At 39.7% G+C, this 70,128-nt stretch overlaps 8 protein-coding genes and 1 long non-coding RNA gene across 11 annotated transcripts; 4 read left to right on the forward strand and 5 right to left on the reverse strand.

Moving 5' to 3' along the window:
* Positions 1-825: 825 nt before the first annotated feature.
* On the reverse strand, positions 826-3,081 carry LOC116247103 (ribonuclease 3-like). Its single transcript, XM_031619062.2, has 4 exons — positions 2,953-3,081; positions 2,585-2,740; positions 1,371-1,563; positions 826-1,190 (listed from the first exon to the last, which is right to left on the reverse strand). The coding sequence occupies exons 1-4, from the start codon at positions 3,064-3,066 to the stop codon at positions 967-969; spliced, it is 687 nt and encodes a 228-aa protein (XP_031474922.1). The 5' UTR covers positions 3,067-3,081; the 3' UTR covers positions 826-966.
* Positions 2,601-3,346, forward strand: LOC126409852 (uncharacterized). Its single transcript, XR_007572691.1, has 2 exons — positions 2,601-2,725; positions 2,816-3,346. It is a non-coding gene; the product is annotated as an uncharacterized LOC126409852 (long non-coding RNA).
* Positions 3,347-4,195: 849 nt separating this feature from the next.
* On the forward strand, positions 4,196-6,598 carry LOC116247206 (ATP-dependent zinc metalloprotease FTSH 6, chloroplastic-like). Its single transcript, XM_031619229.2, is given in 6 exon segments — positions 4,196-4,621; positions 4,624-5,306; positions 5,308-5,385; positions 5,491-5,521; positions 5,524-6,110; positions 6,205-6,598. Coding segments are annotated over 5 exon segments (1,518 nt in total). The 5' UTR covers positions 4,196-4,251; the 3' UTR covers positions 5,880-6,110; positions 6,205-6,598.
* A 1,156-nt stretch (positions 6,599-7,754) lies between these two features.
* LOC116247533 (protein RKD1-like) lies at positions 7,755-9,080 on the reverse strand. The gene is made up of 3 exons (XM_031619707.1): positions 8,939-9,080; positions 8,183-8,565; positions 7,755-7,994 (listed from the first exon to the last, which is right to left on the reverse strand). Exons 1-3 carry the CDS (start codon positions 9,078-9,080, stop codon positions 7,755-7,757), a joined length of 765 nt encoding a protein of 254 aa, XP_031475567.1.
* Positions 9,081-10,856: 1,776 nt separating this feature from the next.
* Positions 10,857-13,258, reverse strand: LOC116246846 (pentatricopeptide repeat-containing protein At2g02980, chloroplastic). Its single transcript, XM_031618738.2, has one exon. It carries the CDS (start codon positions 13,134-13,136, stop codon positions 11,244-11,246), a length of 1,893 nt encoding a protein of 630 aa, XP_031474598.1. The 5' UTR covers positions 13,137-13,258; the 3' UTR covers positions 10,857-11,243.
* A 1,112-nt stretch (positions 13,259-14,370) lies between these two features.
* On the forward strand, positions 14,371-18,577 carry LOC116248765 (U3 small nucleolar RNA-associated protein 18 homolog). Of its 2 annotated transcripts, none has more exons than XM_031621731.2 (2): positions 14,371-14,712; positions 16,832-18,577. In XM_031621731.2, the coding sequence occupies exon 2, from the start codon at positions 16,845-16,847 to the stop codon at positions 18,540-18,542; it is 1,698 nt and encodes a 565-aa protein (XP_031477591.1). In that variant the 5' UTR covers positions 14,371-14,712; positions 16,832-16,844; the 3' UTR covers positions 18,543-18,577. The 2 variants fall into 2 exon arrangements, with proteins under 2 accessions (XP_031477591.1, XP_049932332.1); XM_050076375.1 differs by having other exon boundaries at positions 14,371-14,699.
* Positions 18,578-21,601: 3,024 nt separating this feature from the next.
* LOC116248661 (probable apyrase 6) lies at positions 21,602-30,533 on the forward strand. Its single transcript, XM_031621582.2, has 9 exons — positions 21,602-22,589; positions 23,351-23,463; positions 25,392-25,499; positions 26,362-26,416; positions 27,763-27,954; positions 28,249-28,346; positions 28,534-28,730; positions 29,614-29,868; positions 30,193-30,533. The coding sequence occupies exons 1-9, from the start codon at positions 21,929-21,931 to the stop codon at positions 30,194-30,196; spliced, it is 1,683 nt and encodes a 560-aa protein (XP_031477442.1). The 5' UTR covers positions 21,602-21,928; the 3' UTR covers positions 30,197-30,533.
* A 1,185-nt stretch (positions 30,534-31,718) lies between these two features.
* On the reverse strand, positions 31,719-38,878 carry LOC116248662 (OVARIAN TUMOR DOMAIN-containing deubiquitinating enzyme 5). Of its 2 annotated transcripts, XM_031621584.2 has the most exons (3): positions 38,701-38,878; positions 38,424-38,600; positions 31,719-32,785 (listed from the first exon to the last, which is right to left on the reverse strand). In XM_031621584.2, the coding sequence occupies exons 2-3, from the start codon at positions 38,576-38,578 to the stop codon at positions 31,924-31,926; spliced, it is 1,017 nt and encodes a 338-aa protein (XP_031477444.1). In that variant the 5' UTR covers positions 38,579-38,600; positions 38,701-38,878; the 3' UTR covers positions 31,719-31,923. The 2 variants fall into 2 exon arrangements, with proteins under 2 accessions (XP_031477444.1, XP_031477443.1); XM_031621583.2 differs by lacking the exon at positions 38,701-38,878 and having other exon boundaries at positions 38,424-38,689.
* An 11,050-nt stretch (positions 38,879-49,928) lies between these two features.
* On the reverse strand, positions 49,929-51,874 carry LOC116249245 (myb-related protein 306-like). The gene is made up of 3 exons (XM_031622465.2): positions 51,579-51,874; positions 51,171-51,300; positions 49,929-51,005 (listed from the first exon to the last, which is right to left on the reverse strand). The coding sequence occupies exons 1-3, from the start codon at positions 51,709-51,711 to the stop codon at positions 50,168-50,170; spliced, it is 1,101 nt and encodes a 366-aa protein (XP_031478325.1). The 5' UTR covers positions 51,712-51,874; the 3' UTR covers positions 49,929-50,167.
* Between the last annotated feature and the right edge of the window lie 18,254 nt (positions 51,875-70,128).

The raw sequence follows: 70,128 nt of genomic DNA on the forward strand, positions 1-70,128 counted from the left end.
GTGTAATAGGTTTCAAGAACATAATGTTGTTCTTATCAGATGGCCTCTTATAAAATTAAAAAGAGTGTTCCACACCTCTTTTTTTTTTTTCTTTGATCAAAACCATCTTAGTTTTGATGTCCTCGTGTCCATCAAGACCCGGGTCACAAGCTTGAAACTCAAAATCCTGAGGTCTAAAGCATATGGTTGGCGTTACAACTGCATTTTTTATCTATTATTAATCCCCAAGATTTCATGAGATGCGCTTTTGGAAAACTATGTTTTTTTATCAGTTAATGTTATTTCTTAAATGCCCGCTATTCTTGGTTTCACATTCAGGAGCGGCCAAATAAGTCATAAGCCATCTGACTCCACGTCTTTACTCCATTGGTGCCGTGCCATCTAACAATTGCGGCATATACATGTAAAATCATGCATGACGCATGCCGGTAGATGCCTGGTTGCAGTAGTTAGGGAAACGTGCACGGGAGCCACAACACTTGGAAGCTAGTGTGTCACAATTGATCAGATTAATTTGTTACGTGCCCAGAAAAATAAAAATCAAATTCGGCTTATCTTGGTACTGTTCGCCTAAAATTGACAACGTTGCATCAATTTGCCAGATCCTTTCCTTTGTGCTGTGCTCGTAAGACTTGGTGGCCCCGAGCTCACCTTTAATAAGAAAAATAATAGTGGTAGTTTCACATTTCCTCGATCATTCAACTTAAATAAGCCCCAAGTTTGATAGTTATTGTCACCAGCGCCGCAGGTATAAGATAAATCAGATATTTCAGGCTCGTTGATCTAGCGTCTTGCAAAAGAATATTGCTGCTTATTAGAACTTCATCTTGGATCGAAGAACTTGCAAGTGAAAATCGAGCTTTATTATATTTTGATAACAGACGTTTCGAAGAATCTGGCTACCGATCACTGCGTAGCTGCGAAGGGGCAGCATTATTGTTATTGGAATTCGGAGGTGATTAATGATCAGAAGGCAGGAAACTCAATCAGATGGGGACACCTTCCCCTCGGCAGCACTGGACACTCGATCAAGGTGGTGGCCGTGGTGTCGACGCACACGAAGATCTGGTACAGTTGACGCTGCCTGCTCTCATCGGCATTGCATTCTATTCCTGGTGTGAACCCTGCTGCTTCTTCTACGGCGTTTCTGATGCTTTCCAGGCTATACAGTCCGTCATCCGGGTGAATACCTGGACATGATTATTAACGGAACATGTTCATGCCAACAATTATAAATCCTCAAGTGATACCAGAGGCTACATGTGAATTTAACTTGTAACCTTTTCAGCAGAAGAGCAGAAACTAAATGACTGTGGTTCTAGTGAGGTTATTTCATCTTTAAGTATCAAGTCACGTAAGAGCTGATCTACCTGCACTCTGAAGGATGTGGAGGAGGTTGAGCTGGGTTTTGAGGTTCAGCGCAGCTTGGAAGTACTGGTGCTGGTCCAGCATCGAGCAAGTCCCGTGCTTCTCCCATTCGTGGGACCAAAAGTTGGTGTCGTCGCTGCTTGGGCATGACAGAGACGGCCATTCCTTCTCCATCTCATCCCTCAAGTCTGATATCTGCAATGAATTTCAATTCATCTTTTATAATGTATATATGTTCTTACTCGTCTCTATTTTGTTCTTCTTCCAATTTTTTGATTTATTTTTATATGGTATCAGAGCCAAGTTTTGAGTTGATTAGTTGCTTCTCAGGTTGATATGTCAACCTCCTTGTTGAGTGCCTTACCAATTTTTCACAAATTTTGGCATGCATCAGAGATAAGCAATCACCAATTTTTCACTCAAGGGGTGTTTGTTTACCTTGGATCTGAGATAAGATGTGATTTTAGATCATTGGGAATCTCAAATCCTTGGATTTGAGGTCAGACAACACCTGGTGTTCGATTACACTGTGGGTTCTACATAAACAGCCTCATATGCGAGATGTGATGCTACCAGACATATACCTATTGATCTAGTGCTGATTTCTTGCTTCTATCAGCCATTAATAATTTTAGGGTCGCACAATCTTCTCTATGTTTGCAACTTCAGGTACTTCATTTGCCCTTCGATTTGAGTGACCAAAGGAGATTGCAGAATATCAAAATTGTTGATTCCTGATGGATGGAAGTTGAAAATCACATCAGCAGGACAAAAGGGGGCCGCCATCGATATGGATGTAGGCGGTAAAAAGTTCAAGCTTGTTGGAAGTTGCGCATGGAAGTAGTTGAAAACAAAAACTAATTAACCAATTGAAAAGCTTGACTCTTATACTTTCACTATAAAAAGAAAATTGACCTAGAACAGCAGACTGACATCAATGTCAAGAATAGAGATGAAAGCAGAAAATATTTATCTGACTTTCTCGGCAGAGAGAGAGAGAGAGAGAGAGAGAGAGAGAGAGAGAGAGAGAGAGAGAGATGTTTGTCCTTTTTCATCGAGAGAGGATCAGGTGGAGGAGGAGAGAGAGACAAGTGGCTTAATAAGGTCTTTTTATGATGAATGGCCCATCATATGCCACGTGATCAGCTGGGGATGCTTTTCCAGGGAAAATTGGGATTCTATGCAATAAGAAAATTAAACACGGATTTGTACAGACCTCTGATATATTGAAATGGGAATGCCTGTTGCAGTCGGAGGGATAGCTGCCGTCGTCGTAGTTAGGCCACAAGCCGTGGATGCTGAAATCTGCCGCCGGCTTCCCCGTCCTTGGGTAGCAACATCCTCTCCTCGTGTCACAGTAAGACCCTGGCCACTGTATCCAGATTAAGAGAAACGCCGTAAGTTAATTTTCCTATTAGGACTATCTTCATGGGAATTGTTTTCACAGTTTCAAACACATGAAGGGATCAAATTGATCCGGAGTACTCAGATCCTCTTATTAGTAGCAGTACCAGAAGACGATGGTAGTCTGAAAAATGTTAGTAGCAGCAATAGAAGATAATGGTCATGATGATGAAGCTTTACCTGCTGAACGAAGAAAAAGAAATCAAACTCCCGGGGCATTGACATGACACAGGGCAACAAGAGCAGAAAGACCACCGTCGTCGTCATCCCCAAGTAACCTGACGCAAACTCCATCTCCAACGTCTTGGCACCACGTTAATTACTCACAAGAACGAAGGGGATGTGCTTGAATATCTCTGCTAAAAGTACTGGTGCTTGCCTCATAATCTCATATATAGAAAAAGAAAGAGAGAGAGGCAGTAGTGCTACATAAGTGGGATTGTGGGAAGGCTGGTCCGGAAATGATACTGTAGGTTTGTCATCATTTTCTTATCGTTTCGATAGGTGTGCACTGTACTATAATAGAAACAGGGCAGAATTTATAAAGGAATATGCCATAATGATTTCTGTGCAATCATTGACTTAAGGTGTTTGTTCCATGCGAATGCTGTAGTAATGAAAAATGGACATTTCATGCATCGTGCTCTTTAAGTTTTTAAAGTTGCGGCCTCGTCTCAACTTTTCTTTTTTTTTTCAGAAGAATGTCAACAGACAACTGTCAATATGGTCAGTTGTATAGGAAGATCATCCCTTCGGCTGGTTGAAGAAAACGGCCATCTTTCTGCAGATCGAAACGTGGTCTCTTTAACTCTTATACCATTAGCCCGTGTTGATTCCTTCTTAATTTAACTGATCCTTTCTTGCAGTGTTAATCTCTTAGATTATATTCAGCTTTACTTTCCCTAAGCTAATTTGCATTTAAAGACTAAAAATCTTATCCTACCGTCTCAAGAGACTTCCCCTTGGATCATTCATATAAGTACCGCAGCCACGCGGCCAAGTCCCCTTCCTTCCGGTCCATGGAGAGCAGTCATGGTCCTACCCAATCCTGGCACTCAATTCTCCACGTCAATTGGCATACATAGAAGGCTAGAACCATCATATTAACCAATTTCTAAGATGCCATGAACTCTCGTTTGTTAATAGCAAAATCCCCACTTGCCAAGATCTCTTTCTCTCTCTCATGCTTCTTTAACAAAGAAAAAAATCATCACAGAATAAATTAATTGAGAAAAATGTGAACTACTATTTTCCCTCTATAAAAGCTACACCATGCTTTAAAACTTTCACAACAAAGCGAGAAATTTTTCATTAAAAAACCAAAATAAATTTTCTAAATTTTGACACGAATCAAAATATCATTTTTCAAAATTTTGTTGCTCCGTCCCAAAAAAATAAACTAAAGCTGAAAGCTAAAGGAAAGTCAAACTTTTCCAAGCTCCATCATTCTGTTACAGCTAGGAAAGCTCTGCATCGAGAATGTCAACCACCATCTCCCTCACAAGCTCCCGCCTAACCGTGTGCAAGTTCCAAGAAAAACCAAAGGAAGATTCAGCCAGAAATCTCGCCTCTAAAATGTTCAAGACCAATGATAAGAATGCAGAACTTGGTTTCACCAGAAGGCGGCTGTTGCGAGACTCATGGCTGGTTTCTCTTGGAACAGGGATTTCCATGGCTCAGTCTGCAAGAGCAGAGCCGAGTAGTCCTCAAGATTCAGCTTCTAATAGAATGTCATACACCAGATTTCTTCAGTACTTGGACGAAGGAATTGTGGGAAAAGTTTATCTTTTCGAGAAAGAGTTGGCAGCCATTGCGGAGATATCTCACCCAGTTCTTGGTCGAACTCAGAGGGGAAGATTCAATTACCCGGTCTACAACCAGAGCTTCTGAGGAAGCTCAAGGAGAAGAATGTTGATTTTGCAGCACACCCTCCAAAGATCAACATGGGCGATGCAATCTTCGAGCTGCTAGGAAATTTAGCATTTCCTCTGCTGCTGTTGGGCTCACTTTTTCTCAGATCATCTCAACTAAATAATCCTGGAGGACCCAACTTGCCTTTTGGGCTAGGAAGGTCCAGAGCGAAGGTCCAGGTGGAACCGAACACAGGAGTCACCTTTGATGATGTCGCCGGCATCGATGACGCAAAACAGGAGTTCAAAGAAATTGTGGAATTTTTTAAGTCTCCAGAGAAATTGGCAGCTGTTGGTGCTAAGATTCCAAAGGGAGTTCTGATGATTGGCCCACCGGGAACGGGAAAAACGCTTCTGGCCAAAGCCATTGCTGGTGAGGCAGGAGTTCCGTTCATTTCATTGTCAGGATCAGAGTCCATAGCGGTATTTGTGGGCGTGGGACCATCAAGAGTAAGAGACTTGTTTTCAAAGGCCAAGGCAAATGCTCCATGTCTTGTCTTCATAGATGAGATAGATGCAGTAGGCAGACAGGGAGGAACAGGAATTGGAGGTGGAAATGACGAGAGAGAGCAAACTTTGAATCAGTTGCACACAGAGATGGACGGGTTCGAAGGTAACAGTGGAGCTGATTGTTATAGCTGCGACTAACCGACCGGAAATTCTGGATTCCGCCCTGCTGAGACCAGGAAGATTTGACCGTCAGGTATCCCATCAGCTGCTTAGCCTTTTCTGTAATTTTCAGCAGTAAGGTAAAATAATTTTCCGTAGACTAGGAGTCATTTCAAACGTTCATGCATGATCTAAACAGGTTGCTGTTGGCTTGCCCGACGTGAGGGGAGAGAAGAGATTCTTAGAGTTCACAGCAGCAACAAAAAGCTCGACCGGAGCATCTCTCTCAAGGTCATCGCGATGAGGACACCTGGATTCAGTGGTGCAGACCTAGCCAACCTCATGAATGAAGCTGCGATCCTGGCAGGCATGAAAGGGACAGAAAAAATAACCATCAAAGAGATAGATGACTCCATTGATAGAATAGTTGCAGGAATGGAGGGCACAAAGATGATTGATGGAAAGAGCAAGACTCTTGTTGCCTATCATGAAATTGGCCATGCTGTTGGTGCCACTTTACAGCAAAGTTTTTTGTTGCTCTCTGAGTTTCTTTTCGCTGTTGAGAGATCCTTTAGATACTTGAATTGAAAATCTGATATGTGTCTCTTTCCGTTCCTTTTGCCGTAATTCCAGAACTTTGACCCCCGTCATGACCCAATACAGAAATTGACCCTTGTTCCTCGAGCTTTCAAAGCAACAGATCTTTGCTAGGATAGTTGGTGGTCTAGGAGGCAGCTGGAGGAAGTAATATTTGGAGAATCTGAAGTCACTACTGGGGCAGCTGAAGATCTGCAGCAGGTTACACAGATCGGAAGACAGGTAAGTGTCACTAGAAAAATATGTTATTCAACAAAGGAATGATTAAACTCTTTTAGCAATGGAGTGATTTTTGTGTTTGTCCTTCTGTCAACAGATGGTCACCACGTACGGGATGTCTGAGATTGGACCGTGGTCGTTGGTAGATGAGTAGATCCAATGGTGCACAGCGGCGATCTAGTCCTGAAGATGCGCAAGAAATTCCATGTCTGAGAAACTCGCAGCAGACATTGACAAGGCCGTCAAAGCGATAATAGACAAGGCGTATGAAACTGCAAAATCCCATATCAGGAACAATCGAGCCGCAATCGACCACCTTGTGGACGTACTACTCGAAAAGGAAACCCTTTCGGGAGATGAGTTCAGGGCGATTTTGTCGGAGTTTGCAGAGGACCCATTGGAAAATGTCAATAGAAGTTCTGTAAGGAGATGATCTCCTCTTGAATTTGACCACTATGATCGATGTATTACTATAATATAGCAATAATCAATGCAACACAAAAGGTAGTTTTAGAACACGGTGCAATGCATCTTTCAAATTCTCCATCTCATGAAATTGATCGAATCATGATTCCTTCTTATTGTGCATGAAAGCAAAGGTATTGCAGCAACAATGGTTTCTTTTAGGCAATTCATCAAACGATTAACTTGTCACGCCCCCTCGAAAAAATCGATTTAAATAGTATCCGAAATTTTACCACGTCTCATGAATTAAACCTTCACCCGGAACAGAACCAAAATCTATCGATTTGATGTTGAGGCCTCTATGACCTAAGTCCTATTTAAGTGTTGACCATCTTTTGGTACTCATGCTTTCCCTCCTGTATTTTTGTGTCAATTTGGCCAATACGGACATGTGCTTCTGCGGCCAAAAGGAGCCTTGCCACCCAGCAATGATAACGTCAATAGCTCATTCTTTGTGATTTTTTCCACTACTTTGTATTATGTTTTAGACTTTTAGGTAACATTTTCCAATCAGAATCACTGGGAGAGAAGCTCCCCCACCATTACTAATTTTAGGTTAGAACATTCGAAATAGACAAGAGGGTGTAAAAATGTAAAGTAATATATTCAGAAAAAATGTTTCATGCTTCAAGTTAAGAAGTTCACCTCAGGCCCTTATTTGAAATGTTCAGTGAAAAGTATACCCTTACTAAAAAATAATCACAACAAGGTGAACCAGAAAAGGAAATTTCCCATTATTTGGGCGTGATTATTTCAACTGCACCCAAATTAAACTGTAGCCATGTTTACCGTGAAGAATTTAAGCCATGAAACGCAACGCTTATTCAACTATTGCCCACCTTCAAATCATTCAGCGTCCCTATCCAGAGTGGATGAAACTGCTCAAAAACTATGTCCTTAAGGCTAATATATAGTTCTACCTTGCAAGGGTATTGAACCCTGACCTTTTATTTAAAAGCCCTGAAGTTAATTAATGCGCCTATGAGAAGCTCTCATCCGCAAGCGTTCAGATCTCCAGTTACATTTTCAAAAAGGAATGACAGAAAAGATAATTCCATCACAACAAGCATAGCATAGCCATTTGCAATAGAACCTAGACAAGCACGTTTATATATATATAATATATATGTATATATTATATATATGCAGACTAACATTTGGTACGAGTACATAAGGAAAAAGTCACATAGATGATTGTGTGTATTGGTCTGTTAATGAAGTAGAGTAATGGTTCTCAACAAGTTGGCTCATAAGCCGTCTCTTCTTGTAGTTGGCCTTGAAGCATGCCTGCCTCAGTCTCTTGGTGTTCTCAGGCAACTGCATTGCAGGCATCATCTCCATCTGCTTCACTTGTTCCTCCAGTGCTTCAATTGCAAGCCTCGACCTGTCCTCCCCTATTTTGCCATCTTCTTCTCCCAATTCCTGCATGTGTGCGCATAAGTAACCCCTTAGCCTTTCTCTTTTGGAACAGAATAGCAGTTACGGCAGGTTAAAGTTTCAAGTATACCGAACTTAAAGCAGAACTGCAAGACCATGGCAAGCTTGAGCTGAAAAATGTGGGGAAAAGTAAAATTGCAGCTAATGAATGAAGACGTGGAACGGAGAATTACCTGAACACTACGTATTAAACTTCTCAAACTCTTCATCTTCCTGTGAGGCCATCTTGGGATTCCATATTCCCTGCATTTCTTCTTCAGTACTGTCAATCCTACGTCCATTTTCTTAGCTGCCTGTGTTATAGGCATGTAGAAGTACTTAGACAACTCGACAAAAGTGATCTCTTTCCCTCTTTCATTGCCGTACTTCTTCCTTTTCAAACTCTCGTCATTCTTCTTTTCACCATTTTCAATGAGGCCATTTTGTACAGTGCTGCCACTGCTGCAATGCTCCACCCCTCTGTTCTCGAAGCAACAAAAAACATCACCAGGGTCAGGGAGCAGAGTATCTCCTTTCACTTGTTCACCAATTAGAAGCCCATGTTCACTGAATAAGCCTATAAAATAAAGTGCAGAAACCGTTAGCTAGAAATGTATTGTATAGACTAAACGCCTCAAATGAGTAAAAAACCAAGATTCTTTTTGGCAGACAACTAAGACATGTTGTTGATTGGTTGATAAAGGGTCAACAGACACTGATAGTATTAAGAAATCTTTATGTACATCGAATATTAAAAAAAGATGCATTTAGTATCTCAGACTGCAGTGTTGCATCGACTTCCACATTTCTATTTCAGTTCTCAGAATTTTTTACATTCTTTTCCGCAGATTTTTCCCCATCACCTATACTCACGTTATCTAAGAACAAACAGGAAAGCAAAAAAAAAAATGGTCCCCCAACATGTTTACTTACAAAGAAATGGAGCCTACCTTGAAATTGGTAACGTTGAGATGACACCAGTGAGCAATTGCAGCGCAATATTTCTTCCCACGAATCGAAATCCTCTAATAGTGGCGGTAGATCGACTATGTTTTCAATGTCTACTTGAGACTGCTGCTTCTCATATATCATCGGCAGTTGCCTTTATTAATACCCACAACATGAATACTTGTTAGTATGAGCAGTTTGATGCACATTTTCTATGAAAGAATCAACGCGATAGTAAACTACAGTATAAGCAAAACAAATCCGATGAAAACGTGGAAAGTAAGAGAAATGGAAGAAAAGAAAGATGAAGATGAACACTTCAATTTCTGAAGAGTGAGTTGATTGCAAAACCATGAGACGTGGATCGACGAGCAAGGTATCGTTCCATCCATGGAACTTTTTCCATTAAAGAAACTGTTTTGAGCAGGTGAAAGTCGTGCATAAGAGCCAATGAGGAATGATGAACGGAAAAATAACAGCATATGACGAAACAAAAAACTCATTACTTGGGTACGTGGTTTGCTTACTCATATTTCACTGACGGGCTATCTGCAGCATACTGTATGTTCTGTTGAAATCCTTCATTGCTCAACATTTCAAAAACCATTGTCTCCACCATCTGTCTTTCCAGATCATCCATATACGCCACGGAGAGAGAGAGAGAGAGAGAGAGAGAGAGAGAGAGAGAGAGAGAATGAGCTAATTCTCCTATGACTGCTGAACAGAAGGCTATTATAAGACGGGGAGGAGATTGAAAACGGATGGAATGGAGAGTGAAGAGGGTGGACATGGCGCCGTCTCATGCACACGCGCATGTATGTGCATGAATGCACGTTGGTGGGGAGGTTTTACAGTAATGAATGCTGAAGCATTTCCCAAAAATGCCCTCAAACGCTATCTCTCTCGAACCAAGGATAACGGCCTCCACAATGGCTCTTATCACAAAACCCAATTACGGCCGTTTCCATCATTTCTTGCCATGCAGTAAATGCTCCATGAATGTCCTTCGCCGCTTCATGGCCGCCTTTTCCAAGATACTTCTGATCCTGTTTGGTTATCTTCAACCCAGATTCTCCAATCCATGATATGTGACAAGCATGTCTTTCTTAGTGGAGATCAAGTCGTTAGCTCACGGCTGTTCCATGCTCTGGCACTTATAATCGGAATCTCATGGAGACCCATCAAACGACAAATTGATGATGCAAAGCTATTGCGCCTCTGTTCTCTAGAACTTCTTGCATTTTTTATGTTCTTGTTTCAGTGTTTTTTCAGGATCATTCTCGCTATTAACTGCTAATATAACTGAAATGATCACATAAAATCGAGCAGTTTATCGAGTTCAGATGGAGCCCATGGTGGCGTCATGTTATGCGGCCACTTCTGCTAGTCATATCTACTGATGGAGGGGGGTTGGAGGCTTTCCTCATTATTGGGCACACGTTCATATAATCAATAAAATTGATTGAGTGCCTTCCAACGTGGCGTTGCAGTTTTTGTTTCAGGTAGGCGACTTTAAGGCACTCCCTTGTTTTGCTCGTGCTACCTTTCACCTCTGTTAAGAAATGGCTTCTGTTAAGAAGGAGTTTGTGCCCATTAGGAACCAGTGAAAAGATAAGGTAGAGTTAGATGCAGCAAAAGCAAGTCTGCCGACACGACAGCCAGATGAGCAAAAGCTTACTATCAGGTCCACAAAAGGGGCCAATTGGTTTATAACTTTATATATATATATATGTGTGTGTGTGTGTGTGTGCCTACATTTGTATTTGGTAAACACATACAATAAAATAGATATCTCGAACGGTGGGCAGTTGGGAAAATCAAGGCTCAACGACATTAGGGTCAACCACTATCCGCATTGCAAGTTGCAACCTTTGGCATTCCTGAGCGCGGCAAAGGATATGTCAATGAAAAGAACACAGCATTACCACCATAGCTGACATTAGATAAACGAAATAGATACAGCAACAAAATCGTACTTATTGACATCAAGGATGGGAATTATTTCAAAAATTTCCTCATCCAGTCAACAACATTTTCCACTCCTTTTTATTCTAAAGTACCAAAATATGAATAATAAAAATGACCCTATTGCTTGCAGTGAGGCAGAAACAACATATTGAGCTCCATTTTTATTCTAAATTACACGAAAAAAGAATACAAGCTAATTCTGCTCCTCTCAGCAGTATATGATCTGCAGTACCTTCAGAAGCCACAATTAAAACATCAAACTCGCTTCAGGACTCGGGAGATATGCATGGCTAACGGTGCACTGAGAGTTGCAAACAATAGAACCAGCCTCAGACTGATCTACCAGTACTCTCCACATGAACAAGTTCCATTCCTGAAGTGATGGAATCTGTTAAGATCCCTTAAAACGATCTCACGATTAAAGACCAAGGAGATAAACTTTGCGGCAGAATGGCAATCCCCACAAACACGAAGATTTTTTACAACACGAATCGTAGTCCCAGGAGGGGTATTCAGCAACCCATAAGCAATGGCCAGTTTCTCACTATGGTACCGAAGCGTTGCCTCCTTTTCTTCCTCCTCCATATCTGCATGGTACACCTGGGACGTGTCAGGCACATATCCTACCAATTTCAATTGCTCAACCAATTGATCTAGCATCCCATGAAGCTTTCTGGAGTGAGGGTGTTCTCCGTCCCCTGAGAAGAATTCATGAACTGCGTTATCGATCTCGATTGAACTACAACCAGGTACTTTAGTAATACCCCTCTCTTTCATAAGCTTCCTAATTGCCTTCACATCGTCCCATCTTCCAGCAGCAGCACACATGTTCGATAAGATCACATAGTCTCCACTGTGGGAGCGTTGTACTTCAAAAATATGGTCGACCACGTGTTTGCCCAACTCTACATTGCCATGAACAGCGCAGGCAGCTAGCAAAGTGCGCCACAGTATAAGTGTGGGCTTGATCGGTAAGCTTTGGACGAACTCATATGCTTCGTCTAGAAGCCCTGCTCTACCATAAAGATCCACCATGCAGCCGTAGTGTTTAATCCCTGGCTCGATCCCATACACTCTTGACATGCTATCAAAGTACCGGCGACCTTCCTCCACCAAGCCAGTATGGCTACAGGCATAGAGAACGCCGAGGAACGTGATGTTATCTGGCAGCATGCCTTTTCTCTGCATCTCCTCAAAGAGCAAGAGCGCACTTCTTCCATGCCCATGAATAGCAAAAGCCACAATCATGGCAGACCAAGCCGGTGTATCTCTCTGCGGCATTTGGTCGAAAACCTGTTTTGCGTCATCTATGCTCCCACATTTGGCATACATGTCAATCAACGCTGTGTTGACCTTTACATTCACATCAAATCCATTCTTGTTAACATACTCATGAACCCATTTTCCAAGCTGAAGGGCACCCAACAGGGCACAAGAGGAAAGCACGCTAAGCAGAGTAACATACGTTGGCTTCATATCATCGCACGCCTGCATTTCCCGAAACAGTGCCAACGCTTCATTCGGCTGGCTGTTCCGAGCGTAAGCAGTGATCATGGAGTTGAAAGAAACAACTTCTCTTCTCTCAGGCATTTTATCAAACACTTTGCGTGCGGACAGAATCTGTTCACAATCTGCATACATATTGATCAAAGTAGGAAGAATATACACGTTGTCGTCCAACCCAAGCTTGATAACAAGGCCATGAATGGCCTCGCCTTCTTTGAGGGCAGTTGCATTGGCACACGCCTTGAGTACAGAAGGGAAGGAGTAGTGATCAGGAAGCAAGTCCGATTCACGCATACGGGCGAAGAGAGAGACAGCACGAATGGGGCAGCTGGTGCGGGCATAGCCACCCATCACTGTGTTGAAGAGGATAACATCTGGTTGGGAGATTTGCTCGAACAGGTGGACAGCGAAGTCTAAGGCATCGGGAAGAGTGAAGGAGCAGAAGCGGATGAGCCTGGTGACGGATGGAACATCGCTCTGGAGGTTGGTCTTGATGATGACAGCTTGAATCTGCTTGAATTCTTCGATGGTTTTGCATCCTTTCAAGAGAGAGAGTGTCCTTTGGTGGGCTTGGCCGTTCTGCCCTTCGAGTTTCGGCTGGCCGAGGGAGGACGGAGGGTGGCATGGCAGAGCTGTGGACACGGCCATTCCTAGTTGCCACTCGCTCATTCCAGTAAACTCAGCCACTCTTTTTGTATTTGGCTTCTCTGAGAGGAGCGACGGCATCACGACTTTATCGCCAATCGCCAGCCGAAGGAAGTATGAATGACTATCATGTCACCCTGCTGCCAACGTAAAACAATCGGCTCGTTGTTCGTTGATATTGCGTTAATCATTTTTCATACGTAGTCGGTGTCATTTATCACCTTTCCTGCATACTTGATGAGACAAGTCGACTTACTCGATATAGAATTTCGAGTGAGTGACTGACCTGAGTCCAATAACAGCAGTTCTTGTGTCCGTTTTATCCGTTTAGGGCTGCATGACAGTAGTAGGGCTGCACAATCAGTCGGGTTAACTCGACCTCGATTCCAACTTGCTCGAAACAGCCTTACTGCACAATTGTTGTACTGTGCTTAATTGACAAGTGTCATTATCCTAATTAAATAATATAATCAATCACATTCTGGTGTATTGTTTGGCTGGATTACAAATAGTGACAAGTGTGATTACCTTAATTGAATCGCATCCAAAGCAAGTCAGAATCACCTTTGAAGGGTTTACGTGGAAGGTGGTATCCGTTAATTAAAAGGTTTGAGAGTTTAGTGAATGCAAGAATATGTTTGAAACAATTTTTTATATTTGATCACAAATTTATGTATTTAATTTTAAATTGGCAATAATTTTACATGGACAACTACCTAAAGTTAATTTGCGCTAACAAATTTTAAAATTAGTTTCACAAAGATTCAACGAAAAAAAAAATCTTGAAATGGTAGACTATTTTTCCCGGTTTCCGACTTTTTGCTAAAGCCCCTTGCCAAAGATGCTTGTACTTGATCTTAATCTGCTTAGATAGATGTGGTCAAGACATCTGAATCCTAATTCAAGATAGCATCTGAATCCTAATTCAATATGCAATTTTCTAGCTGAAATTGAATCTGGTTTGATATGTAACTCGAATAGGATAAAGTTTCGACACAGATATTCAGATATTTGACCTCATACCAGTTTGGTTCAAATTCTATTTAAGAAAAATAGATTTTGAATCTGACCCTTATTTGATGGAGTGATTATGTGGAATTTAATACAAGCGGACGTGAGTGAAGGTGCTAGTGCGAGTGCGACCCGGATTCGCACCCATGCATAATCAAAGTGAATCAAGTGCAGTCAGCCGTACCTGCTATGTTCGCGCACTTGACTCGCGTTTGACGCGAGTTCCGTGCGGTCAAACAGCGTCACCAACATTTGGTCCATTTTTTTGTTTTTTTTTTATTTTCATATGTAAAACACGGTTTAGGGCACTTCCCGCTCCTCTCTCTCCGTCTTCTGCCTCTGCCGGCTCCTTCCTCCGTCTTCTCCCTCCACCGGTGGCAGCTCCTTCTTCCGTTCTCCCTCTCGAAGCACCTAACCACCGGCGGCTGCTCCTTCCTCCGTCTTCTCCCTCTCGAAGCACCGAAGCACCGGCGGCTGCTCCTTCCTCTGTCTTCTCCCTCTCGAAGCACTGAAGCACTGGCGGCAGAGTTTTTTCGACGGCCGGCGACAGAACTTTTCCTCGGGCGACAGGGCTTTTCCTCGGGCGACAGGGCTTTTCCTCGGGCGACAGAGCATTTAAGCACCCACCGCGACGTCTGTGTTTTGGGTATTCTAATTTTTCCTTTCTGTTGCATATTCCAGGATATCACGCCTTTTTTTGTTTGACCGTTCGAAACTTATAGTTGGCTTGTTGTTGCAAGATGCAGCACGGGAGCTGCTGCAATAGGGGCAAGCTTGTCGTTCTCTTTTTCTTTTTGTATGCATCCCTTGTTGAGATCAGAGACACATAGTGGCGTCTCTGCTACAAATGCTCTATAGAGCATACTCCCGAACTTTGCCATTATGTGATATACCAATTGAGCAGCGCACTCTTTCAGTATCTGATGCTATTGCTGAATGCCGGAGATAAGGATCTCATGTTTATTCCAGGACTGACTTGGCCATGCAAGTGCTTGAATCTAGTATGGGCATTTTGCCTTTTAGGCCGTACTATACGAAACCCCCAAACTGAAGTCGACCCTTTCTTCGGTCCATAGCTTCCATGGAATCAAATTCACTCTGTTCATCTCTGTTTCATAATTTTTATCAAACACGCGTGTGCTTTTCAGATTTCTGCAATTATAGCCTCCTATGTGGTTTGGGCAAGATAATGCGCCTATAATTTGTATTTTCTCTCTGAAATATAGGAATGCTCTTTCGCACATTCGATATGTAAGGTCTGCTGCCATATGGGTTCAAGCTGTACTTGAGGGCCTTGTGATCTTAACTATTCTTTCAGTTTAAAATTAGTTACCTCTATTTTGCTGAATTGTATTTGTTATATTTATGTTGTATCGGTTATCAGTTGCTTTCCTTAGCTTATGATTTAATCTATTGTGTTAAATCGTGTATGTTTCTTGTTATTGATATTTTAGTTCAAGAGTTTGTTTTATAATTGCTATTGTTCTGTATTTCAATTTAGGTGCATTATTTCAATTGTTATTTGATATTTTGTGGTTTATAGACAATTTTTGTAATATATTATATATAGTAATAATAATAATAATAAATCCCCTCGCCGCACCTAAATTTTTTGAGATGTGCCGCTCCAGCACCCGTACCACGCACCTATGTGACATAGCTCCGAGTATGTCGTTTTGGTATTGACAACTTTTTTTTTCTACACGCATTTATCTAAAAAAACTTGGGATAACTTGGAAGATTGCTTAACGTGACAACATCCTGAATTTGATAGGGTTATTCTTAGACTAGGATAACTTGAGCTATTGAGTTTTTGTTCTACCAACTGGTCCGCCTAGTTGGTTGTAGAAGACGACGTGTTATATGATAAGATATACTGAACTGATGTGTTACATTCTAGTATACAGAGAAAAAAATACCACATCAATCCCATTTTCTGGATAATTGGAAGCTCCAAACTATTTTTTCCAGTTTACTGTGCTGCTTACCTTTCAGTCAGTTAACTTAGGAGAAGTGGCGCGAGTAGTAGCTGCATGATATAGGTCTTGGATTATCCTCGATTTTATTTATATATAGTGCTTCATCATACTTGATTTTCCTGTTCACTGCTTTTCACAATTTTTTTGCTTATACCAAATGGTTTCTCTTCTGATAAGTCATGATTATAACAGTTAAGTTTACGCATTTAGGTCAATTTTTCTCATCACTGCAAACAAGCAAACTTTAAAAGTCAAATCTTGTTATCGATCCGTTTCTTTAAGCTGTTGAATTGGTTTCTTTATAGAGGTGATATGCAATTTACATATCTCTTGAGACCCGTAGCTTCCTAGCCCCAGCTTGCGAGTCGGGAAAAAAAGGGGGAAATGCTAGGTGCTTCAGCGATCCATTTTTCTAATTGTTTAGTTATTTTTTTGTTTTCGTTTACAATATCTTCGACATAAACATGTAGAAGTATGGGATAGAACTAATTATGCTACACAAGTGTAGAGCCCTCTAGGCAAAAACTTTCTTTTTGGCACTTTGGAATCTATTTATGGTGTTCTTAGTGCTTCCGTATAGCTAATGTTCCAGTTTCTTGCAATTACATTTTTTATATCTTGGAATGCATAATAAACAAGCTGGAAGATGGGTTTGACATAGATTTTGTCATGGAAGCATGCATGGAAAAGGCACTTTCTTTTTTTGTGTCTATTGATATAAAGTCATTCTAAAGGTTTTCTTGCAATTCGGGGCAATTGATGCCAAATTTTTGTTTCTCTATGTAGATACACGTGAAAGATGGGTTTGGTATCTCAGAATGCTCTATCTAGGAAGCGATCAAGTGACAATAGTCAAGCTAACCTCAATCAAGATAATGCTGGAGAAGTTGGTGATGTTTCTGCAGATCTAAAAAGTCAAAGAAGGAAACAAAAACGTGAGGCTTCTGCCAAAAATAAGGAACATAAAGTTGCCAATGAGATGCAGGAGATGAAGAAGTTGGAGGGCTTCCTGTTTGGCACTCTTCATTCTTCAGTTGGATTTGGTAAAGAGGTGGCAGAAGATACAGGGGAAGATATGAATGAGGATGGTGCATTTTTATCTAAAGATCGGTCGTCTGTTGCTGATGTTATTCTTCATGAGGATAATGAGGATGAGGTAGACAGGGAAGCTTCCATGAGTGATGAAGAGGGAGAGCCACACGAGACAAGGAAACCTGTATGGATTGATCAAGAAGAACAAATAGCAAAAATCAACATAGCCAGAACCAACAGGCTAAGAAAATTAAGGAGAGAAGAAGGTGAGATATTGGTCAGTGGAGCTGATTATGTTGCAAGATTAAGGTCACAGCATGTTAAGCTGAACCCCAGAACTGAGTGGGCGGAGCTTGGGTGGAAGTCTGAGAGAGATGATTCTGATGACGAATCAGATGAAGAGAATGAATTAGTTCGAGCTCAAGGTCGTGGTGCCAATGGCAACAACATCCTTTTGTCGAGTGAGGATGCAGTAGTAAGGAGCACAACAAAATTATTGCCTGGCCTCCTTGAGTTCTCAAGATTGATAGATGGCAATGCAGAGGACCCTTCAAATGGCCCCATTACATCAGTTGAGTTCCACAGGAATGCCCAGTTGTTGCTTACAGCTGGACTTGATAAAAAGCTTAGATTCTTTCAGATCGATGGAAAGAGAAACACTAAGATACAAACCATTTATCTTGAGGATTGTCCCATTCGTAAAGCTTCATTCTTGCTTGATGGATCACAGGCCATCATCAGTGGAAGAAGGAAATTTTTTTACAGTTTAGATATAGTAAATGCCAAGGTTGACAGAGTAGGCCCATTGATGGGCAGAGAAGAGAAGAGCTTGGAATCATTTGAAATATCCCCTGATTCTAGTACTATTGCATTTATCGGCAATGAGGGATATATTCTTTTAGTCTCTTCTAAATCTAAGCAGCTAATTGGAACTCTAAAAATGAATGGAACTGCTCGATCAGTGGCATTTGCTAATGATGGACACCAACTGTTGAGCTCGGGTGGAGATGGGCATATCTACCATTGGGACCTTAGGACAAGGAAATGCTTCCACAAGGGCATTGATGATGGTTGCATTAATAGCTCTGCATTGAGCGTTTCAAAAGATAGTACTATCTTTGCTGCAGGTTCAGATAGTGGAATTGTTAATGTTTATAACCGGGATGAGTTTCTTGGAGGCAAAAGAAAACCAATGAAAGCTCTTACTAATTTAACTACTAAAGTGGATGGGTTGCAGTTTAATCATGATGGTCAAATCCTGGCCACCTTTTCAAGCATGAAGCGTGATAGCGTAAAGTTGGTTCATGTACCATCTCTGAGTGTATTCTCAAACTGGCCCCCTTTGAAACATAACCTGCAGTATGTGCAGTGCTTAGATTTCAGTCCTGGTGGTGGTTTGATGGTCCTAGGAAATGCTGCTGGAAAGGTGCTTTTGTATAAGCTTCACCATTATGAACATGCATAATTTGATAGCAATCGTGTAAATTTTCTTCCTTGCAATCATATGGCTCATTTGAATTATGTCTTATCCTGGAATATGCAATGTTCTAAATATCCCTTCTCAGTTTTATCCAAAAACTCAATAAACTTGGTTACCTTTCAACAATACCACCTAGAAAAACAGGTCGCATTGATTAGCTTACCTTTCAGAACAGATTGCGAGGCTGCAAAGAAGAGAACCGTGAAGCTGCTGGAACCACTGCAGATAGTTGGAAGCCTACTATTCTTCTGTTGCAGCTTCCCGACTCCCCATTGTCATTGACAACAATATTTGACTCATTTGTAAGCAATGATATATTTGAAGAATGGGTATTTTTGTTTGCCATCCTGGAAAGTGAATCCTTTAAAATATTGGAAATGCCTGCAGGTACTAGTTGACAAAATGCATCTCAGAAATTGAAATGTAGCAATTAAAAAGAAGCAAACAGCCAAACACAACATAGGTATAGGGCCATAGCTGAGGAAAAAATAGCATGCAAATTTGAAATGTAATTGAAAAATGTACCATTAAGAAAGAATGAGCTGATAAAGAACTTGCCATGGAAGAAAGCTTGCATGCCTTGCATTGACATTACATATTGTTGAGGTATGATCAGGTCAAAAGTATAGGTGCTTAAGATCATATATGTGTCTCCAGAAATAGAATTTAGTTACTGAAGTTGTAATATATTGGTAGCTTATAGTGATATAGTGATATGGCAAACAGCAAGTACTACATCAAAAATTCTGCATTCTTGGTTTCTCATGATAGAAAATGAGAGAATAGTTTGATAAGCTCGTTGCCTCAGGTATCCCATAAGCCGTCATCGTGCATGATGTTCAATCACACGACCAGAATATCAAGATCCATCCTTCATACTCATAGCTCAATTAGAAGCTAAATGGATAGAGTCATAGACAATCAAAATCTGTAGATCCAAATGGACATCATTTAGAACAAGAAACTTTGAGCATCCAATTTACAGAATACATATTTTTATCGAGAGAACATGATATATAACATGCAAAATAATTGGAATTCTGAACGACTGCTCATACAGATGTGCTGGCTTCTCCAAAAACCAGAAACCAGAAGAAACTTACATTGTTGCTTTGAAACATAGTTGTTGTTTGATTGGTGTGACTTAATTAACTCAGTAATTATGCTTTTTTTTTTTTCAACAATGAGGTAAATGGCCAAGTTCCTAGTATCCTATGCAATAGTTACGAATGCCCCGGAATGTGATGTCTACAAATTTGTCATGTTGGTGCCGTTTATTATTTGTTGCAAGGAACGAGAATGGGTTGAGCACCGTATCATCAGGTTTTCTGTATGTGCCAGACGTCGTCCATCACCATCTGCACATCCACTTGGGTGTTGAAAAGTACATTGCTTCTTCTTTCTTGTGATGAGTTTGGAGCTTGAGATGCCTTTTGAACTTGTCAGATCACTTATAAGGTAAATTTTATTGGGCTTGGCAGGAAAATTTCAGAGAAGCACTGCAGATTCCATTTGAGATACATCTTACATCGCTGCAGTGCAGCTTTGAATGGGGAAATTACTTCATATCTTACGATCTTTTAGCTTCAAATTTTAAGAGACAGCAAGCTTTATAAGATCTCTATACAACTCGGTAAGGGTTAAAGTTCTAAACTGAAGGAAGTCAGAAGCTCAATGCCCAGGCGAATCTCTTGACATGTAATGTAAGTCATTAACTTCCAACTAAGGGTGTGCCTGACGCCAATATCCTCACGGAAAAAGTAAAGAACGAAAAGAAGCTAGCAAAAGTTAAATGGCAAATAAAATACAGTATGTTTAGTAAAATCTTTAAGGCTTGTCAAGTTTTGTTTGGTGATAATATGTGGGTGAGATGATGAGCAATTCCTAATCCGTTGACATTGACAATCAACCTGCACCGGGTGTTCATTAACAAAGGGCCTATTTTTTTATATATGGAATTTTTAAGAAGGTCCATCGCCTGTAGTTAGATGACATCAATATGCTCAAGTTAAAAAACAAAGGAAAGAAAACATTTAGGTCAAGTCTATGTGATCGGAAACCACATTGCTTCAAAACTGAGGATCTCAGGTTGGTTAGGGGAAGGGTCCGAACTCTAATTCACAGATCCGATTTCCTCGGTGTTCTCATTGTGGATCTTGAATCTGACATGACTTCAAAGAAGGGAGGGGGTGTGATAATCTCCCCTTTTCCATGTCCAAGGGTAGTTTGGCTATTTCTGGCTTTCAGCAAGTGTGTTCGTCGCCCGAGCATATAACCATTCCTGGTCTAAGGATATGCTTCCAGGTTCTTGGGCATAAAGTGCCGTTAAGAAGTTCAGAATGAACAAAAGATTGTTTTTTCTACATAATTTTTTGCAGCTACACAGCCGACACTGCTTATATCTACTACCCAATTAGTTGAGAAACCACTTCTTAGTTGTGGATGATGCATGCATGTTGTCATGCATTTATACGATAACTAATTGAGATTAATAAGTATTAGCAAAGGATTCCAAATTTCACGGCTTAGCAAGATCACATGGTTTTCAAGTATAAAATTTGATTATAAACTCATTTATGATAAAGTTGGTCCAACCACTTTAATAAAAAAATATTGTGCAGTGAGAAAATGCCAAATTAAATTGGAGAAAGCGGGTGCTTTGAACTAAGTTTCTAACCAGCCCTCAATATTCGATGGTTTTTGTGAAAATGAGAAAAATTTGGACAGCCTTTGTGAAATTTTAGAGAGGAAAAGCTCTCGGGCAATGCGTATGCCTTGTTTGTAAAGGGAATTTCTTCTTGGGCACCAGACTTTTGTATATACTCTCAAAAACGTCAAGTTTTTTTTTTTTTTTTTTTTCAGGCTCTCTTGCAAGCTGAAGCTCAGATGCGTTCGAGTTGCGTGAACCCACAAACGGACTTGTCGCTAACCACCGTCCATCCACAGGATGAACGGCAGACAATCGATCTAGCACGGAAACAATACTAGGCGATCCTCGTACCATAAGCACAGATCGTCGGCAGCTTTATATAAATCCTCGGAACCGGGCAGACGCATCGTCGTCTTCTTCGTGAGGGGTGGCGGAGAGACGGAGAGAGCGAGAGAGGTCCAGAGGGAGGGTCTTGTCTCCCTCAGACCCTCCAATCGCAATCCCTGTCCTTGCCGTCCTTCTCCTCCTCCTCCCATTCTGAATCCTGAATCTTTCGCTCGCCCAATTCTATTTGTTTCGTTGCGATCTTCTTCCCTCGATTTGGCACCATATTTTTTCAAGGAAAAAGCCCGCGGCTTCGTCATTTATTTTATTCGTGTTTTGGTTCGATCTTTCTGTTGCGAGATGCGCTGGATTCCGGGGAAGCATTCCTTGACTTTTGATGCGTAGATCCGTCTGGCGCGCCCATCAGACCATCACATGCACGGCGATTACTGAGATGGAGTCCTTCAAGTTTCCTTCCCGATCGAATCCCATGAATTTTCCTGCTAGATTTCAAGTCCTTCCCCGGGTTCCTCTAGCGAACACGAAGCCCTCGAGTCCGCAGACGACGAAATCTAGCGTCGGAATCATCGTCTCCGTTGTGCTCCTCCTGGTTGGGCTGTTCTGCGTGTTAGCGTTGGTGGTCGGCTCCCAGTTCAATGTAGGGTTCCGCAAGGGGAAAATGAAGGGGTATGGGATCGTTATAGATGGTGGGAGCACGGGCACGCGGATTCACCTGTTCGAGTATCGTAACGACGGAAGAGTGCCGGTTTTGGAATCGATTTCCAAGGAGAATTTTGCGACGATGAGGACACACCCTGGGTTGTCGGCGTTTGAGGAGGACCCTGATGGGGCTGGGAGGTCGATCTTGGGTCTTTTGAAGTTTGCGAAAGAGAGGATTCCCAAAGATCAGTGGGCAGAAACCGAGGTTAGGTTGATGGCAACGGCGGGTCTGCGCAGACTGGAATTGGAATCGCAGGAACGTATATTAGATGAATGCAGAAAGGTTCTTACTTTGTCCGGTTTTAAATTCAAGAACGAGTGGGCTTCCGTCATCACAGGTATGTCTATTTAGGCTTCTTCTGCTTCTATTTCTCTGGTACTTCTTTAATAATGTTTAGCATGCGCCTTCAACAGATTCGTTTGAGGTTGTCGTTCTAGAAGGATCCCGTTTGTGGTGGCCTTCCATATTGTTTCCAATTCCTTGGTTTGAGCTTTCTAGTTTTCGAAGAGAAAGGATGCGATGACGTTCGCCATTTCACTGAAATTTCGTGGATACCGTCACGAGAGATTTTTTTTAGTAATTCGAGACCGCCACAAAAAAGACAAATCGCATAAGTCAGATAGGAAGAAGGGCACCCTAGAGTATATGAATCTGCCAATTATAGGGTACGGCACAATTGAAGCTGACCGTGGTAAAATCAGCAATCGAAAGGATAACAAATTGATAGGTATTCCTCACAAAATTAACATACTTGATATTTGATAACTATAAGATTTGACGGGCGTGATGCTGACAGCATTGGTAGTCGAAGCGTGTTGGTTACTGTGAATAATTAATTGATTTTGGCAACGCACTAAGCTATTAAGTATTAACAGGAGCATGTGGCGGTACGAATGATGATTATCCATCTTTTTGGACTGTTGTTTCCTCAACGTAGTAAGACACCCATATCTGGGCAAGAAGCACAGAGCACATTTGGCATAAATATGTGACCATTCATTGCTATTTTAAAGTAGCATTTTTCGAAATTATAAGTAGGATACATTGGAAACCTTTTCAAATGAGAAAGCCAAAGGATTAATGTGTTGCGTGTTGCAGGAGCTGATGAGGGTATCTATGCTTGGGTTGCTGCAAACTATGCCCTTGGCACTTTAGGAGGTGATCCACATGAAACAACTGGAATCATTGAACTTGGTGGGGCATCTGCTCAGGTTTACTATACAATACCCGCTGTTCATTTTATATGTTTATGTTCTTTGCCTACATTCTTCAGGTATTAGCTTCATAGGAAGAAAATTTTACAGGTTCTTTTCTGTTTTTAATTTCCATGTTAAATAGAAAATTTTGTATTTGATATCAACCACTATTGTCCGAGCATTTATGTGGTAGTTGGTATTTGTTTGAGTATTTCTTGTTGCTAAGACAAGTTTCAAACTCGAGAATTTTGGGCCTTACTTTTTGTATCTTCATGTGGATTCCTACTTCACCATCATATCTGAATTTTCTCTAGTTGCATACTGGTATAGCTGCCATGGCTTTACCTTGCAATTTGCAATCTCACTAAACATAGTGGAATGTAAACTTAAGGATTTAGAATGATGTGATAATGGTTTTTTGCCATTCTTCTATCTACTTTTTGAGGCAGTCTTATCTTTCTACACATGCATCTGGCATAATACTGTACGACCTACAATGTTTTTTTGAACTTACGTTTACTTCTAACATGGTTTTGCATACGTAGCCCACCACAGGCAACAAACCAGTGAGTAGTATCATTAAACCTAGGTTATTTTTGTAATTTTAGCACCCTCCAACCTCCATTGATAAATCCAACTCAGTAGCACCAAAGTGGTGAACTCATTTTATGAACTCCGAACATGGGCAAAAAGTACATAAGAAGTAAACATTTTTGCCGCAGCCTTCCTTAGGAGGTTTAATGTGTAGTGGTAATAACAATGCATGTCTTTGCGAAATATTGCTTTAATTGGAAGAACTTTGCAATAATGTTATTCTTACATTATGTAAGGGCCTCCTTGCTTGAGTGAATTTCATTTATTCTTGCTAGATCATTTGAGGTTTTGTCGACAAAGCAACAAGGATTTATTTCTTCAAAAGGTAGAAGAAAGAATAAAAGTGGTATGGATTGCTTCTATCACATTATTAACCATAAATCCAGTCCCTGTATGTGCCAACACCAAGGTGAAACCAAAGGAGAAGCCTAACTGCCTTCAAGATCTCCATTCCTGCTTGGGTCTGAAAAGGAACCGGCTAGGGCTATTTTCTCTTGTCATAGTCTGGTCCAAGGCCAACAGGTCCATCTGCGCTGTGGATAATCTGATCACTGTTCGACCATGGATCAAACTACAAAGCTCATATGAGCATCCTTGCCAGGCTCCTCATAGTCCCCCTGCCACAGAAGACTTGAAATGGGGAGGATCAGCTTATATGGCATAGATTCAGCTATATCTTAAACATCTTAATAATGCCTATCCCATAGGAAATGTTTGATGACCTTGGATCTCAAATTCAGGGTGGTATGAGAATATGGAGTCTTGTAAGTTGTATCCCAGAATTTTAGATCCATGATCCTTAAGAAGGACCTTATGTCTGTTGATTGAAAAATGCATGAATTACAACTTGGTTCTGCAGTTCTTGCATCTTATGAATCTCAGTTCAACCCTCCTGGTTGACTTGAGACTCATGGATTTGGGGAATAATGAGGATCGTTAATTCATAATTCTCAAGGTTGCAGCTTTGTAGAACCATGTTTAAGGTAGGCCCCATGTTCCTCTGACCCTTGGATCTTAGATCCAGGATAATCAAATTTCCCCTCAGGTATCTCAAGCTATCTCGTCATATAAACTCTGAATTGGTGAGTGTCTGCTGTCGGATGGATTCTTCAGTATTTGAAGGATATGCTTCCCGGTTGTTGTTTGTTTCTAATGGATCTGTACCTGGATGAAAAAGGTTATTGTATCTACATTTTTAGAAATATCATTTTTTATTCTTTCTCTCTTGTGCGCCTTTGACATCTCTGCTCTTTTACTTGAAATATTCCATCCGTTACCAAGAGTAGCTGTTTTGAACAACTTTAGTATCTCTATGGCTGATGTGGAGCATTTTTTCCATTCCATATCAGGTAACATTTGTTCCTAAAGATCCACCACCTCCTGAATTCTCTCGTGTTCTCAGTTTTGGTGGAGTTACTTATAGATTGTATAGCCACAGTTTGCTTCACTTTGGTCAGGTAATTTGCAAGCCTTGTTGATTATTTTGCATTATGTCCTCTTTTCCTTGAGCTAAACATGTTTACATGTCATTTGTAAAATTAAATTTTGGCAGGTTAGAAATTAATTCAACTTTGTGAGAATACAATTTTACATTTTACATGCATGTGCACAAAACAATGTAAATCATATGCCTGAATAACTGTTTAAGTTTGTGCTTGGTGAGGCCAGCATGTAGGAGTCCATACTGCACCATTTACAACAACTTTGCTTTGCAAAATCAGCCTTGGAGTTCCTCCGCATTGCTATGATAGTCCCCGTTTTGGATTTGTTGCTATTAGAATGACATGGCATGACAGTATAACTTAATACACCAGCACAATAGGGATACTATCAAAAGTTATGTTTATCATGGTGCCTTCGCAACTTTATTTCCTTTTTTAGTATTAATTTTTTAATTATTTATTTACTTCTCTGGTTATTTAATGACTCTTTTTTATTGATTACATCACTTTTCAGTTTTCAACTCATCTTTATTGTGTAAGTTTTTTTAGTTTTAACCATTTAAAATTTTAAACTTATTTTCACAAAATGTCAGTCAAATACTCAAAGACAGCATTTATGCTTTATTTCTTTAAGCTAAGAATATACGAATGGCCATGCCTCATTGTCATACTATTCAAAACTCATAAGGCACCAAATTCCTACAGGCATATCTTGTTTCCATGTCTATGTCTACTAGATATAGATTATAGGGATTATCCTGTGTATGTTCCTTTTTTTTCTCTCTCTTGGCATGTAATGATATTCTTCTAACTTGCATTATTCAGGTTGCTTGATTGATAAATAAGGCCTGATATTCTTTTTCCTTTGTTTCTCCAGAATGTGGCATATGATTCAGTTCATAAGTTGCTTGCTTCAAAAGATGGAGTGCAGTGTAAGCTACTTTATATTGCATCTTGCGAAATAATCTGTTGGTATTCATGTACTCGTTATGAAATTTAAGTGAAAACGAAGTAGTTGCCTACGAGCAGTTTTGCATTCAGTTCATACCCTTTGTGACTTGTGTTTATCATACTTTATAATGACTACATCGTAAACTTAGTTTGCCTTCTCTATCCAATTTTGTATTAAAGTATTTCATAAATTTTCTGCATGATTTCCTTGTATGTTGCTGGATAGAGGAGTCCAACTTTGGACAGTCTTTTGATGTGACGCTTTGATTAATTAGTCAAGTGGTGGACATTAAGCTGTGTACTTCTCAGCTTGCTAGTGATTGACCTAAGATGGACCAGATTTTGATTGCATGTACAGCTTGATATGCATAATGCTGAGCTGCCTTTTGTGTTTATCATGCCAATGACTATATCACATACCTATTTTGCCTTTTGCATCCATTTTTTTGAGAGAAGTATCTCAAAAATTTTCTGCATCATTTTTTTGTGTGTAGCCAGGTAGAGTTGTCCAACTGATTCCTTTCTACAATCTTTTTGATGTTATGCTTTGGTAGTTGTTCGAAGGGTGGATATTGGGACGTACTTCTTAGCTTTCTGATGATTGACCTAAGATGGACTAGATTTTTGCTGCATTTACAGCTTTCCATGCAATATGACCAGGCCTTGTGTGGCTCAAACTCTAGTCTGAGTTTTAGTTGACAAACTTTTTATATCTGCCACACATGAGGTCGTATATGTTCACCAAAAATATGGGTTTCCAAAAAGCCTAAGCCCAATAACTTTTGCTGCCAGAATTACAAACTCAGGCTTGGGCCATGGGCAGGTTGTCACTTTATCCTTAGTTAGTTAGGCTGTAATATGGATCGGGATTGGTCTGCTTGGATCTGCTGATGCCTGTTCCTACATAAGAAATGGTAATTTATTGGGTTCTGTAAATAACCTATAGAAAACAATGAAAACAGAATTTGAGGGAAATGTCATAATGTTCTGTTGGGTTTGGAACAAGGAACAAGTCCTTAATCACAATCTTCATTCATTATCCTTCATTATCAAGTTGGGGACTGAAGAAGCTTTTGTGCAATTTAATTGCATTAGTACTTTTAGTTAACAGAAATCTTAACTTTGTAAGTAATTTTTCTGCAATTCAATTGAGTCAGCCTTTTGATTGGATTGCTAGAATTTTTACCCATTGTTCTCATGTAGATTGGTATTTCAAGGTGGCCTGCTTTAATATGTTCTAGTTCTGATACATAGTAATATTTATAGACCTTTAGTCCGTATCAAATTTACTTTTGCTTTGAACATCTGTTGATTTCTCATGTTACAGCTTCAGAATCTCTGGGAGAGAAGACCCTGAACAATCCATGCGTTCCTAGAGGATATAGAAGTACTCTGGAAAAATTGGAACCCTCAACTTATGTGAAGGGGGTAAACAATGATAACCATGTCTCAGTTCATGCAGCAGGAAACTTTTCAGAGTGTAGATCGGCTGCTCTGATGCTTTTACAGAAAGGACATGGTACATGATCGAAATCTTTATGTTTCAACTTTTGACAGCTATATGTCTAACCAAAGTATCTGGCAGCAACAAAAAATATTCACAAGTCACTTGAGGTGTCAAGTGTGTTTTCTGGCTGTAGACTGCAAAAATATTTCAACTACAGAATTTGGGATAACTTCTTGAACTCGGGTTGGTTTATAAGTATGATGCTTGTGAAAAATAGTTGATGGAATTTCGGGTGTTTATTGTTTCATTTATTTGTAACTGCTTCTATATGCTCTTTTAGAATGGTTAACACTGATGTACATGCAGATGAATGCTTGTATCGGCACTGCAATGTGGGGTCCACTTTCATTCCTCATTTGCATGGAAGATTTATAGCCACAGAGAATTTCTTCTACACTTCGAAGGTTAGAGTTGCTTTCTTTCGGATGTTTGATCTATAAGGCTTCATGCTTCACGAACTGTCAAGTTCTATGAGAACATGACTTTTGGTGTTGGCATGTTCTTCTGTAGTTTTATTAGAACACACCTGAACAGGTAGTAACATGCACATTTGATCTGCCTCTTTGTGCAATATTTTTCTATTTTCAACAGTTCTTTGGGTTGGCTCCTTCGGGACTCCTTACTGATCTTATGCTGGCTGGAGAAAATTTCTGTGGAGGGGATTGGTCTGAGCTGAAGAAGAAATATGACACTGTTAATGAAGAAGATTTGGTCAAATATTGCTTTTCTTCTGCATATATTGTCGCACTTCTGCATGATAGCCTTGGGGTACCATTGGACGAGAAAAGGTGAGGAGCATTGATACATTATGATTGACATTAGCTTTCCCCCATATGCATGCATGAGTTGATTACTTTTCTCGTTCCTATTGTTTGGGGTACACATACTAGGTTGAAGAGCACAAACGTAACTGCATGTGCTTTTGTCAGGATATCTGAAAATTTAGGTTTTAAATGCATTTCTGCTCACTTAAAGTCCCATTCATGTTTATATTGTTTTATATAATCTGTCTCCAGTTGGTTACACTGATATAGAATTGCCATGAATTATGTACTGCGCATAATGCAGTTGTTAAATGTTAATTGTGAAGAAAGTTCTTTCTTGATATACGGGTCGAATACATCTGGTCAGGCAGTTCTTGCTATTGAATTTCCTTTAATGCATATTATTTCATTTAGATAAGCTTTTGCAGAAGCATTTTCCTTGAAAACTCTACATAGCTTGAAGCATGAGTCTCAGCCTTTTTTTTTTTTTCCACCATTGTTCTTACTTCAAGATGCAGTGCGATGCAGGCATATTTCACTGCTGTCTTTCAGCAATATGTTTCTTTGGTCAAACGTATATAGTGGATCAGTATCATCCAAGGGTTTTAGTGCATCCTTCAATAGTGTCAATAGTGTCCTTGCTTGTTGAGGTAGTATTCACTTGCCGACCTAGTTTCTTCGTCTTCAATGTCTTTTTTTTGCCTGAAACACAACTTGGATCATGCTGGTCATACCTGTTGTTTGTGGTGCATTTCACGTGAATTCTCTTGGGTAGGGGAGGGTAAGCTGTTGCTAACCCACGTGGTTGACGTCATCAATTGTCATGCTTCCTTGAGGCACTCTGTTACTACCATTGCATAGTGTGATGGTGATATCTGATTATTATTGTATGATTTCTTTTCTGTAGGGTTGGTTTTGCAAATGAAGTTGGCAAAATTCCCTTAGAATGGGCACTGGGAGCCTTCATCATGCAAATGAAGGACAACCAAACGCCACCCTCCAACTGGATCTTTGCAGATGATTCACTGACACTGTTTACGATTCTTGCTGTTGCCGCTGCCTTGATTATCACAGCATGGTCAGTATCAAAATGGCGAAAACCACAAGTAAAGACCATCTATGACCTTGAAAAGGGGCGTTATATCGTTACACGCATCAGCAGGTGATCCAGTTCATTTTGCTCTTATGGAAGAAAATTTTCATGTTTGTAGATCGACATGGTATATTGTATTTTTCATGCCGGAGGAGATGTGCAGCCACAGGTGCGTTTTGTATATTTGTTAGTACCTGTGCTCAGAGTGCGTCTGGGTGGTGGGATCCACATAGGGAACTAAAAATTGATGCCGACATCTCGCTGTACATTCATAAAACTGTGCCACGTTCTGTAGTTGACTACTACCTGGAAGCAGAGCGGACGAAGACGAGAATTATTTGATTTATTACTGCGCTGAAACCTTGTCTCTTTCACTTGTCTTACATTACGCAGGTGAGAATTAGTTGACTTCACCTTCCGGTGCATTGCGGCAACGAACTCCCTCACGAGATGTAAATCAAAACGCCAAATCTACCTTGTGGTTAGCCAACTGAGTTGAGAGAATTAATATGCCGTATTCTCATTCCCCTTTTAAGATATGGAGGAAAATAAGCTGGCTTTTTTACATCATGCCTTCGAAGAATGTAACCATTTTTAGCGTTACGCTTGCGCCGTTGGCTGCAAAGTTGTTTCAGTGGGATGCCCTAGCTTCACTTGAGGGAAGATGCTGGACCTTCGTTTTCTCTGACCAGGTGTTCTCCTGGGGGCGTGCCTGCACATGATGTGTACTGGTCTATAACATCCGTTCCGAATCAACCCTGCTAGAGGTTAGTCCTCCCACTTTTATTAATAAAAAATAGAAAGTAGCTATATACAGTTGAGAGCAGTTGGACATCCTTTACAAGTTGGTTTAGCATAGCTTCGGTTTCATTGCTTGGGTCAATTCGGAGCGATCTTATCACAAAAAACCTTCAGCTTAGACAAAACCCCTGGGCACCGGTGAACGGTCAGCTAAGCATACTCTGGTCCACCGAAGCCAGGCCCCGTTGTTGGAGACCAAAAAAGGGATATGGCCTCTTCATTAACTCGAGAGCATATTAAACACTTCCAGTAACGAAATCGACTCTACTGTGTCTATATCAGGGGGGTAAACCCTATAATCGATCTGAATATCTCCAGACACTCACCATAGGACACCGATAACTCCTACCTTCTGGCTCCTCCAGCCCGTGAGGATCTGAATGCACCACTCCTCGTCGGGTATACTAGGCCAAACATTAGATTGGCCGTATTTAGCCGCCACTCCAATTCCCGTCTGTCCTTAGAATCATTATTAATCACAACCTGAAACTGCTCAACAAAGGCCTTCCACACCCGGACAGCAAGCACCTTGAGCTGAAAAGCGCTCAGATCATGGAGTCCTTCGTTCCGGTTCGTCCAGAGGTTCCAAACAGTCACATGAAAGCACATCCTCCAGCAACTCATAAGCCAACCATGTTTGAAGCTCGAGGAGTACAACCACTTTAGGTCACAGTTGTGGCACTTGCAACTGAACGATGCACAGGGTCATGAGCATGACGCTATCGAAGAACTTTTCTACAAGTTGAGATAAAGTTCTATGCATGACGACAGCATGGAATTTGTTCTCCACGATACCGAACATCTTCAGTCTTAGCTTCAGAAATCATAACGAAAGATGTAAAACAGATAAATGAGAAAGAAATCGTCAAAAAAGTTCCTCCACAATCCACCAAACCAGGTCATGTAGTAGAGAGGGGCCAGGACTTGGGCCTGCAGCTGCTATTACGCAATTGACATATAAGCAAAAAATAAAGCGAGCGCAGCCACAAAAGTATCACAGCAGCAAAATAACATATAAAGGAAAACCTTCACACTAAAGGCTCCGAAAGCTTCATTTTGAATTGAACCTCCCCAGTAAAAAAGAAACACACTTTCTAAAGAGACATAAGGGCACAAAATTGACGTTCACTGTGTCAATTCCTTCAGAATAGAAGGCGAATAAATTCCACAAGTTGACTTAAAAACCAGTAGCAAAATTTTGACTTTTTACCATAATGCATCTCTTTTATGTCCCACTTGATGACAAAAATGTGATCATGGGATGGCATAATAAAAATACATATCATGTGAGAAGAACAAAAAAAGGGACAAGGGCATCAAGTTTCAGATAGATATCGGCACAACAGAATTGTAATGCTCACCCAATCCAAACGCATGCTTGTGATATGACAGCCTGATGCTAGGATTAGAGTTGCCCCCTTCTGTCTTGTACTCCTTACCCATTTCAACATCAGGAAAAGATCCAGAAAATATGATGATGTGCTTTCTCAAGCAATGCATGAGCGCACTTAGTTCAAGTTGTCCTCCCCATGCTGCTGTTGACTCGACTTCGGAACAGTATTTCTCAAATTTTTCAGAGAGGGAATCCTCAGAACTTGTGTCTAGCTTGTTCTCTGACAGGAAAAAAGGAAGGAACTCCGTGGCATGCTCTCTCATGTAGGCAGCAGCCATGGCTCGTAGTTCTTGGTATGTGTATCTAAAGGAATTGCCATGAAGTGAGAGTTGATCTTCTACTGCTCGGTAAAGGCAATGACCATCTGGCTTGATTTCATTGATGGTCAACCCTAAGGGCTCAAGTTTTTTCTCCAGCTTTTCATTCTCAATCATGCGTTCACTGATAATGTTGCTTTGCTCTTCTTGTATTCGCTGCTCACGGGCTGCTTCTTGCTGGGCCCTTTTCTCCTTGCGCCTTAAGCTCCTGCTAGGCTTGGCCGAATCAGAATGATTGGCTGAAACACCTGCTATGGCCTTCACCAAATTATCAATGTCATTAGTCTCTGTTCCTTCTTTGCTTTTATAGCCCAAAGAAGCAAGTTCCTTTGAATGTCTGGCCTTAAGTTTTGAGGAAAGTCTTGAGATCTCCTCTTCCACCTGCTTCTTCTTGGCCTTTTGTTCAGCTTTGCTGCCTCTGGCAGCTGCCTTTTTCATCTCCATTTCCTTGCCTTGAAGCTCAGACATCTCTTTTCTAGAGAAGATAGAGACACCTTTAATATGCTTCAACTAAAAGCAGCATCATGAATGACATATTCTTAACCAAATAATTAGTAAATTCCAATTCCAAATAGCAAAAAATTTCATCCTGTACCAAGAAACTGAGAAAATGGAACAGGCCAATTGCATTTCTTGTGGACCTCCTTCAAAAGGAGAGAGGAGAGATTCTCCCTCTCTTTCTCTCACGCATGCACACACACACACATCATTCTAGCTACGTTTCGTTCATGTTTAAGCAGTAAAGATGACCAAACATGAATGAACAACCATGCATTAATACAGCATCCACTTCCTGAAAGCTGGCAGTCAAAAACATTCTGTATGGTTGCAACCAAACGCAATTAAGACACTGAAATGGTATAGAAGTTCAGTTCCCACCACCTGAATTCTTGGTTGCATTGAAATTCACTCGTTTTCTCGTGAGAAAGTTGAAGGAAACTTAGCTACATCTTCCTTCAAAGTTTGGATACTGAGACCTTCACAAATACTGGGGAAACATGACATCAACCTTAGTCCACAGCTTCACCTGGTCATCTTTGGTTTGCACATGAAAGGGTTAAAACAACTTTACTGCAGAATCAACCAGGGGAAGAAGGAGCATGCCCTACGTCCAGATAAACTAGTTGATCACCTACGTTCATCTGTTCTATCCATGTTTGCAGGACAAAGTAGATATTGTCAAAATTACAACCTAATGAGATAACATTCAAGATCATTTGCAAAGAAAAGTCTACAGCTATGTCAGATGGGTAGGGGATGCGGGTGCTGGTACAGGTGCAGATGCGGGTTGTGGATGAAGCAATTTTTCGAAAAAAATTAGGTGCGGGTGTGGCAAGGATTTATATATGCATATGTGTGTGTGTGTGTTATAGTTATATATATATATATGTCATTTGTTATATAGTTATTTAATTGTTTAGTAACCTTATTTTTCTATATTTACATATAATTTTTTTGTATTAGAGCTAGTTTAGTTAATTGCATATTTAAAATGGTCAGTTTTAGCCTGATTCAGCTGATCGTGCTGGACATGCTGTGTCGGAAAAGCACCAGCACCAGCGTCGACATAGGTGCAACATGGGTGTGGCAGCTGTTGAGGAGCACCTATGTGACATATTATAGCCATTGAATATGGAAAATGTAGCTGATTTTCCTAATAAAGGAACCAAAATGAAACACTAGACACTGGGGCAGCTGAAATTACTGGAATAGACTTGATTTCCGTGCCTAAAAAGTGAACCAATCTTAGATCCATTTGCTCGCATGACCATGGTGATAGAGTAAGTTGACCGCGAAAGATCTCTCATTGAACAGAAAACTAAAGAAATTGAAATTGTCATCCTGACTGAATAAAGGTGACCCAGTATGACAAAGAGGGTAACCGTGAAAAGGTTCTTTCTTAGAAGAAAACTTAGCCCAGTTGGCTCATTATGATAAGTGAACAAGAGATGAACTGAAAGCAGTACAATAAGTAAGGATAGCAATTGAAGACAGATATGCCTGATGCATTGACTCAATTCAGCAGGGGAGGCCTCACAGTTAATATACTTTAGATCATAGGGGACACACTACCAAGCCTAGGTCCAGCCTCATGTCTACGCACACTGAGAGGCTGCTCAGCGTTAGACCTCCACTGGTCATGCTAGTTTTCAAGAAACACCCAGACAGTTGATCAAACCTGCGGCAAGGTACTCCTTTTTTGCTAGCTTTTACTTAAAGCTAAAGCTATAGAATTATGTTTTCCAATACTTTTAGGAGAAGAAGAAAAAGAAAAAGCAGGACAGAATGAGAAATGTGTGCGTTAGAATCGAGCAGTCTCATTCAAATCTTTCTGCACTTCCATGCAGAACAATCCTGGTTCCTCATCAAACTGATAGTATCTGGAAGAAAATCGATATTAACTTCCTTAAATATGCTCCATTCCAAACAAACATATAAAACTTACGTAGAACCTGCATTATGAACAGACACAAACTAAGACCAGTGCTTCCTAATTCCCATAAAAATAGATTAGTCCACTTGTAGAAGGGTGATTCTAGAGATGGGACAGTGTTAACCTTCACACTAACAAGCAACTCACACACACTAACTCTTGGTGAAAGCCCAGCCTTCACTTAGAAACAGAGAGATTTCATTTTGTATTAGGGTTTTAACCCCTGCTCAGCTTTACACATGTATTAAGTGGGGAGGGTTAGACTCTCTAATTACCTCCACAACATGTGTACTGGGCCCATTTATCTGACCCACTAACCAAACTCCCTAAGACTTAGTAACTTCAAATGGACTCAACTAAAGCAAACAACTCCTAACAGATGGCTATTCAAAAGGACCTTCATTGAGGATTAGAAGATGTGAAAGGATGCAAATGACCCTTGAAGTGACACAGAAGAAACTAAGAGAGAGTTCAGAATTACGTAAGGCAGTTCTGCATTATTTAATGCTCACTTTTTGCCCCTATAATTACATGATCAAGGCCTTTCCATTGGCATGCATTTTTGCTTTTAATAGATATGGTTCATTTGCTCATTGAGTACAATTGCAATTTGACATCCAGGCAACATTAAATGAAAATTTCTCACGTGTGGAACGATATCTTTCATGTTTGAGGACAACACCACTTGTACACAAATAGATGCTAAAACTGCCAAATTTACTATTTCAGCCTTCCACAACAAGGAAATTATGTGCAAGCACCATTTTAAGAATGTATTGTAATAGAAAGTGTAAATATTCATGCTCAATAGAGCTCATTATTGAAATTACTACCGCAGGCTATGCAAGAAAAAGCAAGAGAATTTTATGAATACACGAAGACCAGTACTTTGTGAAAGATCTGGAATATCTATGTCATGATTCTGTTCCATCACATCATTCAAATCACCATCATGGGAAGAGACCTGCTGATGTAGTAAGGATAAAGGGTTGGAAGTTGGAATCATGAAGACCAACTACCACATACCACACTTCATTACACTGACCAACAATAGTTGCTTGTCATGCAACTGTAATGAAGAGCCAATGTATCCACTTTAGAAGCACATTCATAATGATTGAGCTCTTAAATTGCTCCTTTAAAACTTCCAAATTTCTGTTTATGCGATGCTTCAAATATTAAGAATCTGGCCCAGATGGTGGTACATGGTCAAATGCAAACAATAATTATGGCCTCCTAAATACGACTTAGGAAGATATCCTATGAATGGAAAACTAAGTAACACGGGTAAGGCAAAATGGCCCCCGTACCCGACCATATTTTTTCTGGGTCAGAACCAATCCAAAACACAATAATCCTTTTATTTTAACACACAGTGCTCACTCAATGACCCAACAACCATTTAGTCACACCCTTCACACCTGCAGCCTTCCGTTCACCTGCAACAGGACTCAATAGTAATGACCAGAGATGACAATTGCCAGGGATGGCTGCCAATGAGGCAAGCCAGGGGTTCCACCCCTTCTTTCTGTTTCTTGAAGCTACGTTTTAAATATCTTGTTTGTTGTTTTTCAGTAAGTAACAAATATTGTTGTGGGATTTTATATATGTGTGTGTGTATATACCCTGACATAACGTGTATCAAAATTGCAATTCCCATACCTGTACCCATGGAAAAAACCCACATTTATGGCATGGTAGGAACTAGATACTATTTAGGTGATCTAAAGATTGCCAACAATGGTAGATAGTCAGGCCTAAACAATAGGTAAATCCTCCAAAATAAGACTTACAAGGTTGCCTTAAGAGTGGGGAAACAAAACAGATAAAGAACATGGTACTAACAATATATGTTAAATGATCTGACGATTGGTCAACAGTTAGATCAGGTATATCTTCCGAAGTGAGACTTAGGAGGCTGTCTTATGAAACAAAAGATATTTATAATATAGTAAGAACAGGATGCATTAAATGATCTGAAGGTTGATTGACAGATAATCATTTAATCAACACAAGCAGTTGAGCAACGACTATACTTTCCATTCTGAAGAAAAAGCCCATGATGAAAGTAGTGAAATCGATTGCATCACTAGACGTTGCATTTGTAAATATTTGTATTCAACAACATCTCTTGTTTCAAGAGCAAAAGAATTCACAAATAATGACTCTAAAAATCCATAAATCTTCGTCAAAACTTATTAACATAATTTAGTGTATGTGTTCAATAACATCTCTTGTTTCAAGACCAAGAGAATTTACAGATAGTGGCTCTAAAATTCCACGAATCTTTGTCAAAACTTATAGGGAAGCTCTGGTAGTTTCACCGCCAGCGCAACTGCATAACAACTAGATTGTTTCGGTAAGGCAACATATTACCTTTGCATCGGCACTCTATAGCAACCATTATTACTCTATTTAGCACTAGTGATAATTGTGATTTACAAGCAATTAACTCATTGGAACAACAAGAGCATTTCACAAGCAACAAAAGCATCTCATAATGGAAAATTTCAAACAAAAATTGAACAAGCAATTAACTCATTGGAACAACAAGAGCATTTCACAAGCAACAAAAGCATCTCATAATGGAAAATTTCAAACAAAAATTGAATATAGATATATGCCCTCGAAAAACATACAAGTATAAAAAATCTAAAGAGTAGAATAAAACAATAAAGGGTTACACACAACCCTCTAATAGGTAGTTCTGCATCCCAATTGCCTAATGACTAGATGATTCAGTAATGCAACATGTAACCTCTTCTCAGCACTCTATAGCAACCACTGCTGCTGCATTTACCACTAGCAATAATAGTTATTTGTAAGCAATTAACTCATTGAAGCAATATAAGCATTTCATAATGGAAATTTTTGAAAAAAAAAAATTGATGGCAGATCTTGCCCTCTCACACAAACTATTCAAAAGCTAAATAGCAAAATACAACAAGAGAGGGTGACACATGAACTATGAGAACAGCAGAACCACAATTCAAACTGATTTATACATTATCTGCTTCTACAAGTGAAATTCCTGTTTTAGGGATTTATGCATATACGGAGCTCCAAAACCGCATAGCAAGCAGTCCTTGCACTCCTTTCTTCAAACTTTGTGGAATTCGAGGAATGGTTGCTTCGGAGCAATTTAAGCCATAAAACATATTCTCACTCAATGAAATAAATTTAGATGTGATATCCAACACTGCAGAAGTTTTCACTGTTAAAGCTTTAGCCACCAACCCCATCAAATATCACTGATTTTTTAAAACATTCGGACTAGGTTATCAAGAAGCATCAGTAAGCCACAATTATGAACAAATAAGTAGCAAGAGTAACTCAAACTATCTGCCACCAAAGACAACAAAAACAAAAACAAAATCAGTAATATTATTGCTGAAGCTATGACAAAGCAAACGAACATACCCATACTAACGACAAAAAAAAAAAAACAAACTGAAATTGACATTAACTTCGTTTTATCACAGAAGAAGATAAAAACCGCATTAAAAAAAGGCATTCAAGCATCAAAACACGGATGGGAACAAATCACCAATATGAACAAACTTAAGAAAGTTCTCGACAAAGCAATATGGCGGTGAACAAACGAAATATATATTGCAACAAAAATATGATGGCGACCAAACGAAATATAGATCGGGAAAGAACGAAGAAAATTTAACACCTGTGCCTGGAAAGCATTTGATCAAGGCTTTCTCCTTTAGTTTCATGCGGGTCCTCTACAGCCTTTTCAGAGTCATTGTTTTCTGATTCTGGGTTGCCTGTGAAGCGAGAGTTATCGGCATCGGAAAGATAGGTTCCCCCGTTTCTTGATTCCATTGACAAGCTCCGAATTGAATATCTGGAAACGGAGAGAAAATATTGTAAAAGGAAAAAAGGACGAAGGAATGGGCAAAGGAAGCACCCTTCGTTCACGATAAAAGGGAGAAAGTGGAAGATACCTTTAGCCCCTCTCGATAACATGTCGGTTTGGAGGCGCCCACGGGCCAGGGCCACGACCTTCTAAGAGATAGAGGACCAGGTTGTCTCAGATGTTACCAAGGCGCGGCCTCGATGGGTTCGATACGTCGAATCGTCATCCGTTTGTCACGACCGCTCCCAGGAGTCGGCCGCTCTTCAGAATGCTCATCCGGATCCGGCCGACTCCAATCCAACCGAAACATTAATCTGTCAGTCTAAGATCTGGAGGAAAGGGTCCTTTCTTTTTTCATTTTCTTATGATTTAGTATTATTATGGGATCTAAGGAGGACACCATCAACTAAGCATCATCCATCTACAAATAACATCCATATAAATCAAACTGACGACCATCTATGTATATCTATCTATAAGAATAGCACCTATAGACATCAAAGCTAATGACCAAACTTTCAAATAAGACTTGCAAGTTTTCTTCTCTCAAATAGTAGTTTCTTCCAGCGCTGTAGGCAGACGTACATGAGCGCCACCGTTCTTGTCAATCAGATGGAAGAAACCAGTGGCATCGGCCTACATGCTTCAACCGATAAGTTTACAATATAATTTTTCTTAATAACTAGAGAACCATGGACTAGCATTTTATTGAAAAAAAAAAACAAGCATATAATACGCGCCGAATTGGCGGAAATTGAAGAAATTTGATCTCGTTCAAAGTAGCGAATTTCGGTTTTTTAATTATTGTAAAAAAATGACTTTGATATAAATTTCTACTAATTGTTATCAAAATAACTTTTAAAATATTTTTGGTCGAATCCTCCCGCCGATTCAATTGAATCCGGTGCATTAATCGATTCTCCAAAGGGGTTCTCAAAACCCGATCTTTACAATGCATATTTTGAGTTATTATAACCATTGTCCAAATATTACCCTTGTTAAATATAGTTGGTTCAGTTACTAACGATCATATTTTAATTTATTGGACTTATCTTCAAAGGATTTGCATATTGAACATAATAAGCTCGATTCCACACGTACTTGTTTCTAATTGTGAAAGGAAAATTGACTGGACACTTGAACCTTGCAAGGTCATGCGGTGAGTTTACTTACTCTCGGCTTTATTTTTCATTTGCGATGCCTCAGTTGCTACGAGGGCGCATTGTATCTATTAACAAACTCCGTAAATTCGATTCAAAAGTATTCTTGTAAAATCAATCGTATGTTTCGGAAGGTTTCAAAAATATAGTTGACGGAGGATGAAGGATAGTGGAACTTCTAAGTTCCTGATGTTGGTAGAATCCGATCGAGTCCTACAAACCTATTAGGTTGCTAAGGATCTTCGATTCCAGACGAATGTCATCGTAATCGGCCGATTCAAATCAAATCAGACCATGGCCCTATCCAAAAATACCACCTGTCCAGTTTTAACTAATTTTCTAACATATTTTAAAATCCTTTTTCCATTTATTTTTTTAAATATGACAAGCCATTTAGTTTTAAAAAATAATACATTTTTGATGCATTTAATGGATTTGCCTAATTGTCTGGCTCCCCTATTTTCTTCACAAATCTATTCGTATAGCACTGCTTCTGCTTGAGACCCATTAATCAAAAGTGGTTCAACATATCAGAAGAGGTAAAAATCTAGGGTTGATTTGCTCAACCCTATCTTACCTTTAAAGAAAAACAAAGCTGTGGTTTATTTTATTTTATTTTTAAATGGTTCCAAGGGTTTTATGGTAAGCTATTCATGTGAAATTAAAGAAGTAGCACTGATAACTCTGAGAGGAAGAGTGAAGGCTTCAGTTTTTTACAAGGCTACTCACCTGAAAAAATGTGGGCAAGGAAAGTAGTTTTTTTTTTTTTAAAAAAAAAGTACTCATGTCTTCTTTGGATAGATTGATAATTTGGAGGGGCGAGCAGAATCGGTAGCTACCAGATTATGCTACTGGTGATATAATCCTGTCTTCTTTACTCCTTTTGTCAAAACTAAGCGTGCTGCGCAAATGGAGACTACCCTTAAGGCATGAGCAGGGAAGAGGTCGACATTTTCTTGGGTGCGATGCTATCCATGCCTTAGATAAGAGTATGATGCGAAATTAAGCTGGAGATCCTCACGATCATGCATGAAATTAATTAGTCATGGTGTTCTAATATTCATTCGCGAGTCCGCCTTTGACTCATTTTTCTTTTGTGTAGTGTTAATTGCGAGCCTGTTAGATATTTGGTTTTGGAGTGGAGAGGACTAGTTGCGCTGATTTAGCCTTGCTGAGTGAAATTCCCCGTGCTTTACTGTCAACATCCTGGAATTAATAGTGCAGTTGGCTAAGTTGGACTAGAAATGGTCATTCAATTTGGTGATGCTTCAGTGGATGGTGACAAATAGACTTTGGTATGATCAAGATACAAGGAACATACATGGTTGATCTCTCAATTGCGATCAGCTGGTATTTAAATCGTACCTAAGTCAAAGAAAGACTGGGACATTATTTAATTTGACAGATAAATTAAAGTTTGTCGCTACTTGCTGTTTAGGGGACGGTAGAAGCAAATTTCCTTTTTCTTTTCCTTTTCTGATCATGAGGAGCAAAAACTCACCAAGGACAGGACAACTTTATCATTATGTATGGCTGGTTGATGCATGCATGAGTCCAATCAGTGACGGCATGAGACAACTATGTGGTTCGACAGTGAGGCCTACATCCAAGCTGTCAAATTTCTTGTACAGACACAAGGCATCGATCTGCACAAGGGAGTATGGAGCAGGTCTTAGGGAAACACTAGTTTCAGTTACAAGCAAGTCTTGAATTCTTGGCTTGCTGTATTATTAACGTTGCTGATTTCATTGAGAATTAAGTTATACATTATGTCTGATATTCAATGCAGAATATATTGATAAATCACATCAGCCAGCTTTCATTTTGTGAACGACTTAATGCAGATCAGAGATGGCGTAAATAGATTCCGGCACTTCAGGAGTGGTGTGGAAGTAAACATCTGCAGATCAAGGCTGGGTAAATTCTTTTAACATCGATCAATCAGGACAGGTCCATTTGTCTGTAAGAGATCAAAGCAAAGGAGTTACAGGTATGTATATATATATATATATATATATTACTGCCTCTGCTTTTATGATCGTCTGCAAACATGTCTTGCTTCCCGGTCCATGCATGTTGCTCCCCGTATTTCTAACAATCCTTGACTTGAAAATGTGAGTCTAATTAAGAGAATAGGTGGGCGAGTTGCACGGCCTATGTAGCGAAAGCTAGGAATTGAAGAGTTAAGTGCATAGATTAAGGTCATGATCAGTAGGCTTGCTATATACGTTCGTAACATTAATATTACGAAAGATGGCTGTAGAATCACATTATTGGCTCCCCCTACGTGTGTACTTGTTTCTAAGTAGTTCATAGGCCGACATGCATGCTGTTGTTCTTTCACATCATTGCAATGTGTCGGTCGGATTTTCAAAAGTGCGCAGATTCACAGAGCGTTGAACCTGTGTGTGTACAATCATTAATTACTTGAGAAAAACAAGGCCTAGCAAATGACAATATGTCTATTATTTTACTCTTTTGTGTGAAACCGATGTTCCTTAGCCAGTTAACCCAACAGATATGCACTAATAAGTTGTTTTTTCAGGAAAAAAAACTCACTGGTGCCCATTGAAGGCTAATAATCAAATTGTGTTCTTTTTCCTTTTCAAATTGTATTCTTTGTTTGTTTTGTTAGATCAACGTACACTCTCCGTTAATTTACAGAAAGATTTAAGAACACATACTTATTTTCCAGTTTTTTTTTCCTTGACCAGCCCATTTTCCAATATATAGTCGACGGTGTCTGATGATTTTGCTTCCATCGCGCACAACCCCAGCCGACCCGTTAGGTTAAAAACTCTGAACGTCCCATTTTAGTTCTGCCGCTGGATGCATTTGACTTTTCTTGACTTCTTTATACTCAGAGAAATAAAAGCTATGTCTGAGATCGAGTTTTTGCTTCTGACATGTGAAGCAGGCAGACTTCGGAAGGTAAAAAGAACACAGACACACGCACACGAGTTTTGGTAGCTCCATCTTGGACGCCAGAAAACATACTTCAACAGGGATTTAATTTGCGGTAACCAGAACGCACAGGTATGTTCATTACTCTACTTTAGTTTCAATTGTTTTCACGAAAAAAACTTGATTTTTTTGACCCATCAAGGTCTTGACATTATGTCATAAGCGAATTCACTTTCGTTTTCGAGAGCTATCTAAACTTTAAAATTACCAAGCTTAATGTATTCTCCACACCAAATAAATAATAACAACATGTACTCTACATGGTTATATAAGTTGAGTAGAAAACCATGCACGTAAAACTACACAAGAGAACGCTTTTGCGTTTGAATTGAATATCCATTGTTTAAGGTGTATATAACAGTTTTTCTTGTTGCAATACTGTCTATAAGAAAGTTGCCATGATCTGCTTGCAGGCCTTGATAAAGAATACTTACATGCACACAAAGAGAGAGAGAGAGAGAGAGAGAACGTGGATCTATATGCAGAGTGGGGGATCCTCCTCCATTAACAGCTGCCCAATGCATTGCATCTGGTGGTTGTTGTCACCAACGCTCCCCGATACATTGTATCGGGGCATACATAGCTAGGGACATGTGCGTGGGGCTGGAGTCCTTCTATCAGCAGGAGGAATCCAGCCCTTATGTCAAGCCGGTAGGAGGCCTGAGAATTAATCCCCTTATCATTTTTATCAGAATACTATTTAATTTGTGTAAAATCTAACCTTATACATATTAACTGAAATGTACTATGATTGGAAATCTTCTATATTTAGTCAATCATTTTTTGAGTTTAAATGTGCTTTTTTTAATCGTGAATTTTTTGATAGCTCTTATGCATAACATCAAATTTTGATAGCAGAAAAATAAACACTTCCCATGAAAAACTTCATTCAAACATATTCCATACTAACTTAACATTCATGAACATGTCATGTCAACATGTGAAATTCATGTGGCACAAAATGAGTTCATAGTTGGAACCGAAAATATAATATTGAAATGGCATTCGATTATTGAGGAACAACCGATGCACGTCGAGTTAATTGGATCAAACTCAAGGACGTAACTATGAGTAGCTACCAGCTTCGGAGAAAGCGTGAAAGAAAGAGACTTGTTATATGGGATAAGAATACCCAGTGAGAGAGTGAGAGAGAAGGTTTGGGAAGATGATTTCCATAAGCTAAAATGTTGGCCATAAATATGGAATATTCAGATGCAAGCAATCAGTTTCGCATCGCATCTTTATCTTCCTTGACCAACATTCGCTTGTCCTTCAATTCCAGCAACCACCCCGTGGATTCACATTAAAAAGACCTTTATTTCATGTTACAAGGGGCCTCATGTTTCATTTAAGTCAATGACATCACGCTCACCAAGATGGCCATACATAACATCTTAACTACGTAGATTTCGCAGACATTGATAACATCATCTCTTTTAAATTGCACTTCACAGAGTGAGCATGTGGGCGGCTAGCAGACCCCATCTGGTAGTAGGTCTAGTCTTAATAACGTTTCCCCTACAAGCAAATAAATATGATACATGAGTTCCAACAACTCCATTTCATGATCGCACTGTCAACTCTGATTATGATTTTTCGTTTGCTTCCGCACCTCTAAACGCACCATCGGATGCGTGTGTGACTGATGAAACTGCCTTTTAAGCACGAAACCCATTCTTTCTGATGTCTCAGTTCATTCATAAGCTAACCACATGTTGTTGGCGCTCACAGCGAGATATGTACACCTGATGAACTGAGTAATTTGAATGCCTTTAATTGCCTGCAGTAAGGCAGTGAATGCTGAGTGCGCAATGCAGTGTACGTCTTGCAAGTAGAAAAAGATGTACTTTGCCCTTTAAAAAAATACCGTGTACTTCTGGGCTTTACAATACTTAGTGGAACCCGGACAGAGATTTACAAGGGAAGGTAATAGAAGTGTTCGATCGGAGTAGCAAGTAGCATAATCACACTCTACTGTCAGTTTCTTCCTGAAGTGAAAGAAAAACAAAGGACTGTCGTTAAAGCAGTACTCGTCGGTTTGGTCCTCCATCGTCGAACTGCACCGACTCCCTGTCGTAGACTAGTCGGCATACAGCTTCTGTGTTTGGCAGATATCAGCGCAGACAGTTTCTGATTTTAATGCAAGAAGTGGAAGTTTGAGGAGGAAAATAAGAGAAAAGAGCTTGGTGTTGACAAATCAAACCTGAAACATCTAGCTCTAAAGTAATGGAATCACATGGGGCTGTTGACGACTGTTGGCTTTCATAAAATCTTGTGAACCACCACAAAAGCAAAATGTACAAGTTCTCATGATTGCTGACCACAATAATCTTAGTGATTGGAACTATAGTGGCATTCTTTATTCAGGTCTTTGATTACTTCACAATATAGAAAAGCAGTGTAGTTCGAATTTTCAAGTTAAATTGGACAGTTCCCGGGTGTTCATGTCCCTTAGCATAAACTGTTGAAATCGAACCAACTTGAAAAAGAACAGCGAGAGAGATTTTTAGATGCATTCTGTCATGAGAATAGTTACCGTCAATGCCGTAAACATCAGTTTCCATTTTATGCCCAAAACCTGAAGATAGGCTATCTCAGTTGGTATGCCTGTTCCTTACCCGGCATCTTTTAAATTTGAAGAAAGAAACATTTTTACTAATTTTTTTGATTGAGATATCGGCCAACGGGGGCTGACTAGACCCATATCAGCCTACATTTGAAAGGCCCTGAATCGGCCCCTGCCTTCTTGCAGAGTGCTGTTATGCTGTGGTTGAAGAGGAGATGGCAGAAGGAGGAGAGGACCATACACAATGTTAAAACTCATGATCAGCACAAACACAATAAACTATCTCATTTCCATAATATTGATAATAATGGTTACGGTGTTAAGTATCCCAGTGAACCAATTAATCACCAAAGTATGTGGAACATGGGGGTCTTTCAGATAACAGAAACGGACTACTGGTTAAGAAAAGAGAAGTAGATATAAACTGGTGTTCCACAGATAACTCAAAACCTTCCAGCATCGGGAGTATCGCTAATCATTGAATCCATAGAGGAAAAAACCTATCTCAAACCATGTCCCAATCATTTGCCACCAATAAACAGTAGGACAAGGAGTGCATACATCATACATGCATGTGGAACCAAAAGTGACTACGGCTGAACTGTATCTGACCCACTTTCAAGCTAATTAAGAGCAATGGAATCACATGGGCAGAAAGGTCATGACGTAACCTTCAAGAGAACCGATTACGAGAACCATGTTAGAGCTCCCTTAGGCACAGAAGGACTGCTAGTTAGTTCAATGCGCCCAAAAAAATTGTTCAATAAGCAGTTTCTTTCGAGTAAGAACATGGAGAAAGAAATGAAATGAAGGTTTAGGTCAGTTTTCATGGGCACCGAAGCAAGAAGTTGAAGTTTTACCAGCGCATGCAAGATTTTGAAGAAGATGTTTCTGAAAATTCTATTCATAATCTCTAGATCAATAAAAGGCACTTATATATTATTTACTTTTTAGATTCAACAGCAAGATGAAAATTTTCAGGCAATCATCTAGCTAAACCCAAAGCCTTGCATTGAGCAGCGTGTTTACGCACTCATCTGCAACTTGGACCAAGTCCAGTTTGACATAAGCGCGAGTACATAAGCATGGCATTTTTTTCATATAGATAGCAAACAGGCCAACTGAGGTGAACGTCTTTTCTGAAGCGGAGATCAAACACAATGTTGGCAGTGTATGTGCGGCATGTATCACTATAAATGGACTCAACGTTTGAGCATTAAGTGCACTTCAAGGTTGCAGGTGCTTGGCAGTTTCCTAGTTTTAAATTTCTAGTGTGGAAAAGCTGCACTCGTTATAATGGCTGATGGAGTTGGCCATTACTTACTGTACCTGGGAACTGTAAATGGATACAGGAACTGCAGCTTGAATGTTTTTTTTTCCTCAATGCTTTTTTCTACCCGGATTCCTGTCCAATCTGATTATCTATGCATTTTAGCTAGTGATGTCAGCTACCTAGGTCTGGTGAAAAAGAAAAAAAAAAAAAAACCGAATACTGACCAAATCTGCGTGTGATATATGGTTTGTATTTTAGCCCATATCTCAAGTATCAGTCTGGAAACCTGCCAACAAATTGATCCTATTTACCCCGTTCACATGTCAAAGTAGTAGCTTGAGTTACTTAGGCTCGAGTTTGGTTTCAGAAAAATCAGGTTTGATTTCCAACCAGAATCAAGATCAATATTAGGTTGGATTTGTGAATTGGATTGCTTCTTTGCCCGGTAGAACTGTAGATCTCCAACTAGGGTTAGGTGGAGAAAACCATCTTGAGACCAAAAACGGGAAAAGATTGGGTAGTAGAACTTCGTAAAGATTGAACAGTACTCATTACTTCTCTACGTGCTTGTAATCATCTTCTAAAAATGGTATCTACGAAATCAAGCTAAAAGGAAAGTAGATGTCACTTAAAGCCAAAATAGTGACCAGAGATGACTCATATTCAACCCCATGTGATTTCCGTTCTTGTTAATTCCTATTTATCTAACTAATTAAATTTAAATGACTTGTCTATTTTGTTTTTTTTTTTTGTCCAAGAGAGATATTCAGTTGCACCACTTGCTCATACCCCAAAACGAATATGTTAAGTTACATGATTTTATTTGGTTTGGTTTGTTTTCACACATGAATGGTTTAAAAGGAACTGCACTTCCCAAAGTATGTGCTTGGGAAAAGGGCGAGCAAATTACGATTCCAAACCAAGAAAAAAGTGGCTGAAGTGACGAGCTATAATCAGAATATTGTTTTATTGGAAGCGAAAATGCACCAGCTTAGCAATAAATTGCAGAAGAAAATTACATGGAGATTGTGGCCCACTATTATACCTTCACCCTATGACTACAGACATTAGAATCAAGGTAGGATTATATACGTGGTATTAGATTCCCCGTAAGATTCACAACAAAACACACACACACACACACACACACACAAAAGTTCCACAACACATGCACACACATAAGATGATTTCTATTAAAATACCACCCACCATGTCGGTCACTTGCTTTTTCTTTATAAAAAGCTTCGATCGTGTACTTTCACCAAAGAGTAGGTGGTGGACACGGCCGGTATGATCGAGATAAGCTTTTGCTAGTTTTGTGTAACTTCTCGTCCAAGCATGGCTGCAAAAGAAATCTCTCTATTGATTTAGCTTTATGAAAGAGACATAACCCAGGGGCTTCAGAGTGCTATATTATTGTTAACCTCAAACATTTTCAGCTGACTCACTTGACCAGGTGGCCGCAGATCGAGCTCTTATGGCCACATTACATCTTAGTCATCAGAAAACGGGGTTTCGTCTAAAAGAAATCAGAAGCATTGAATTCTTGATCAACTCTGCTTCGTGTCTCGATCTGCCACATTTGATCTGAGAACTTCGGAGAATAATTTTTATTGAGGCGGGCATTTTTAAATATAGTAAGATCGAGGAGCCTCTTTTTTATGCAACGATGGCTCCATATGTTTATCGGCCTTTCAGTGTTCTTGACAAAGTTTATATGATTATTTTATGCTTTGAATTGAATGATATTCCTATTCTCGAGAAAAACTATTCTATATTGATTTTTTTTCCTGATTGACAATGTGGGTTGAGCAGACCCAAAGCTTTAAACCCTTGAATCTATTCAACTAATTTAAAATTTCCGGTTGACCAAAAATTCATGGGGTAAAAGTTTGTAAAAATCTCCTTTTCAATTATGGAATAAGGGTTAATTTATTTCGATTGCGTTGTAAAGGTAGTTAGTAAAAGCTGAATCATGTTTCCCCAGATATTCTTCATTTGAAAAAAAAGCTGATATTTCATAGTTACTGTTAAAACTTTTCTTTCTTTTTTCAAAATTCCTCGCATGAATTTGTTACCAGAAATCCGCATGCGTCTTTGTAAGTGTTAACTAGGGTTGAACTGCGCAACCGCTAGTACCTTCTGATCTCTCTTTCTCTCTCTCGCTGAATTTCTGGTTTGCGTTTGGTTAATTTGTGCAAATTGCAGCATAATAAACTGTATTATGAAGCATATTAAGAGAAAGTGATTATGAAAAATGGCAAGATTATCATGCGTGAACACCTGTAAGTAGTATAGTGAGTTGGGCAGTTGGCCCACATGCAAAAGAGTGTCTTATCACATGCATCACATACAAGTGGCGTTGTTATAAAAAGCAAGATATGTGGTATAAGGTCCACATGATGATGCCTGCAATGATAGTAATGGATGAGCATGACTTTTTCTTTGATGGCTGTGCATGTCAATAATTGCTGCGATGCGTAAGAGACAATATGGGAGGATTCTCTCTTCAGCAGAAGAAAGGTTCCTGTTCCCATATAAAGTACCAATATGGGTTGCGCAGTTTTGGGTCCTTTTATCATCTCCAAGCTGTAAAGCATTGTGAAGTTATTGCCTCTGTCTAGAGGAAGTTTCTTCCCGTCTCCCCCTCTCCCAAACTCGTCAAGAAAGCAACAACAGTTCCCTTAAAGGTTCAGAAGCCAACAAAAATTTCCTTTCTTTCACACTTTACCTTTTCCCCACTTCCAGAAGGAAAAACTTGGGAACTTCTACTTTTTAAACCTCTCACGTGTCAGCTTATGCTGATTTAAGTCAAAAAAGTAGAAGGGTGTTTGAAGATTAGCAGTGTTTAGATCATGAGGATCTTGAACCCCCCTCCGTCCTTTATATGAGGAAGGCTTGCAGATGATTGACGTGGTCTGCAATTTTTACAAGCTAACGAAGGAAAAGAACAGGTGTTTATCTTATACAAGGGACTAAACTTATGAGGCCATAAAAGTCAAGCACGTCACATGTGGGTTATTTATTATCTTCTTCAAGTCTCCAAGATTAATTGACAGAAATTAAAGGCTCTCACCATAGCTCGCCCATTTAACCTGCATATGACACATCGAGTGCGAGAGAGAGAGAGAGCCAATTGTCCATTAGATGGTGAATGTAATTTAAGTCAAAACTGCGACTGGACGGTAGGGAAAACAAGTCAAAATCTAATTTCCTAAGAACAAATACACATGCGTCACTCTATCCGATCTTCCATGCACAAAAACAAGATCGTCATCAGTTGAAAAGTATTTTCTTTCATGAGTAGAAAATGGAAGATGGTTCAGATGGACAAGTGAGTATATAGATGGCAATTGTTTTCTTCTAACATTTATATATATTTATAAAAGAGAGACTTGTATGTTACACTTCTTTTTCATCTCCTCTATGAAAAAGGTATATTCTACCTGAATACCTACTGAAGAACTTTAGATCAGTTTAACCTTATACAGTTCAACTCTTCACACGCTAAACCAAGAGGGGATCGAAAAAGAAAAGGAAGGAAAAGAAGCAAACCAAGACAAGTAGCCCCCCCTGAACCCAATACCCATGTCTAAAATACATCTAATGACATGTCCATGAGAATTTCGTCATGGCCTTGGGAAGAAATAACTTCATCAAGGAGCCATTTTTCAAGCAAAGAGAGTGGAGCATCACCCTCTACTTTCACTTTGCTTTCTGCCTGAAACGTTTCCACGTTTCTTCTACCAGACAAGTTGCAGCAGTTTGCAGTCTGCTCATCAGGTGACTGTGGTTGAGAAACTTCGGTGGAAACAGATGAGGATGCTTTCCATGTCACGCCGTTGCCGCCATGCTCGGAGCCAAGGAAGCAATCAAGGGGATTCGACGAGGCAAAATCTCCACCACCCAACTCTGTCTTAAGTGTAGTTGTCGTAGGACTGGTAGGTGTGAGGGACTGGGACGCCCTGCTCTGGGTTCCTTCACTGGAGGTGGCTTCGGTGATGGGGGAATGCTGCCTCATATCTGAGGAACTTCCCCCAGACTTTGGTGGTGAAGTTCTCATCCAATTCTCAAGAAGCTTAGCTATGTTCTCAGCACTAGAAGCATAAGATGATGAAGTGGAAGCAGACTGATTTGATCTCGGAAGAGAGTTTTGGCACATTGGGTCGGACGGTTTCATCTCAGTAGGAGAATCGGTCTTCTCCAAGGACAAGGCTTCATAGAGTGCCTGTCTAGCTAGGTGGATGTCAGTCTGAAGCCTCCTTTCCCATTGACCCTTTGAGATTGATTGGTGGTCGCCACCACCACCGCTAATAGATCCATCTAGGCCTGCCTGAAGCTTCTTGAGCTTCTTCTTCAAGTGGGTATTCCAATAATTCTTGATATCATTGTCTGTTCTTTGAGGGAGGTAGGAAGCAATGGCTGCCCATCTGCATATATCGACATATCTCTCTTAATATATGGCTAAATTCATAAAACGAAACAGAATACTCGGAAACCAAATTGAAATAGTTCTATAGAAAAGAAAAATCAGAAATCTCATCTAATTCAGGATCAAGGGTATGCTGTAAATCTGCCACTATGGGGAAGCATACCTGTTGCCTAGTAGAGCTTGGAGATGGATGATCATCTTCTCCTCATGTTCAGTAAAATTTCCACGCTTGATTCCCGGCCTGAGGTAATTGGTCCATCTTAATCTGCAACTCTTACTGCATCTAAGCAGACCTGCCATCATAGTAACCCGAAGGAACCAAATAAATACAACCGCAAGACTCAACGGAAAGACGAAACGTGAATCCAAGAGAGGGCTATGATAAGCAGCAAAGATGATGGAGAAGGACAGAAAAACCAATGAATTTATTGGTTCTTTTTCCTTATTTTCAGTGGGATTGGTGCGTACTGAAGATCGTTGCTCATAAAGCTCCAAAGGGGAAACACGACTTGTCTCTTAGCGTTGTCTTGAAAAAGAAATGGAGGAACAAAACAAAGAACTTAGCTGTTACCTGTATTGGTAGGAACAGCCCTCCAATTTCCAGGGCCATGTTCTTGGATGTAGGAGACCAGGATGATATCTTCTTCAGGGGTCCATGGCCCTTTCTTCACACCAACCTTGTCGCAGCAAGGAGGCCTTACCATCTTGCACTTTGGCTCTAAGATCCTTAGGAATTCAACCAAGAACCAACAATAATCGGCAACCCTTTTCTGTTAACAAGCAGACAGTAGTCCAAACGATCGAACCCTGTTGCCTATTTATACAATCTCTTACCATCACCAATCATATATCACGCTGACTCATCTCTCTTTCTCTCGACTCTTTCAAGAGAGAGAGAGAGAGAGAGGGAGAGAGGTCTCAATAGTCAAAAGATCACAGCCACTGCATTAACTCGCCACCATGCAAAAGTCAGCTCTGTGTTTCACATTACCGCGTGTAATGAATGACCCACCACGAGATGCCACAGTAGATCTCCACTCCCCTTCTCTGCGTAAAACCATGACCCCCCATTCATTTAATTGCTCTCTTAAACACTTCATCTACCTTCCTTTAACGAAAAGTAATTCTCCCTCTCTCTCTGCACCAACTTTGGCTATTTTAAGTAGTGATTAAGAGCGGTGAAGAACCATGTGCACCACTTTCCTAGAGATGGGTCGCGTCACGCTTTTTATGGATCTGCATAAAAGCTACATCAAAACCTAAGATGAGTAAAAACTAAAAAGGCGATCGATCGAGAGCAATGAAGATCAGGAATTTACTGCTATAATTATGCGAGTGGTGCAATTACGCGTTAAACTGTGGGGAAATGGAAGTAAAGGTTAATTCCATGGATTGGTTCCTTTTCTAGAAGATCAAAGGTGTCGACGTGCTGTGGGCTGGACGGCCTCGTGACACCGATTGTGGATGATCTGTCATTCATTACCGGGTCCATGGCCATGCATTTTATATACATGTATATTATATATATTTTGTGTATGTGAGTGTAGAGAAAGAAAGAGAAGGAGAGTTAGGGTTAGGGTTAAGCGTTTTCTTCTTCTAAAATGCTTCTTTCCATTGCCTACAATGAAGGAAGGACGGCAGGCAGCGTTGTGGGCCATGCGTCAATAGCAGGAGTAATTGAACCCACTCAGAGGGTACTTGTATTTTGTGGACTTGTTCAGCTCGCCTCGAAGGACTCGACGCCATTAATTGTAGTCTGCCTACCCCTTCTTTCCTAATCTATTTTCCATACCACAGTCGTCTGTCACTCGCAGAAGAAATCCTTTTGTTAATGACCATTTCTCACGTCAACCATTATTTCCATGTCCCATTCACTCCACCTCCTACTTACATCACGACCTCCCCTCCCCCCGTTTTCAGTTTCCTGTACCCATCTCTCCCACATGTGTATGTCGATGCATGCATGAACCAGTGGATCCACAGATTAGGATATATGTAAGTACGTTATACATGAACATCATCATATTTATATGAAAAAAACTCCTGTAATTGACTCTAATGTTGATGGTGATCCTAATATATATGTGGACAAGGAAGTGAAGTGGCGGTGGTTATGTAGCTAAACAAATAGATTAGGTTGAATATAGCAACCACTTCTTTGTCCTAGCTAGCTAGCTAGTAGCTACTGCCATGTATGTAACATTATGTGCACTGTTTCGAGAAAAGAAACGGACTCCAACGTCAAAATCAAGGTCAATATAGGTATTACTAAAACCATGATGCTAGTTCTGTTCTTGAACTTAGTTCAATCCTAGTGATGTTGCTCATTATGGCTCTACATGGAGAGCTAGAGCTAGCTAAATGAGCGAGGAGAGCATGCATGGTTGTAGTTTAGTAGTGAGATGTTTGATCATAGAATATGAGAACCAGGAGAGTAATAATTAACTTGTTTCAAGTTTAACGACCTTAATTGAAGACGAGTAAAAGGTTAACAACCTACCATCCAAAAAAAAAGTTTGAATTGTGTGGGGGATTGAGTGTAGTATGGTATACCTTCTGTTTGTGGTCTTAAGGGAGTACCACTCTACAGGAGTAATGGAACGGACGACGTACCATATACGTGCTATTATGCTATGCCTCTTGAGACAAATTTAAGGACCTCAATCAAAGATCTGTTTTATAGGTTGTACAACCGGATCCTTTTAACTCCTAATTCATAAGGAGACAAGTATGCAATAGAGATTAGTTTTTGTTTAAATTTTTATGGCAGACGGTTATGGTGATTTGTGCGCATCACTGTTGCAGGGGCCATTAAAGCGGGTGTCGATGGCGGACTTTTCAAACATGGTAAAAAGATTAAACAAGAAAACCGCAGCAGTACCACGCTTTTGACTTAGTAGTCAGATTTACCACGTCAAAATAATCCCAAGTTGGAAATCATTAGCGATGAGGTCATGCTGAAATACCAAGACATATAATTGGACCCACAATCTTCAGGTCGATTTGTCTCTCTCGCTCTCTTTCTGCGCCCACAAATGCACCACACACCGAGTGCTGCCAATGCACCTAATCTTTTATATTTGCCAAGATATAACAGTTGCTATTTAAAATTAACACAAACATATACAAGCCTTTTATGTCTGCGTCCATGGAAGACGATAAACAACTTACTAAAACATACTTATCATCCTACGCTTGTTTGGAAGAAGCTGTATATTTTGGGTCTCCATGTTTAAAACTACGATAGAGAGTGAGTGACTTGTGTTTGTGTAACGCATATTACAGTTATTTATCGGCCATGGTCTATCTGGTTCATGCATTTATCATCTTCTTTTCACCCAAGAAACGGCAACAGAAGATCTTCATTCGAAGCTTTCTTTGCCGACTTCTCTCTCGCCCCTAGATCGATGGGCGATGATATGAAGCGAATTCGCGACCTCGTGAAGGTTACGCTCATAAAAACTAGTTGACTAATTGACTCGATCTTCTAAGCGACTAATCCAACCCATAAATAAATACGGCCCTCCCTGTCCTCTCTGGTCACTGCTGACGTCGTTTTACCTCGTCGTAGATTCTACCTTTCTACCGGAGTTTAATTGAACCTATAAAAAAACAAGGTCAAAGTGACAAGGGAGAAGCAAAAATATATGAATATATAATTGTGATTCTGTGTGTTTAAGCAAGCTGCACATTGCATGAACGACGGCTTCACTGTATGAAAGTACGTCCTTCCTTCTTCCCCATTGACTATGCAGTCAATTGAGCTACACCCATTTAAATGCGCTTTCATTTGAGAAACTTACTTGTTTGAGAAGAAATTCTTAGTTAAATGAGAGCAGGTAGCCGGATAATAGCAGGTCTAGAAGAGTCTCGAATTTATGAAAACCTGTTTACGGGAGTGACCCTCCACGTGGTGTGAGAGGTGGACCACGTATGGGTCTAGAAGGACCTGGAAGTCGAACAAATTAAAACTATTGCGACCATCCGTTTCGTTTCTTGCGCGATGATCCACAAGCATGTGAACAGGAGCTGAGCCCATGTCCACCTCAATTGCCCCACGCCCACGCCCTTCTTGCTAGCTAGCTTTTCTCATTTAAAACCGCATTCGGGGGTTGAGAGAATTATTCCCTTACTTAACACCTTAATATAAACCGAACTGCTAATCTAATATGCCAAATTTCCTTTTAGCTATGTATATGCATGAACAGTTATCTAGTTAAGGGAGAGAGACATATAAAGTTCGTTTGACCTTGGTTTGTTTGTCTACTTACTCGCAGGCGATCTCATGCTTAGAGCCGCACAAAGAGTCAAGCCAGCTCGAACTTGACTTGAACTAACTTATGTTTATGAAAACTCAACTCGAACAGAGATGAGTTAATCGAGGCAAGCTTGAGCTTGACGTTGTATCGTCAAGTCGAGCTCAAACTTGTTCTATAAAGTTTGACTTGAGTCCGAGCCAAGCTCGAGTTCAAATTTTATGAGTTGAGTCAAAATCCAATTGACCCAACTTAGAAATCAACTCGACTCGAGTTGTGTACAGCTCAAATCATGCTACCTGGTTTGAAACCAGCCCAACTTGGAAACAAGCAGCTAAGAGGCGCACACATATTGACTTTTGCATAAAATAATATCCGCTCTTTAATGTCTTTGTGAACGCCGAACATTTTACTATCGTATATAAAAAAATGTAATATAATACTATTTTGGCTGAGTATAATATAATATGTAAGATGACCGAAGTTATACGAGCCGGGACCAGCACCTCGTGTTCATACTACGATTTTTTAATCGGACGCAGCCGCCCTTGGTGCTTGACTCGTTCTCTTGACGATCGAGCTTCTTATGAGCCTAAACCAACTCGAACAGCTTTCAAGGTCTATCACGGGCTACTCTTCTTACCGTATCCAACATTTTGACTATAACACCATGAATTAAAAAGCTCAGGCAACTGCAGCTTGGTCATGTCTTTCTACAATGTAACAATGAAGTCCACAGAAGGAGCTCGGCTCCGGGGGTATAGCTGCAAATCACGAGCTTGAGGTCACACGGGCAGCCCTTGATTTCGTTTAAAAGAACTATACATTTAAAAGAAGGCATTAACTTAATCTTACCACTCATTAAATTCATTTCTGAATGTGGGCAAAAAGCTAACAAGGCGATCGAGCTTGACCAAACATAAATTTTTCTCAAAAGAAAGTGTTACAAACATAATTTTTTCTCAAAAGAAAGTGTTATATAACAAGTAATTAAGCAATTGCGTAGACAATTAATAGACTATGCAAACAGAAGTACACCTCGGGCATTGAACTGTTGACTTTCTTTTAGATCTTAAATTCGATATAATTCTCTAGGCAGGTGTATAAACCTTTCGAAGATCGTGGTACAACAAATTAAGTAACGTGTAAGTGAGACGTACCGATTATGTAAGTTACAAAGTATGCTTTTAGAAACATATAGATACCTTGTAAAAAGTACTTGATAATGTCGTAGACTCTTTGTTTAAGAGATATAACATCTAATGTTACAAGCACCAGCCTTAAAATTTAATACACAAATGCACCTTTTTTTTGTATATTCATCTACGAAGCAATACATATGGCATCTGTTGAAAAAGGTTATCTCCTTGATTTGATTGGATAAATTGAAAATTTGACACGTTAAAGATAAGCATATATATAAAGTCCAATTGCTAAATACTGCAGTTTACTATATGTGAGACCTCTGGTTCGAATCACTCATAGTGGTTCTCATGTTCTCCCAGTTCATGACCATATATATGTACGATGGGTGGTCATATATATGACGCGACGATCTAGTTAGTGCATATATATATATATATATATATTTGCACATGAGAAAAACAAGAGTTTGGAACACCTAATATTGTTTATATTACAAACAAAAGGCAGTACTGTTGTTGCTGTAGATTACAAATTTGGTGGCAACTTAAATTGAGTAATGCGTGTGTACTGATCATCTCATGCAGTCTGCAAGCAATATAATTATGGGCTAGCTAGTAAGAACAACAGTCACCGACTCATGGGCTGAGTCTTCAAGGCGGTGCGTGTGGGTCCGGCTCCTGAGTCGTCTTCACTCAACTTCAAGCCTCCTCTAGAAGGCCCACATTTTCTACAAATTATCGGAGAGGCTTCATTATGTATTTAACTTAGATGCTTTGACTCAACTAGTGATCAAATTTGGTATTAACCCCATTGCGACCAACTCTCCCGTTATGAGGTCCACTTCTCGAGTAAGCAAAATACCAATTTGCATCGACAAACGTAGGAGGTGTTTGACAACCTTGAATTTTGGTTCTAAAATTAAAATTCTAGAAACAAAATTCCACATAAAATGAAAATTCCAGTTGTAGTTTTCCTTTGTGTTTGATAGATAGCTTCCAGAATTGAATTGAGGATGATGAGTTTGATGAAACCGGAATTAAAACTTTAGAATTGACGAATAATTAAAATCTTTATGACATGTGTTCTAAAGAGAGATGAAAAAAGTCTAAAATTCTGGTATCGTAGTTCCACTCTCTAATTTTGATTCAAGAATGGGCCTATAGTTCGGAAATTAAATGTTTAGTTTGGTAATGCAATTCTATTTCATTAAAAATAAAAATTTTTACTTTAGAATTTCACAATTCCAACCGCACCCCCTTAATTAAAGTTACGTGGACAGTCGACCGCAGATTTAAATAAAAAAGACAGAACAACAAGAAGCAGACGTTGTGTGAACGGAGCCCCCCCTTAAAAGAAGAAGAAGAAGAAGAAGCCATGGTCACAATGAAAAGGACGCTGTACCCAACTTACGAATCCATACCGCTGGGATAAGATCTTGTGAAGGCCCCAGAAATAATACAGAAAGCAAAAAGGAACCAATTTTTGTTTTGGAGGAACGAATATATATATATATATATATATATATATATATATATATATATATATATATATATATATATATATATATATATATATATATATATCACACAGGTGGCCGTCAGAGTTCTACCTTACTCCGGACCCACATCACCTGAATATTGCGTACGTGGCACCTTGCTGACGTGGCGAGGTTTGATCACCCTGCGGTGGCAGCAGAGTTATGGAGTGAGCTGTACACTATTCACATGGTGGGGGAGGGCAGGGCGCGGGTCCCACGCGAAGAGGAGAAGGGGTGGGGATTTGAATGCGGGGAACAGGAGCGCGGGCCCACCGCCTTGCTTACACGGCAAGGTGTTCGCAAGACGACACCCGGGGGAGTTAATACCCTCCGCGCGTTTTACAGCTAAAAAAAGAAAAAGAGTTAAATAAATAAATGATAGTATTTACCTCTACGACGGATGGATGGGTGATCTTGCGAAATTAAGATTGATAATGTAGAACAGATTAATTTCATGCTCCCATGTAATATAAGCCGTAAAAAGTATGGAACTAAATTTCTGAAGAGTAGGCTACATGAGATCCATCGTATATGTTTGCAGACGAAGTAGTCTTGTTTTTGAAGAATGTAAGGGCGTGCTTAGATGGCGCTCTTAAATGCCATTCTGATTTCAAAACGAAACCGTGTTTAACTCATGGGTGGCAACAAGAACTGGCCCCTCTTATGCGGTTCTGACAGAAAATGTTGTTTTGTTTTTGTCGCCCCAAATACAGAAGTAAGATTTCATGAACCTGGCTAAGAAACCAGGTTTCACAACTGTTTTATGAGTGTGCAATCCAAACACAACGTAAGAGGTTTCCTTTTTGCAATTGGGTATGTTATGTAGAAATGAAGTTACTCAGAACCGTCGCTTGTCAACGCGAAATACCACATATTATCTTCCTAGTATACCATCATCAATAAAATGTGCGCCGTATATAGATCTGTCACAGACATGCATAGTGCTCTAATGCGGATTGTATAAAACAATGAATGGCTTGATTTTAGTTTATAAACGTCAGTACGTGACCAAGCTCATGAATCCTAGAGAATTATTAGAGTGACATGCTTGCAACTCATCAAAATCTAATTCAGTTTTTGTAGCAAGTAAAATTGGAGAAACGATTCGTGACATTCAAAAGTTCCTTCGGGATTTACAGCGCGTGAGACCTAGTTTGCAAAGTTCCCGCGAGCTCAATTACTACAAACTAGCGAGGAATTGTGGTGCCGAAGGATCATTCAGTGGACTGCAAGACCATGAAGATTGGCCCATCTGACATTAATGGGGAGCAGCATGACCATGTCTCGCACACTACTTAATCTATGGGCACATTGCCGGCAGGCTTGTACTCAGCCACCAGCGCCAGAGGGGCCTTCCCCGGTACTTGCCTATTTAGTTCAAATTTATTATTTCTGACCCTAGTGTTCCATCTCGATCAGACATTTAGGAATTTTCAAGGAAAGCAAGAACTGGTACGTACCCGGTCTTCCTATTAATCCTTCACGTGTAAGGTCCAAAGTCGGCAGAACAGTTCTATAGTAAGCTAATTAAAACTCTGATAATCCGGCAATTGGAAGCAAAACCTCTCACGCAGCTTCCCAGTTCCAAAACGTGGATGTGACCGTTCTTAGACATTGGAATCTCAATTCACTTGTTTCTTGGTATTATCATTAACATAGTTGCTATATATGTGTGCATTTCATTTGAAGAGATGGTTATTTTGGAAAGTAAAATTCTTTGAATACTGAAAGTTGATGTTACATTTTCAAGACAGCTTGAGGGAAAGCAACCTAGCTAGCCATTTTCAAGAAGCAAGTTGCTCATAAACTTGAGTCTTCTAAACTGCTTACAGGAAGTGATCCAGTTCAAAGGATCTGCGGATCAAATTAGTTCTCTGTAACTCCCTTGTCACAAGACTTAGTCACTATGGCTAATTCAGGAAGCTGATAAACCACTGGAACTGATGTGATGGACAAAAATCTATGAAGGACTTCTACTATTTAAGCCCAACTTGGATTTAAAAATAAAGAATCAAATAGTGGGCTTCCTGTTTCTTGAAATGAAGGCAGGCCATATCGCTTCAATATTAAATATCTGTTGTTGCTTCCTGTAAAATGCTGGCACTAATTCACCTTGATTTCACACATGAAGACAGCTAGATTTGCATGATTAATCCTAAGAAAGATGCTGCACTTCATAAATCTAGGGAAAGGCAGAGTCATGTGGCTTTCTTTTGGTGGAGCCATTGTGTTTCATGCAATCAATTCTTTCATGGTCGATGTTTCTCATGAGATAAATATGTGGTCGTGATAAGGACCATGTTTTGGTCAAAACAGTCATTTTTTCCCTTTTTTTATTATCATTGGTCAATGTAGGAGGATCAATGCCATGGTTATGGAACATCACTACTCCCCACAATGTCTTTGTAAATAACTTGATACCAAGATATTTCCACCAATTCTTTAATTAAAAAAAATAACAAGCATATCAAATTAAGTAAATTGAAGATTACGGTGAAATAGATGCAACATGAAGGCATGACCGCAACGTTGTTACATGTAACGAAGACTAAAGTTCTTCAAATATATATTCTGCCAACTTCATCGTATTTCTTAACTGATGATGATGCTTTGTCCATATTTGCCTCGGAATATTGTAAACTATATTTAGTTCTTTCCCGAGAGAGAGAGAGAGAGAGAGAGAGAGAGATCACATCTTCACCCTACAACATGAAGTGATTTGATCTTTCACGGCATTCTTGACAAATCAGAACTGTCAGATATTTTCAACGTACAAATTTTTTTTTTTGGGTTAGCTAGGAAACAACTTGTTAGATCTTTTCTTCTTGACTTTTATAATATAATGATCAAACTATAAGAATATAAAAGACTGGAAGTCGATATTTTTATTTTGAATTCTTTCAGATGCCTATTCATATGACACCGCATGTACTAACCGATCGATTTCATATCCTGCACGCAATTACGCTTGCAAAACGAATACCAGAGTTGGCAATTATTCTAGCAATATTATGAGCGCATTTGGTAGGTTGGTGATTAGATTAGTCTATCAGACGCGGAGTATTTTCCGGACAGCAGCGGTAGTGCGAGATGCAGAGGCAGAAGAAAATTAAAGACCATTTAAAGGCGGAGAAATAGGGCATAAGAAATCATCTGGTGGGCTTTGATCATGTTCAGTCAGACACGAAGAGTACCAGAGAAGGGAGATTGAACACGTCAAAAGGGAAAAAAAAAAAAAGAAAGAAAGCTCGTGATGGCGACAGGCCAGGGTGCTCCACGTTGAAGATGTTCAAAAGTCAATGCGGCATTGAGGTGTGGAAATCAATTGTCTGCCGGAGAGAGGTTGTTCAGCTCCCTGTCCCCATCAGTCGCCGGCGAAACGAAGGATTTCTGCAGTTTTCCAGCCATCTGTTTACTTGAAGTCAGCAAACCGGGCGCCAATTGACCTCTAAAATTGACTTCATTGTTTGTTGCCGAAAGTCACCTCACTTTCTGCCCATGACTTTTGCATTGCTTCCATCCTGCAGCCTTAATTGGTACCATACGTAATCCATTTCAAATTTCAATGGCGATCCACTTTCTAAATCGCCGCGAAAAGTTTGGTTTTACAAATGTTTTTAATATTCAAATTGGATTTAGACGGATCTCCGCTAAATTAATCTAGTAGAGATATGTAATTAACTCTTTCGAACGGTGAACTCACAAGCTTTTCCAAATTGAAAGATCTGGGTCGAAACCCTTCTATAACTCGATTGCACAAGATGAAACAAGGGGGACACACACGAATGATAGTGATTCGAGTATGCTCACATCAACTTAGTTTCTCTTACTCTCTTCTGAACATTTGCAGAGAGGAGGTTCCACCAAAATAGGTTTGAGTTACATTACCTACAGCTTGAATTTAGGATCTTGGTAGTTACAGAAAAAAATGTTGCCAAATCTCTCAATGTCAACTTTCTGTTTATCTCTTGGAATTGAAATATCACATTTCATATGGCTGCTAACTTTCTTCGTAACCAGTACAGAGTTAACTGTGTACATAAATCGATAGACTTGCCAGACTTGAACATTACGAAAGCCAATGCTACCAGATCAAGCTTGTTGGTATTAGTCAACAACTTAATGGAGTAAAAAATTTATTGTACAAGTTTTTAATAGGATTGAGCTCCAACTACAATGGTCAACAGACTCAGTCCTCGTTGGTACGTAGAGCATAAAGAGGGTGTTTCTTGGTCTAGGTCGATCCGCCGTGTCAATTCAGTCTAAATAGCCTGATCAGGAAGGAGTTTCACCAGCGAGATCAACACCGGAAGACGTAAACCGAGTCCTCTAATGCACCTTAGGATGAGTAGTCGTCCTCATGGGCCCTACGAACTAGAACAAGTTCCAGAGTTTGTGACTATGAGATTGACAGGCCATTGTGGGTGTTTTAAGAAAGGGCCCATCGCTGGACCAAGTCGATCGGTGGGTTATCAAGTGAGCCTGAATCCTTCGTTTAAGGTGAGTTTGACTTCCATATGGGTGCAACTTTTGCAGGCACACAGATTCGCATTCACCTGGTTATATTAAATGAACACTTACCAGAGAGAGATAGCGTAGTTGTTGTTCTCGGTGAGGAGCAAATAGAACCCAATCTCATTGGGGTTTTTGTGTCAGTGGGTGATCTGGTATGTGAAAGTCCACTACCATTTAATTAGGACGGATCATTACATGGTCCCTGGACAAGTTGCCACTTGCTCTCACTTAACGTAGCAAAGACTGCTACTGTTCATGAGCTTGCCGGCCGGTCGAAACGAATGTGAGCCAAGTGTCCTCCACAAGATGTGTAGCATTCTGAATGCGTGGTGTCTTCTTTTGCTTGAAAAGAATGCTTACTCCATCCTCCAGACCTACGCTTGGACAAGAGTCCCCACATTAAAAAACAGGAAGATATTCTAATTGGAAGCCCATAGTTTTTGCTTGTGTACGTCCGTACCATATCTGTAATGTATTACTTATGGCTTTCATAAAGAAGATACTGTTGAAAAGAAAATACAGGTTACGGATCTAACGTAATGGCGTACATGATCAATAGTCCGTTGAAAAGACACACAAGCAGCGTGTTCTGGCCATGGAGGGAATGAAAGGTTCAGAATCTGGTCTGATCTAGTCTTTCTTCAGTTTGAGTTAACTGGATTTTACATACCGAAGCTTGGAATCAGATTTAGAGTACTATGGAGGCTTGGATCTAGCCCTTGGCTTCTTTCCCAAACGAAATTGCAAAGACCCAACTTCTACTTTTTTGTTTCCAGATTCTGGCCGGATAGGATTTAACTCAGTCCCACGGTTAATTGGATTCTAACAAAAAGAGAGAGTGGGTGATTCGGGTGATGAAACAGAGAGCATCGACCTCCTTAATTAGTTCAAAGTTTCACATTCTTAAATGGATTTGGTTGATTTGTATTTAAGGTTCAAGCTGATCTGAGACTTTCAGCATCTAGACCTTGTTTTCTCACAAGGATAATAAATTCATTGTTAGAAAAATGCATGGATTACATCATGAATTTGTACATTTTTGCATCTTAAAATCATTAGGCCTCAAACAGATGATCACCCTCTCTTGTGGGACCTAAAATCGATGATTTTGAGGCATAAGGGATCTAAATCTTAAATCTATCGTTCCCAAATCAGCAGTTTGTTAAAACCATATTGAATGAACGGTAGGCTCAACCTTAAAACAGCCCCTAAAATCTAAGAAACGAGGTAATTAATGAGAATGAAAGATGGGGCCGTTATTAACATGTCTAAGATATTTGATGAACTCAACTTGCTATGAAGCAGAGTAGTCCTTTTCATTAATAGTTTGATGCATTCTAATTTGCAAGATTCCCGAAACAATAGTTTATAAGCTTTTTATAAGCAAGGATGTGGAACTCGATACTAGCCTTTCACGCCAACAGAGCTACGCCCACTTGGCCACTGGATTAGATTTAGGACCTCCAAGTTGAGGAACCCTAGCTAAGAGTTTAATATTTGAGCTGCACCTGCACCCCACCGCTAGATATCCAGAAAAGATAAGAAAAGGATATACTTGCTTAATATATAGATCATAACAAGCAGGCCCTTGTCAAGATAAGACAAGTCCAGATGGAGCTGTCTCATTGTTCAAGAGGATTTTAACCCAAATGCAGATTCGACTCTAAGATACAAAGATAAGGAAATCAACCGGTCAGGTACTTGGTAGCCCATACCTTACTAGATGAGAATCAAACTAATGAAACTCTACCATTAATTAACGCCGGCAGAAATTCTTTGTTGTTCATCTATATGGAGTGTTACAGAGGTTGGTAGTTTGGAAATCAACACAAAGTGCATGAGAACAAAATAGAACGTTTTTGTATTGAGGATTTATCCCAAAGAAAAAAAAGGTTGTCTTCTAGCAAGTCCTGCAATCTGTTAAATAATCGCTTCCAAAGGAAGTTTACTCTCTATTGTGAGTTGATATCATGCAAGGAATTTCAGAGCAGATGGTGAAGATCACTAGAAGCAAATCCTTTGGCTTTCATATTGTCAATATATCTCCTCCCAAAAGGTGAGACGGTAGATTATGCAATCTACCTACTTGAAACTCAATCTACCTACTTGAAACTCATGGATAATGCACGTGTGATGAAGCACCCACCAGGATCAGGGTCATACAGGATAGGAATAACTTCTACGATCTTCACGTCGCATCTCACGTCCACTTAATAGGGATAGGGATGTCACCATTCTCATGGTTCCCATTGTGTCACTTGATTGAGATGCCTGGTGGAAAATAAATATGACAGTCCATTGGGCATATTCAAGATGAGCTAATCAGCTCTCCTCCTTGCATGTCCGGGCATATATAGCAGATAAGGACATTGGCCAAATAATAGCAGGACAGAATTCATACCCACCGTACGTTCGATGGTTATTATATGCAGAAATCATATTTATTTGTCTACTTTTTTGAATTAACGGTGAGCTATGATCACAATCCTTGGAAAGACAACGCCAAAGGAAAGCTCAAATTATAGAATGGCAAACTTGCCACTTGATCTACGGTCTTCAGCTTGACACCTTCATGTTACTATCTTACTAGCTATATGCGCACCGCCTTTGTTGGCTATGCAGATTTTAGTTATTGTTCTCTATTTATTGTCCTCTTGTAAATGTTCATAAATTGAAACTTCTTCCTAGCCTAATGGTGTAAAGGTATTTAGATTAGCTACGGGCATCATCAAACTTTAGTCGTTGGTCCTGCTACATTGGATTATAAAATGTCGCTTTGATCAGATCTCTTTTGGAGTTTTAGTAAGTGAATGCTGGTATCTACCAAATCTGGGTAGTGTGAAGCTATCTCTTATGCAGATTGTCTTCGATGCTTCCTTTATGAAAACGCAGATGGGTTGGAACTTCTACTGAGGCCAACAGGTCATGCATATCTACAGTGGCAGAGCCAGAAAAAATTTCTGAAGGGGGCATTCTTCACAGATTTTCATATCTGAAGGGGCACTCATATACACAACACTTGCAGCATTAGGCGTTTTTGCTACTTGATATTTCATGTGCGCTTACAGCATGCATATGATCTGAGTCTGGATGATGTTAACATGTATAACCAGAGCTAGTAAAATCTTGCTTTAAGTTAAGCACCCTTAGCACAATTCTTTCATAAATAAACTGAAAAGTTTAACTCCTTGGTGGATCCAATATTATAATGAACGAGGCTTACATCCTCCTGGATCCAAGCTTCAAGAGGAGATAAAATCTGGATCTGAAGTATCTTCTGGAAGCTCATTTATGTGAATGCGTGGCGCAACCCATGTCTGACTTGACTCATTTCAGTGTCTATCCGACTTGCCACGTCCATGTTGGCCCTCTTGAAGCTCATTCAAGGCCAACCAATCAATCCCCAATAAAGTTGGAAGGCCACTTACAAGCAATAAATAATTGTACTTAATTTATTATCAGGCTAGGTGTCAAGAAAAGGGACTCAAGATGAAGGACATCATGAGTACTAGGCCACGTCTTTCTGCAATGTAAAGGCTACATGTTAGGTGATCTGAGAGTGTTGGTAGACCAAGCTTCAATATTCTACGTGGACCTTTTACCACGTCGGCAAATCCATAAAATAGGCTTCTGCCACATGAGCTTTCTTGTGGTGTTGTTCTTACGCAAGGTATGGTTCTAGAGCTTACTCAGGGATTTTCTATGAATTAAATATGTCTATTAAGTGGTCTGGTCCTGAAGGGTTGCTTGTCATATTAAAAAAGAAAGGAAAACCAAAACCATAACATATCAAAATTTTGGGATAAAATCCAAACACACCTACGGAGGGATGCATCATGCAGTCAGTGTCAGTATCTCTCGCCCCGGTACAAAGATACCGATAAATTAAGCTTGTGTTTGCCTTAATCAAGATGTTAACTTTGAGGAAAACCTTCATTTCATGAACGTGTTCGCTTCAGACAGAAATGGAATGAACAACTGCATCTGAGAAATTGAACCTTGTGGTTGTTTGAGCATAAGTGCCAAAGAAATGAATTAGCAATATCAGATTAACGAAAGGAGCCCATGAAGGAGCAGAATCTATATACGTATATTCTGAAATAACGAGTACTTAGATTGGTAGGAATTCATCATGGAGGGTCCACTAAAGGCGCAACTGTATCATGATATAATGCAAGGGAGATACAATGAATCATGCAAAGAAGAATGCATCCATATGCATCGCAAATCACTCGTGCATCTATATCTGACGCAAGGTTGTCGGAGGATTGTTTATCTCCACCGGTGCTATCTTACTGTATATAATCTGCCTTCTTCAAACGCATGGATTATGCATGTACTTTGTGATCGACCACCAACAGGCAGAATCAAGCTCATACAGGATACGACTAGATTGTACTTTAACTATATTCGCTTGCTTTTATAGCTTAATTACCTTTAGCACTTCTACCTTATATAACTGAAAGGTTTAACTCCTCGGTGGATCCAATATACAAAAAGGCTTACATCCTGCCGGATCCGAGCTTCAATAGGAGAATATCTGCACCTGGATATCCTCTTCAAAGCTGTCTGCCTCAATTAACCAAGCCTGATGCAAGCTGGCCATAATCAGCTTGTCTCTCATGCGAGTATTGAAATTGGCCATCTTGTTTGGGCTCTCACACACTCTCTCTGTCTCTCTCTCTCTCTCTCTCTCTCTCACACACACACACACACACACGCACACACACACAAACACATACATGTATACTGTACGTCACGATTAGTTCTTGGGAAGTTTCTACATCTCTAGATAGCTAGATAATAGAAAAGTGGTGGACTGAAAAAGAAGCTACCCACCTCCAGTTCGCCTAAAAGAAAAGAAGCTCATTCGGCCAGCAAATCAATCCCCAAGAAAGTTGGAAAGCTACCACAATAAATAATTCTACTCAATTTATGACAAGTACTTATCAAGGTTAGGTGGTCAAGGCACCACAAGAAGACGGACATCATCAGTTTTAGGCCAAACCTTTTTGCGATGTAAAGGGTGGACTTGAAGATATATATATATATATATATATATATATATATATATATATATATATATATATATATATATATATATATATATATATATATATATATATATAAAGTGCTGTCGTGTTGTTCTTCCAAGACATGGTCGATGGAGCTTACTCAGGAATTGCCTATATATCAATTAAGTGTGCTTATTAGGTGCTCTGGACCCCTGGAAGGTTCCTCGCCACAAAAAGAAAAGGAAAATCAAAATTCATACTATAAACATATCAAATCTTTTGGATTTAAAATCCAAACTCACCCAAGCAGAGATCATGTCAGCTTAGTATCTCTCACCCAATGCGAGGACAACGAAGATATTTTGTGCTTGCAGCTTCAATTAAGATGTATAACTGTGAGAGAAACCCTCATTTCATGAACATGTTCTCTTCAAACAGAGGTCGAATGAATAAGTGTAGTGGAGAAATTGAACCTTGTGGTTAAATTTGTTCATAAAGAAATGAAATGTCAGATTAAAGGAGGGAAGTTGGCCCATGAAGAAGAAGAGTCCCTATACACATATTCCGAAATAATGCAAAGATTGGTTGGAGTTCATGATGGAGGTTCGACTAGAGGCTACTGTACCAACAATTAATGCAGGGCAGATACACTGAATCGTGCAAAGCTGAATGCATCCACATACGTGGCAAATGGCCCATGCATTACATGCATTACATCTGACGACAGTTTGCTGGGTGATAGGATCTTGTCCAAAGAATATGACAGCGACCATTTATTAAGGTAAAACGATGAATAGGTGCATCAGTACTGCCCCGTGGCCACAGCCCAAAAACAAGGTGGTTATATGTACAGTGTATATTTAAAGTTAGAAGCAATGTTGTAAAAAGTGTATCGTAAATTGTATTGGTCTTACTTTAAGATATGTTGTATCGTATGGTAATTGTATCGTTTTTTTAATAAATAAAAAAAAAAGAAATAAAATTTAAAAAATTCATAAAAAATCAATAAAAAAATAAGAATAATATATTCTTTGTAAAAAACACATAGATTTATAAGTCATAAGGTTCATAAGTCTATGAGATACCACATCAAAAAACAAGTTTTAGATGTTAGGTATTACACCACAAGATAATAATGAAATTGTGAAAATGTTCAATGTCAATACATATAAAATGAAATTACTCTCGACCCTCATTCATAATCTTCATCATATTCATTCTCATCCTCATCTCCATCTTCTTCTTCATTTCTATCTTCACGATTTAAAAAATCTCTTTCCTTCCAACGAGAATCAGCCACCCACACACAAATTCATGGTTTAATCGATGATTTCATTTTGAAAATCGATGATTTAACGATGGAAATTGATAATTTCTCTCCACGGCAGCACAATCTCTAGGTTAAAAATGAAGAAGGACCCGATTTTTATAAAAAAACTCGAAAAGGCGTGTTGCAGCCCCCATTTTTTGATCGTACGATATGAGGCGTGTATTATATCTAATTTTGTACAAGATACGTATCGTATCGTACTTATCGTACAACACTGGTTAGAGGTCCACATGTTGTGCACCGGGGCTGTGCAAGGTGCTGATTCCAGTAACGAGGAACATAGAACATTCACCAACTGCATCACAATGTTCAACTCAATCTTAATGTTCCCAGTTGTCTTCTACAACTTTTCCTTTTCTCAGCTGGAAATTGGATGACAACAAGCCAGTAGCGCAGTTTGTACTTACACTTTTAACTAGCCAATGATGTCTTACCATGGAAAAAACAGGCCTATACCAATCATAATTCGCACGGGTATTACTGCCGCTATAGCTCTACACCAGTGAATTGCTCCATCTCTAAGATCACCGGTATTGCTTCCGTCGCTATAGCCTTCCATGGTAGGATGGGATGCCCTGCAAATGCATAGCAGTGCATTTCATCAACACTATAGCGTTTAATAATGATAAAAAAAAATTGTGTTAGTGAATACACATTCAATAGGAGTAAACTCTTGGGGTTCATTACAATAGCATCAAAATAGTCTAATAGCATTCCAATGACATCAAAAATTAGTTCAATAACAACTTTTGAAAATGCAGTGTTCATATAGATTGACTCATTCCATCTTCATGAAAGTGATAATGCAGAGCTTGTCTGTTTCATTTGCTCCTTTTCAAGCAAAATCTTGGAACTGATCATAAGCGTGCAATGAACGAAAGCAGACTTTGCTTCAATACAAGCAAAATTTTTGGACAGGGTTGAGCAGTATTATCAGTATTAGCAGCCATCGGCCAATATCCATTGTCTCAGCCCCTTAGTGACTTATGAAGCAAACTAATATTTCTGAAATTTGTAAATAGAAATTCATCAAATTAATAAACTGATAGAGGAATGTTTACCTTTATAAGCCTTTTTTATTCTATATTTTAATTTTTAACACATTCATATAAGAAACTACATAGTAATATGATTTCTGAAAAGTTAGTCCACGGAAAATGTGTATCAAACCAGATCAAAATTTTTCCTTAAATTGGCAGCAGTCCGAGCACCACTTGCAGCCAAATTAACCTGCAATCTCTCTCCCACTCTTTGATCTCTCCAAAGTAATTTCTAATATGTCTGATGTCATCAGTCATGAATTTGATTAGAAGTTAAAAAAC

The sequence above is a fragment of the Nymphaea colorata genome, chromosome 2, assembly GCF_008831285.2.
Source record: "Nymphaea colorata isolate Beijing-Zhang1983 chromosome 2, ASM883128v2, whole genome shotgun sequence".
In the NCBI taxonomy this organism is placed as follows: Eukaryota; Viridiplantae; Streptophyta; class Magnoliopsida; order Nymphaeales; family Nymphaeaceae; genus Nymphaea; species Nymphaea colorata.

Bases quoted from the DNA above. Each gene is read 5' to 3' on its own strand.
- LOC116248662 (XM_031621584.2), bottom strand. From the start codon at position 38,578: ATGGAATCAAGAAACGGGGGAACCTATCTTTCCGATGCCGATAACTCT. The intron at 32,786-38,423 runs GTGTTAAATTTT...TATCTTCTCTAG, and splicing joins CAAATGCTTTCCAGGCACAG to AAAAGAGATGTCTGAGCTTC.
- LOC116248661 (XM_031621582.2), top strand. From the start codon at position 21,929: ATGCGTAGATCCGTCTGGCGCGCCCATCAGACCATCACATGCACGGCG. The intron at 26,417-27,762 runs GTAAGCTACTTT...CTCATGTTACAG, and splicing joins TTCAAAAGATGGAGTGCAGT to CTTCAGAATCTCTGGGAGAG. The intron at 27,955-28,248 runs GTACATGATCGA...ATGTACATGCAG, and splicing joins GCTTTTACAGAAAGGACATG to ATGAATGCTTGTATCGGCAC.
- LOC116248765 (XM_031621731.2), top strand. From the start codon at position 16,845: ATGGGTTTGGTATCTCAGAATGCTCTATCTAGGAAGCGATCAAGTGAC.
- LOC116247103 (XM_031619062.2), bottom strand. From the start codon at position 3,066: ATGGAGTTTGCGTCAGGTTACTTGGGGATGACGACGACGGTGGTCTTT. The intron at 2,741-2,952 runs GTAAAGCTTCAT...ATCTGGATACAG, and splicing joins TCTTTTTCTTCGTTCAGCAG to TGGCCAGGGTCTTACTGTGA. The intron at 1,564-2,584 runs GTCTGTACAAAT...AATTCATTGCAG, and splicing joins CCCATTTCAATATATCAGAG to ATATCAGACTTGAGGGATGA.
- LOC116246846 (XM_031618738.2), bottom strand. From the start codon at position 13,136: ATGCCGTCGCTCCTCTCAGAGAAGCCAAATACAAAAAGAGTGGCTGAG.
- LOC116247533 (XM_031619707.1), bottom strand. From the start codon at position 9,080: ATGATATATGAGAAGCAGCAGTCTCAAGTAGACATTGAAAACATAGTC. The intron at 8,566-8,938 runs GTAGGCTCCATT...TTTATTTTATAG, and splicing joins TCAACGTTACCAATTTCAAG to GCTTATTCAGTGAACATGGG. The intron at 7,995-8,182 runs GTAATTCTCCGT...GCACACATGCAG, and splicing joins GTTTAATACGTAGTGTTCAG to GAATTGGGAGAAGAAGATGG.
- LOC116249245 (XM_031622465.2), bottom strand. From the start codon at position 51,711: ATGGTAAGGCCTCCTTGCTGCGACAAGGTTGGTGTGAAGAAAGGGCCA. The intron at 51,301-51,578 runs GTAACAGCTAAG...CTATGATGGCAG, and splicing joins GGCTGTTCCTACCAATACAG to GTCTGCTTAGATGCAGTAAG. The intron at 51,006-51,170 runs GTATGCTTCCCC...CGATATATGCAG, and splicing joins CAAGCTCTACTAGGCAACAG to ATGGGCAGCCATTGCTTCCT.